The 72,089-nt window shown below is 37.6% G+C and overlaps 2 protein-coding genes, 1 long non-coding RNA gene and 1 pseudogene across 8 annotated transcripts; 2 read left to right on the forward strand and 2 right to left on the reverse strand.

The window, feature by feature from the left end:
- Positions 1-20,393: 20,393 nt before the first annotated feature.
- LOC105048855 (meiosis-specific protein PAIR3) lies at positions 20,394-31,235 on the forward strand. 5 transcript variants are annotated; one of them, XM_073261281.1, is made up of 11 exons: positions 20,395-20,626; positions 22,420-22,500; positions 22,829-24,346; positions 24,446-24,554; positions 27,423-27,572; positions 27,658-27,721; positions 27,806-27,958; positions 28,055-28,113; positions 29,623-29,757; positions 30,497-30,588; positions 30,692-30,887. In XM_073261281.1, exons 2-11 carry the CDS (start codon positions 22,468-22,470, stop codon positions 30,764-30,766), a joined length of 2,388 nt encoding a protein of 795 aa, XP_073117382.1. In that variant the 5' UTR covers positions 20,395-20,626; positions 22,420-22,467; the 3' UTR covers positions 30,767-30,887. The 5 variants fall into 5 exon arrangements, with proteins under 5 accessions (XP_073117385.1, XP_073117382.1, XP_073117384.1 ...); XM_073261283.1 differs by having other exon boundaries at positions 20,397-20,626; positions 27,809-27,958; XM_073261282.1 differs by lacking the exon at positions 30,692-30,887 and adding an exon at positions 30,894-31,235 and having other exon boundaries at positions 20,398-20,626.
- A 4,077-nt stretch (positions 31,236-35,312) lies between these two features.
- Positions 35,313-36,622, reverse strand: LOC105048798 (zinc-finger homeodomain protein 9). Its single transcript, XM_010928246.4, has one exon. The coding sequence runs from the start codon at positions 36,387-36,389 to the stop codon at positions 35,562-35,564; it is 828 nt and encodes a 275-aa protein (XP_010926548.1). The 5' UTR covers positions 36,390-36,622; the 3' UTR covers positions 35,313-35,561.
- Positions 36,623-40,476: 3,854 nt separating this feature from the next.
- LOC140859337 (uncharacterized) lies at positions 40,477-51,834 on the forward strand (annotated as a pseudogene).
- A 9,432-nt stretch (positions 51,835-61,266) lies between these two features.
- LOC140859071 (uncharacterized) lies at positions 61,267-65,234 on the reverse strand. Of its 2 annotated transcripts, XR_012142506.1 has the most exons (4): positions 64,334-65,234; positions 63,292-64,246; positions 61,818-61,910; positions 61,280-61,516 (listed from the first exon to the last, which is right to left on the reverse strand). It is a non-coding gene; the product is annotated as an uncharacterized lncRNA (long non-coding RNA). The 2 variants fall into 2 exon arrangements; XR_012142505.1 differs by having other exon boundaries at positions 61,267-61,516; positions 63,292-65,234.
- Positions 65,235-72,089: the final 6,855 nt, after the last annotated feature.

The following is a 72,089-nucleotide window of genomic DNA, read 5'->3' on the forward strand; positions in this document are numbered from 1 at the left end:
CATGAAATGGAGCATGTGGAATTGGTCACAGATGGGTGGCGTCAGAATGACATGCATGATAAATTTGTTGGGTCCACGTTGTATACTGAATAAGTCAAGCAAGCTTAGCTTGGTCTCATGAATGACACCCAGGATCGTGGTGTCAGTAGGTGGTGTTTCAGAGTTACCACGAACTGCACTCTGTCCTTATTGAAAAGGTCTTTCTGTTATGAGAAGGAAATGCAAGGCATCATCGTATTGCAGATGTTATTGCCATGATTTAAAGTTACAAGCATCTCTTACACAGTAGTGTAGCATTTTTCTGTTGCTATGATCATTGATAGGCTAAGTTGTTTTCGAATCACCGCAGCAGTGACAGTGTGGAAGACTTTGCTGCAATTGTAGTTGCTTTTGCGGAATTTGAGCTGAATTTTCTTTACCTACTTCGGCTCCACCATATTGACTAATTTCTCAATATTTCTTTGGTTTCAAAAGTCTCCAAATGCCCCGTGAGTCCTAAATGGTTAGTATATCAGATATTTTTTGAGAGAGGAGAGAATGAGACCCTCACTATAATCACCTTATCATGCCTTCAACCCAGCATCTGCATCGGCCATATGTGATATGGTACATACTTTCTGGAGCTAGATCCTAAAGAATATGCAAGGTTTTGAAATCCATTACAATTTTAATATCCATTAACACTAATAATTTCAATTTGTAACAAAATTATTCGATATGAATTGAATATAAAACCTATACAATTTACAAAACTCAATCATCTAGATGGCATTGATGGTGCTCTATTTATTCAATCTTTTCAACCATAATACTAATCATAGCTAAATACATGCATCCTATAATTATGAAAAAAGAAAGGGAAGAATGGGATGTGAGTTTTACATACCATTAAGAATCTCTATATACTCAAATCAATATAATAACATAAATTTAAAAATAACAAATAAACCGTATCAAAGAGGAAACATAAACCACAAAATCTCATGTCCATCATCCAATATGTCTCAATATGCAAAAGCATGCATCAATTACTATCAAATATATATCTATCTTATTCAAAAGTGATGTATTACATATATCATTAAGTAAAACTCTTTTTTACTTAATTGTAGTTCTTATGATTTATCATCCATATCTTATTAATATAATCTAAATCAATCAATAGTTAGCTAAGGGGTTTTTAACTAACAGCAATCATACACTAGCTCATGATCGACAAACTCAAGTGTCACATTTTTGTCCATAGTAGGACTATTAACGATTCCATATTTCTATTCATGATGGGCTATTTATAGTGTCATATTCCTGCCTATTGCAGATTATCTATAGTGTTATATTCCTGCCTATGGTAGGCTATTTATAGTATTATATTTTCATTCTTGATGATGCTATTTGTAATTTAACGTTGCTAGTCCAAACACTCATTTTTTATTATCAATTTATTAAATTTCAATCATACCAAGAAAATACTATATAATATTATCTTATTTTCAAGATTTCAATAGCTGATATCATAATGCAAGCATCCCAAAAGCCATTAATATTTGATACAAGCATATAATAAGGAAAATACAAATAATCATACTGACAATCACATAATTATATAGTGCATAAAGATATATGTGTGTGTGATCATGTATAAGGATTATTACCTCTACTGATGATAGATCCAAGTATAGCGAACACTAATATACTTCTTGACCTGCAAACCTAGGACAAAGTGTTCAGCTCAACATTGCCTTATTTAAACAATTGCTTATCTATAGAACTAGATCTCACCATTGGAACAATCATAAACATTTGAGGTCCAAATAGGGTAGATGGTTGCACATTGCTAGCTCGAGACCCCTGATCATATAACATCAGTCTCAGATGCCTCCTAGCATCAATCCTATGGATGCAAATGAGTCAAGCTACTCGTAAGCTACTCAAGTTCAACTCGAGTCCAAGCTCATCTCAACTTATTATTATCGAGCTCAATGTTGAGCTTGAGCAGCTCAAATAGTTTCTTGAGTTGGGCTTGAGTAGTAGGATATTCGGCTCAAAAGCTTGCGAGCCTATTTAAGTTTATATATATTTATAATAATATTATTTTTATTTATAATATCTATCAATAGATTTATAGTATTAATAGACTAAAGTTTAAATTCAAGCTCGAACTCAAGCTTAAGCATGACTTGATATTTGAGTCAAGTCAACTTGATCTTAATTTTTATCTTTTTTTTATCAAGTTGAGCTCGAGCTTGGGATATTAAGGCTCGATTGATCTTGAGTCGAGTTTCGAGTCCAAGTATTTTATATCGAGTTGAGTTGATGCTCCTAGCTAATCGACTCGACTTGCTTAGATTACGCCCCTAGTCAATCTAAACCCACCATGTACCTAGGCCCTTTATTAGTCTGTTAAGTATCAACAAAGTAGAGAGAAAAACAACAAAGAAGAGAGAGAAAAGGGACAAGAGAGTCATTTTTTCCTCCTCTCTCTCTCTCTCCCCCTCTCTTTGATTTCTTGTTCTTTTTGGAAAAATAGAAGTAGGAGTGCTCTAGGGCCGACGACTACTATAACAAAATAAGTTATTAGCGATAAAAATTTTTCGTCACTAATAATCTATTTTCATCGCTAATAGTTATTAGCAATGAAATTTTCGTCGCTAATGTTTCGTTGCAAATAATCGCATCGTTGATAATATTTTATGACGAAAATTTTTTTTTATCACGAATATCAATTATTTGTGATGAAAAATTTTCATCGTTAAAAAAATTTATTTCTTCAAAAACTATTTACGATAAAAAAATTTTAGTCGTAAAAAAGAATATTTATAATGAAATTTAATGTCGCTAATAAATAATAGACTAATAGTGATAAAAATATTTTCATCGCTATTAATTTAATTAAAAACTTTTATAAAAATTAAATTTTTAAAAACTTTTAGCGACAAAAAATTTTTATCGCAAATATGATTTTTTGCAACAAAAATTTTTCATCGTAAATGTAATTATTAGTGACAAAAAATTTTCATCGCTATTAATTTAATAATAACTTTTTAAAAAAATTAAATTTAAATAATATTAGTGACGTAAAGCTTATGTCATAAATACAGTAATTTTTTATGTAAATTTTAATCACTAATAAATATTAATTATTTATGATGAAAATATTTTTATCGCTATTAATTTATATAAAATTTTAATATTTTTAAATTTATTAAAAATTTTATTTACGATCAATTTTTTATTGTAGTAAAATATTTTTAGTGACCAATATTTCGTTGAAAATAATTTCATCGTTAATAATTTACACTTATTTTTTTAAAAAATAATTTATGAATATATATTTTTTATTTATATTTATAATATTTTTTATCAATTAAAAATAAAAAATAAAATAAAAAATTTACATAATAAATCTATAAATAAATTTTATTATTTTATTATATTAAATTAAAATTATAAGAGATTTGAAATAAAAATAAAAAACTACATAAAGAAGCTGTCAAGTGTCGGCATCTACAGAAGAAGAACGAGCTGGAGAAGAGGAGCGCTCGAAAGAGCTCGGACTGGCCTGCTACTACCTCATCAGCTGTATCTTCCGCTCTATCTGCACCATCCGCTCCATCATCTGGATTTGGAGCCGTTGATGCTCGTCGATGCGTGCAGCCAACTCATGAGCTCGCTGTCGATCCTTAGTAGCCTGCTTCTGTATCTCCGTCAGTCGAGCATCACAGACAGTATGGATGTCAGCCTTAGATGAGCGTGAGGATGAAAGAGTAATAATCCCATATCCTAAACCCTAACATAACAGGATTTCGTATCAAGCACCTGATCACAAATCTCATCATCTGTGGGTGTAATCAAGCCCTCAATGGTAGGCTAGGATCTCATATCTGTCATACGATCTTGAAAATTAAAGTTATAGCTATTTTAATTTTGTAATAAAAATCAGACTACGAATGAAAAAAATAATTAAAAAACTTACAAAGAACTCCTAGCTCCCCATCATCCACTCTTTTGACCGTCGCTGGTGGGTTCGCTGGTAGATATCGATCATATCAGGAAGCTCGTCACTCTCAGCATCTCTCTGCAATTTGAGAACAATTAATTAAAAAATTTTAAATAGCTATAGAATTATGTATTAATTAAAAATTATTTACCATCTGCTCCATGTGACAAGCGAACGATCTCGAACCCCCACAATACGGTATGATCTGTCTCGTCCGATTCGCGACATTCTAGACACATCTTTTCTATACAGTTACCAGTCAAATTAGTAGATAATAAATTTAATTTAAGAATAAATGATTCAATCATAAACTCTAAAGAAAAAGAAGTTTGGATGTATAACTTGGTATGTCGGATCTTCGTAATGCCGGCATATGACAGTCCAATCATCCATAATGATGCTGTTATAGGGCCGCTGCCGCGCTGCCTCCTTCCCATGATCCTGCATCATATGGTACCAATGCTGATGGATGTGGTGGCAATAATCCTTGAAACGTAAAGATAAATGAGCATCCACGGCTCGCCGCACTCGATCCTCCTCAAAATCAATAATATCAAAAATACCTTGTCAATAACAAATATTAAAAGAATACCATACTAATTAAATATTCATGGTATAATTTATTTTACCCGTAAGTGGGTGTAAAAAACTTCTCTCTGAGCTGGTACAATATGACACCAATTGAAAACCGTCACGGGGACATAGCTGCGGCATATGATGCCCAGCTCGGTCTACCACGGCTCGCACCATCCCTAATAGGCTTGGTGTAGTCGGGTGGTATCTTGATATGGAAATGCTGTCCCGGATGCTAGCATTTCCAACACTTTAAAGCGAGATTCTTCGATGGACCTTGCTCTCACCTCACTACCAGTGGAGACTGACCTAAAACAATAATAAATAAATCATTAATATAATAGCTATCCAAATAAAAAAATTAAATTTTATTATATAAAAAGAATAATAATACCACTCGGACCAACCTCACTCGAACCCATCTCATTTGGACCTGCCAGTGCAGGATTCTCTGATGACGGAACTGGTGTGATAGTAGAAATCGGTGAAGGTGTCTCGACCTCCGAAGTAGACAGCGAATGCGAATGTCGTCGTCTGTCTCTTGATGCCATACCTGTAATTCTTAACATATAAATGAATATAATATTAAATAATAATAACAAAAACTATGAGTAGTTGAGTATGCAATAAATATAAAATAAATTTATGCAACAAATATAAAATAAAGTATAAGCAGTTGAGCATGCAAAATAATATTAACGCAAAATAATAACATAAAACCTAATCCCGAGGACTCGATGGTTTTTATTTTTTTCTAAAATATTTTTTATCTAAATTTTATTTTATAAATTTTTATTATTTTTAAAATATTTTTTAAAATATTTTTTATCTAAAAATATTTTTTTAAATAATTTTTTTCCTAAACAAGCTTCGGACTTGGCCTCCCATGGTCCCTACTCCCACGATGCCGGCTTTGTCACACACCCCATGCCGCCCGAATTCGGCCCCCACGAACCCCGCTCCCATAGCACCGGCGCCGGTGCTGTCACACACCTCGCACCGCTCGGACTCGGCCTTCCACGGCCCGTGCTCCCACGGTGCCAGCACTGTCACAGACCCTGCGCTGTCCGGATCAGATCCCGATCTGGATCCCAATCCGAATCAAGATCTCGATCCGGATCTGACCTCGATCCAATTTGGATCGTGATTCAGATTTTATTTTTATTAATCAAATAATAAAATATTTGATTAATATTTTATTTTTTTTTTTTTATTTTTATTTTATATTTTTTCTTTTTTTCCCTCCTTTTCTCTTTCCTTCCTCCCTCCCCACTGTCACCCACCCCTCCCCGGCCGACCCCCTCCCCGTTTTGTCGTCGGCCGCTCCCTCTCTGGACTATCTCTCCCGACTGACCCCGTCTCCGGCCCGATGGCACCGACGGCCGCCCATAGCCCCCTCCCCGCCCCCGTCTCGCCCCCAGCAACCCATGGACCCCATCCCACCCCCGACCGCCGGCCGCCCCCTCCTGACCCCGTCTCTGACCCCCGACCCCCCGACCCCATGGTGCCGTCGGTCAGGTCTTCACCCCCCAACCCCTTCCGTGGCCCCGTGGCGCTGTCGGCCGCCCCCCTCCCCTCCCCACCCCCGTCTCGCCCCCGGCCGTCCCCCGACCATCTCCCCACCGGCCGACCCCCTCCCCGATCTCATGGCGTCGCCATCTCCCCTCTGCAGCCCCCTCCGCCCTCCGATGGCCCGATCAACACAAAAAAAAGGAGTTCAAAGAACCTTACCTCTAGCAGACGGCGACGGCAACGGCAATGGTGGTGCGGACGACGGACGGCGGTGGCGATGGGCTCACCGGTGGGAAGAGAGGGGGGAGAGCACGGAGAGGGAGAGGAGAGAGGGAGATGGGAGAGTTCAGTGAGAGCATAGAGAGGGAGAGGGGAGAGGGAAAGCAGAGAGGAGAGAGGGGAGAGGGGAGGGGGAAAGTGGGTTTGGCGCAATGGGATGTTGAGTTGATGGAAACTATTAGTGATGAAAATTTTCATTGTTAAATAAAATTATTAGCGACAAAAATTTTTTTCATCGTCAATAATTTCTGCAAAAAAAAATTCTCACAAAAAAAAATTTCTCTCCAAAAAAAAATTATTTGTGATGAAAATATGATTTTTGTCACTAATAATTTTCATCAAAAAATAAAATTTTTACTAAAATTTTTTTCTCTAAAAATTATTAGCGATAAAATTTTTATCGTTAATAACTTTATTAGCAACGAAAAAATTATATTCATCACCAATATTTTCCACCAAAAAAATATCCACAATAAAAATTTAAAAAATTATTGACGACGAAAAGTATTTTCATTGTCAATAAGTTTATTAGCAATAAAAATTTTATTTTCATCGTTAATAATTCAAAAAAAAATTTCCTACTAAAATAATTTTCTCTCTTAAAAAAAATTTACCAAAAAAATTATTGGCGATGAAAGATTTCATCATTAATAATCTTATTAGCAACGTAAATTTAAATTTTATCATAAATAATTTTTATAAAAAAATATTTTTCTACTAAAATACCTTCTTAGGTATATTCATGAATTTTAGTAGCTTTGGGATATGTTCATACCAATCAGGATTTATGAAGATTGCAGATTTGTGCAGAAGAATGAGATGAATATGAGACAATAATGATATGAATCAATTTGATTCTCCTTGATCACAAAAATAAAGCAAGTTCTTTGATATTCTACTCCAATCAAATATAATTTATAATTAAAAAATTTAACTAATTAAATTTATTTTTTTGATGGCAACATTGTCATGAGTTGATCCAAAGATTTGAATGGACACCCGAATTCAAATTTAATCTGCGAGCAGCTAAGACTCTTAAGATCTGACGCAGAAGAAAGATCTTTAGATGATCTGTTGGCCTTAGTTTCTATATAGAGTCTGATCTTTTTGATGAAGAATTGACATCAATTGGTGGTTTCAGGGATTGGACTGCTGTGGCGCATCATCTGCCACAGATTAAGGATAGCATTCAAGAAGTTATATTTTTCTCTTAAAGATGTTATAGGATTTTATTGTCACAAGAGATTATTGATCAAATTTTTTTGGGATGATTTAGAAGTAAATAGCATAAATTAGTCTATTGAACAGTTGATAAAATTTTATTTTTTATACAGTTGGAAGTTGATATTTTTCTTGAATCAAATTTCTTACGTTTAATTTTCTGAGACGGTTTGCTCTTGAATTTTAAAGACAGTTGATTCAGTTGTAGGTGAAGAATTTTGTTGCATCATCTAACAAAGTCTGGATACTGGAAGAATGATTCTTTTTCAGTATCGAAAGTCATTTTTTTAAAGTTTTGATTTTTTAATTATTAGCGACGAAATTATTTTATCGTAAATAATGAAGTATTTATGATGAAAATTATTTTTTATTGTAAATAGTCAATTATTTATGATGAAAAATTAATTTTTGTTGCAAATACTAAGTTATTTATGACGTAAAATTTTTATCACAAATAATTTATAATTTTTATATTTAAAAAAAATTATTTTAAAAATAGTCACAAATAATTGACTATTTACGATGAAAAAAATTTTCATCGCTAATAATCTATACTTTTTAAATTTTATTTTTTTTTTATTTTTTTAAAATATTAATGATAAAATTTTTATTATAAATAATTGAGTATTTGTGATGGAAAAGAATTTTCATCACAAATACTAAATTATTTACGATGTAATATTTTTATCGTAAATAATCTATAATTTTTAAAATTTTAATTTTTTTTCAAATATTAGAGATAAAATTTTTTTATTTTAAATAACTATTATTTATAATAAAAAAATATTTTCATCATAAATACTATATTATTTACAACAAAATATTTTCATCACAAATATTTTATAATTTTTATATTTTTTAAATTTTTTTTAAAAATATTAGCAATGAAAATATTTTTATCATAAATAATTAAATATTTATGATAAAAAAATAATTTTTCATCATAAATAATCTGTAATGTTTGAATTTTAAAATTTTTTATTTTTTTCAAATATTAGCGATGAAAATTTTTTGTCATAAATAATTAAGTATTTACGATGAAAAAAATTTTTCATTGTAAATATTCAATTATTTTTAACATAATATTTTTATTATAAATAATCTATAATTTTTAAATTTTTAAAATTTTTTATTTTTTTCAAATATTAGTGACGAAAATTTTTCATCGTAAATAACTGGTATTTACGATAAAAAACTTATTTTATCATAAATACTAAATTATTTATGATGTAATATTTTCATCATAAGTAATCTATATTTTTTAAATTTTTTATTTTTTTCAAATATTAACGATGAAAATTTTTTATTGTAACTAATAGAGTATTTGTGATAGAAAAAATTTTTCATCTAAATAATCAATTTTTTACGACATAATATTTTTATCGTTAATAATCTATAATTTTTGAAGTTTTAAAATTTTTTATTTTTTTAAAATATTAACGATAAAATTTTTATTGTAAATAATTGACTATTTGTAATGAAAAGGGCTTTCCGTCACAATACTTGATTATTTATGACGAAAAATTTTCATCGCAAATAAGCTGTAATTTTTTAATTTTTAAAATTTTTTATTTTTTTTTCAAATATTAGTGATAAAATTTTTATTGGGAATAATGTTATTTCCTATGAAAAAATATTTTCTATCATAAATACTTAAATTATTTATGATGAAAATATTTTCATCATGAATATTTAAAAATTTAAATAAAAATAAATATTTTATTATTTATGATGAAATTATCATCGTAAATAATAATTATTTACGATGAATTTTTTTTTCCATTGCTAACATAAAAGTATTAGTGGTGAAAAATTATTTTCATCGCAAAAATTTTATTATTTGTGATGAATTTTATTTTTATTGTAAATACTTATTATTTGTGATGAAAATATTTTTATCGTAAATAATTTTATTATAAAAACTCTCTTTCTTGTAGTAGACAGTAGTCCATGATGACTCAATGTGATCATGTCCAGAGATAACGGCCGATTCGATAGAAGGAAAGAAAGAAGAAAAAAAATAGGGAAGGCTGTGCGCTTGAAATCTAGTAGCCAACAGCTTAAATCAGGCTATTAATGGTGGTCTTGTCAGAAAAGAAGAAGAAGAAGAGTTAGAGATCAACACCTCAACTCGGGTGATAAATTGATGGTGGCAAAGTGAGGTTTTGGACTAATCGGAGGGAAGCTAAGTTTGAAATATTGATTCCAACCAAGAAATCTCCCCCGGTGGTTGACCGAGAATTCAATTTGAGGCAAGAGGGAATAGGGCCTTTTATAGCCAGAATCTAGTGCTTCGACGAGCCTTATACTCCCTCTCCTTTTCTTTTTTTTCACCTTGCTCTGAGATTGTGCAGGGCAAGTTGGGCCTTTGCGATCTTCTTAGGCCAGCAATGGATTGGGTCCTTCATGAATCAAATCTAGAATCCCTAGTTGCTAAGCAGAAATTTGGTTAATAGGGCAAGTTTCATTTCACAAAATGCATCAAACATCATTCTATGTTTCCTATGTATATGTTATAATATTGCTCAAAAAATATTATAGTTTCACAAAAAAAAATCTTAATATAATGATCATGCCACAATGGTTCATTGATGTTTTCGTTCTTAAACTTCAGATATTAATAGTTGCATGTAAATAGAAGTTTAATTGTCAAATATCCCTGCTATCATTTTGATATGCCTATATATTTCTTTTTCTCAAGAAAATATATCTGTATCTATATATTGTAATTAGCTTTAACTTTTTTATGAGTGTCCCATGTAAGTTCTAAAAAAACAGTCTCCGAAGATGCATGAAATCTGCTAATAGATATTTGAGGTTTACTGGTTAAGATTATTATGTAATGGAATCTTTGGTTGAAGTGTCTGTTCGGAGACAGCCGATAAAATTGGAAATCTCTGGTTGAAGTATAATTTTGATGAAACAGCTTGGCCAGTCCAAGGCTCATTGCGTCCGGTTTCACCGTTCAAATGGATTCACCTGCAAATGCCAGTCCCTCAGGGGATGCATGATGATAAATTGAGATCACCATGACGACGATCACTGTTAAAGGGAGACAAGTTCACCATCAACGATGTACGACGCATGAAAAAGGCCACCAGGACTGACCGACCCAAGCTAAGGAAACTGCATCCATTCATTAGTTGTCTATTTCCTTACAATATTATGACCATGACTTCTAATTTGGATTCAAAGAAATGATATGCTTTCGTCAAAGCCGTCACAATTTTTTTTAAGAAGAGGAACTACCGCATCTCCTTCGTTATTTAATGCTTCATGTCTGCAAGATTTGGTGGCCGGATGAATCTAAGAAATTACCGTACCAATGGAATATATATGTTTCTCTTTGAGAAAATGATAGTCATAACCCATCAGGATTTCACCATAGCAATCTAATTAATTGCCAGGCTGAAAATTAAAGTCTTCTCCAAATTCTTGATGAGAGTTCTTAGTGATTTCATATGGAAGTTGTGGAGGTCTATACATGATATTTGATCTTTAATTGACAAGTGGAGGGTCGTCTTCTTTCTTGAATTCTGTCTCTATAGTAGTAAAAGTACTTCTCCACCCCAACTAGTACAGGTCCTGGTGAACATTTTGTACTTCATCTAGTTTTTACGTTTGTTATGGTTGCTTCGTAAAGGTTAGCTTCGTTTTCCCAAAAAATACAACAATTATATATATATATATATAAAAGTTGCTTCGGTTAGTTTAACAGCCATATATATTTGGATGCAATTTAATTCATTAGGACAGAATGCTCATTAGGCATGACAATTTTAACCGACCTATCCGATCCGATTTATACAACCTTAATACATATATTTTTTTTAAAATTATAATAATTTTATATTATTTATATGTATCCGATCTAACCTAATCAATCTCTTTTATATATCCGATTGATCCAATTCGCATCTCTACTTGATCCAACTCGACCTATATTCTTCTTGATTCGATCCGATCTGTATCTCTACTTGATTTCAGTTGATCCAATCCAAGACGGATACAGTATGGATATGAAATTTTTACTTATGAGGTGGGTACGGATATGAGCGACCCGACCCAATGTCCGATCTATTGCCAATTCTAATACTCATCTCTTCAGTATTATGGCAAACTATTGATTGTGAAAAATAAATATTGCAATCAGGAGGTATTGCTTTAGGATATGCTAATCAAACTCTATTTGGAAGTTTTATGCTTTGTTTTCCATCCGTTGGATTCCTATTTATCATAAATTACAATAATTGTTATAATAATGGTTTCAACCACCATTTATTATATCATTAAAGTTTAAAGAAATAAGATCAAACCTTTAAAAAACTAAAATATTAATTTAAACTATAAAATTTAGATAAATATAATATATAAAATGATCTAATAAAATATATGGAAAATAGAAAATAAAGAGTATAAATTATAGGTCATAACGATCAAAAAAAATTCCCAAACTATTCTTCAGAAAATTATAATGGTCATTACTAAAAACTAGTCATATTCCTTAGTTATGGATATATTTGTAAGATAATAGAAGATTTATTCTATTATAATATATAATTAGTTAAATTAAATATTGGATTTGAATTGATATTCTTTTTCCATTCATTCGTTCCTTCCATGTCCAAATAATGAAATGGGAATTGCGATTTAGATTCCCTTTCATTCTCATTCTATTTGAATTTCCATTTCGATTTTATTCATTCTTGAAAACCAAACTTTACTAAGGATATCTAATTGGTGGCAAAGAAATTCATGGAAATGGAGAAGAAAAGTAAACCTTTTCTTTGAACAAGGAAAACTTCTACTGCCCATCCATTTGGAACGTTTCCAAGTTTATCAATTTTCCATTGAAATAAATACGTAGAAAACTAGATGATCTGAAAAGTTAATTTCTCAAGTAATTATTTGCGTAGTCAAATATACCTAAGAGATTTTTGGATGGGGTTCCTTCATCCAACATCCAAATTGGGCAAGCAAGGTGGTTATCCCAACTCAAATTGCACCATTAATTTGCAGGATGTCCAACCGTCATATCTAATATATATACTAAAATGGAGGCTTTGCTTCAATAGAACTCTTCACTCTTTATATGCATAAATACTAAAGCTCTCTATGTGCCATACAAATCTAAAAGGGTGGCTAGATATATCTTCATAGAAAAAGTATAGGTAGAAGCTTGAGAGATCCTTTCAGTACTGGAGGGTCAATCTGCCGGTGGGATAAAAGACTCTGAAACTGGGGATTATGTTTGCTACACAAACTCACTATTCCAATAGATCAGAAGCGAATCTAGCAAGCTAGCACACACTTTATGTGTGAGCTTACGAGGACACTCACTTTTGTATTGATTCCAGTGGTTTAGTACTAGAGAAAATCCATTATCCTAGATGTGGGCCATAGCTATCAGACACTGCACAACTTCATTTGTGGGGCATGAAATGAAGAAAAAATTTATTGCCTTTGGATTACCTCTTGGTGGTCCATGGTCCAGTAACTATGGCCTCGTGAGCAAGTGTCACAGTAACATCGTTGGTCTTAATAGCCTGGCTGAAAGCTTCAACAAGAGTTGTCCTATCTAGGTAAAAGGATATCTCCACCGTCTCTAGGGTGAAAGGCAAGAAGGCTTTGTAGCGAGGCCTAGGGTTGGGGTTTGATGAAGATGCCATAGGGAATATCTCATAGTAGAGACACAGAGGGAGGGGCTATTGTTTGAGTAGAAATAGGATTTAGGATTTGGGGTGTTTTGTTTGGCTTTGATAGGCAGTATATGGAGCATTTTGGATGGATGGTGAAGAGGTGAAAGTTTAGGCTACATACATTTTTTGAAAGAATGCCCAAAGTGAAGACAATGAAAGCATTTGATGGGGTTTCAATAAGAGTTTTTTAGGTGGTTTGGTTCTCTACAATGGAAACATGGACCGGGTTTAAAAAGGTGTGGAGTAGGTTGAGGTACGTGCGATGCATGAGGTAGGAGAGGGGAGATGGTCGAAGGGGGAGTCTTATCAGGAGCCATCCTTCCAGTAAGGTGCAAGATACCTATGATGGACTTGCCTGCAAAGTTTGTTGGTGGTGTTGATATATTAATAAATTTTTAATTCAAAATTTAAGATTTTAAAATCCCATAAATATAAAAAATCTTTTTTGATTTAGACTTCTAAGTAACTTAGTTTTCTAAATAGATAAGACTTAGTATTCTATTTTTGTTTCTCTCTCATCTCTTAAAATTCTATGAAATTCTATGGATACATCTCTATATTATTTGTTATGAGATACCTTAAAAAATTACTCTCTCTGCACAAGACATCTCAAGCAGATGTATTGTAAACAGACTCTCCAAGAGACTTCCATAAACGAAAAGATACATTCTAATGAAAAGATGCATCAAATCTGATGGTAATTCTAAGGGATACAATTCTTGATAAATAGATGGATCATGTGAAGGGATGAATCTTATAATGAAATGATGCCTAAGTATTCAATCGTACTCATCCTTTTGCATCTATAAATAGAAAAGAAATTGTACTTCTCATCCATCAAAACAACATCCCCTTTTATCTGAATAACATTAGATTAGAGGAGACAATTGAGAACACTAATTGAGTGAACTTGAGTGCACCTATTAAGTACTTGAGAAAAAAATTGTATCCACATAAAAAAGGATTGAGAGAGAAATTATTTTAATCAAGTTTGCATATTTTCAATGCATCTGAATTTGGCTAGTTCAATTTGACCCTAATTCTCCTTCAATAGAGTGCACTTCAAAGAGAACATGAAGCAATTTATTGTATTTTGGAAATAGACCACCGTCAACTATTTGCACTTGGCAGGATGAATTCTACTCTAAAGGAAGCACTTTCCAAAGCATGCCTCGAACTAATAATATCAAATCTTAATTTATATATTTATTATGTGTAGAAAGCTATCAATTAATATAAAACATAAAATTATAATACTAAATAAAAAAGGTTTGATGTTATAATCATGGGAAAGTCTATCTTTTTGAAATTACCCCGAACGTGAGAACAAGTCCAACCGGACCCGGTTCAATGTGAAGTCGGCAAGCCTTGCCGACTTCATCGCAAACTTCCAAAAAAAAAAAAAATCAAAAGAGGAGAACCTAATTCTCTACTCGATCCTTAGCCATAGGAGAAGATAAGGTGATGAGAACGGCTGAAAGGGTGTCATACATCGGTGGAGAAGTGGCTGAAGGCCATTTCGATGGAATATGCCGGTGAAGTCCGACTTTATCCGGAGATCATAGAGCTTATCCCCTTCCATCTTCTTCTTCTTAAATAGCTCCTTCCTTGATTGATTTTCAGCACTGAAGCCTTTCCCTTGCCTCCCTCCTCCTTCCTTATCTCCACAGCCACCGTGCCCTTGCTGAGTATCGCCATCCTCCTAAGATTGATTTTTCCTCCTCAAACCATCATTGCATTTTTTTTTCTTTTTTTTTTTATCAACATCCACTGAGATCCATCCCGTCGGCTTGCAACTCGTCATCGGCGCCACTACGCCATCGCTATCGTTGACCTCATCCCCTCCTCCCCTATGCCCTTCTCCAAGTGAAACCCCCATTCGGTTTGGAAAGAAAGAATGAAAGAATGGAAGAAAATAAAGAGAGAGAGAGAGAGAAGAAAAAAAGAGAAAGGAGAAGCATTTTTTTTTTTTTTTTTTTTAAAATGAGAAGGCAAAGGAAGAAGACCACCCCCCCACCCCCAAGTGAAAAGGAAAGAAAAAGAAAAAAAAAAAAAAAAAAAAAAAAAAAAAAAAAAAAAAAAAAGAAAAAAAAAAGAAAAAGTCCGAGGAGAAAAAGAGAGATCAAAGGGAAAGTCTATCTTTTTGAAATTGCCCCTTGATCGGATCCCAACTTGATCGGATCCAGATCAATCCGAGATGGTTAGATTCATCTTGTGATTTGATCTAAATCACAATCTAGACTGAGCATCTCTCTCCTTTCCAAATCTGATTGAGAATTTTGATCTTGATCAGAAGAAGCACATATATGAGGATTAGACCACGTGCCGAAAATTATGATTTTTAGATTCGATTGATGCTAAGTTCTCTTTTATCTCTAATTTATTTTTGTATGTATTCACATCTTGCAAAATAGATTTTATAAAAAAATATTTAAAAATTATTGAAGTTTGAAAGTATATATTTATGTATGAAAATAATTTAAAATATTGGATAAAGCATGATGTCACCTCTACATGATGCAAAATTTGAAAAGAGATGATTTCTTTATTTTAATATTGCATGATTTGTGAAAAAAAAATTATTCATGTTCACCTTGCATGAATTTTTGAATAAAAAATTATTTTATTACTCTTTTGGAGGATATAAAAATTTAGGTTGATACTATAAGTATGATTGTTTATGAGAAATTAGTTATGATGAAATCATGAGAAAAACTCTTTAGTTAGACTATGATCTGGATCTAGCCAATAAGATTGATCGTTGGCCATATGTCAGAAATATGTTTCTTCTGGATCTAACCAGTCGAGATTGATCGCTGGCATATATTGATGCGTTCGCGTGTTTGTTTTCAGAATTAATCTCTTTGTCTTGTCACGGGGTTAATCATGATCGTATGAATCAGAGCTAATTTTCTTCTGAGCCTAGTCAGTAAGGCTGATCACTTGTATACATCGATGGATCGGATATTTTATATTCAGAGGTTGTCTCTTCTGCACCTTGTTACGGGGCTGATCGTAACCATAGTCAACGAAGACTGAAAAAGATTTTTTTTTATAAATCTTACTGTTATATATGGTATATTTTGAAAATTAAAATTATATTGGTTCATGCATTTATTATTATAATATTTAAAAAAATTAATTATGCTTAATCTTTCAGAGATATTGGTAACTTACTGAGCCCGTAAAGTTCACCTTCTTTTTTTATTTTTATTCAGATCTAGAAGATACTGTGGGGCTTGGACCAATCAGTAAGGAGCATAGGATTGTATATTGATAAAAATCAGACCTTGTATATTCTTTAGGGCATATCCTAAGGAGTGCGTGGTTATCACATACCCGATCCAGATGTTGGATTTGGGGCATGATAGTTGTAGCAAGATTTAATAGAATACTAGTTATCCTAATGCATGGTACTGGAAAGCACTTGGTAGAGTACTTAGATATTTAAAAGGCACTATGTTTTGTGGCATTCATTATATTGGTTATTCTGCTGTATTAGAAGGATGTAGTGATTGATGCTAATTAGATTGCCGATTTAGAAGACTCAAAGTCCACTTTTGGATATATATTTACACTCGATGAAGTTGCTATTGCTTGAAAATTAGCCAAGCAAACTTGTATATCAAGATATTCTATGAAAGCTGAGATGATTGTACTCTTGCTAGTACTGGACAACATGTAGAATGGCATAAAAGTCTATAAACAAATATTTCGTTTATAGATAAGCCAATTCATGCTTTGTCTATACATTGTAACAATCAAGTGGCTAAAGCTAAAAGCTAAGTAAAAATACTCCAATGAACTTAAAAGATATATATGCTTGAGACTAAAGATATTAAGGTACCTTCAAAAATATGGAGGAATAGCATTGGAGTATATAAGGACCACTAAGAATATAACAGATATACTAACCAAGGGACCTGCAAGAAGGCAAGTTATAGAATTAATAAAGGAAATAGGATTGAAGCTCATTAATTGATTATCAAATAATGGCAACCCAATCCTACTGATTGGAGATCCCAAGAAGAAGGTTCAATGGGTACTAATAAGTTATTTTAAGATGATAGGAGAATTACGAATAAAAAATTGGAGATGATTACTTCATAGTCCCATTCTGATAAAAATACTTTTTAATACAATAGCAAAAGGATAGTTATCCTTAGTGAATCCATAGCTAATTATGCTGGGTGTTTCCGTTGCACACCCTTGAAGGACTCATCTATGTGAGTGTTGTTGTGGGGCTGCAACCTATGGGATTGGGCTATCTCTAGAGCACTCATGAAACCAAGATACCAGTGTAAGAATGAAAAGTGCTAATCCAATTGAATGTGAAAATAGTCAGTACCATGTATATAGCATATGAAATTTATGTCAAAGAGCCTAGTTTAAAACTTTGTTCACTACAGTCTCTATAAATAAAATATGTCAATACTAAGTAAAGATTCAAATCCGCAAGGTACTTTTATCTATTTTATAGTATTCTTAATTCAGATACATTTTGTATGTATTATATGATTTTTAAAATTTTGAATTATAGGGAATTATTGATCTATTAATAAATTTTTAATTTAAAATTTGAGATTTTGAGAATCCTATAAATATAAATAATCTTCTTTAATTTAGACTCCCAAATAACTTGATTTTCTAAAAAGATAAGATTTAGTATTTTATCTTTATTTTTTTCTTTTCTTTTAAAATTTATGGAATTCTATGGATACATCTCTTAATTGTTTGTTACGAGATATCTTAAAGAAATCACTTTCTCTCTTCACAAGAGATCCTGACCAGATGCATCATAAACGGACTCTTCGAGAGACTTTCATAAATGAAGAGATGTATTTTAACGAAAAGATATATCCAATTTGATGATGATTCCAAGGGATACAACTTTTGATGAACAAATAGATTACGTAAAGGGATGTATCCAATAAAAAGATGCTTAAGCATCCAATCATACTCACCCTTTCACATCTATAAATGAAAAAAAAATTGTACTTCTCATCCATCAGAATAGCATTTCCTTCCATCCGAATAATATCAAATTAGAGGAGAGAATTGAAAGAACTGATTGAGTAAATTCAAGTGTATCCATTAAGCACTTGAGAAAAGGATCATGTCCACATAAAAGAGGATTAGGGAAAAAATTGCTTCAATCAAGTTTTTTGATTTTCAATGTATTTGGATTTGGCTAGTTTGGGTTCGACCTTAATTCTCCTTCAATATTAGATTATACTTTAAGGAGAGCATAAAGCAATTTAGACCACCATCAACTGTTTGTATATAGATAGAGCGAATTCTATTCTAAAAGAAGTACTTTTCAAAGCATGCCTCGAATTGGATAACATCAAACTTTAATTTATATATTTATTGCATATAGAAAATTATTAATTAAGTATTAAACATAAAATTATAACACTAAATAAGAAATATTTTTCCAACAAGTGGGGCTTTGAGGACCTCACCATATGTGGCAGAGTTATGCATGTTCTCAAAGAAAGGGAAAGCAGAAGCCAAATGTACAAGACCATCATGTGGTTGAGGATAATGAGGTCTCTTGGAGGTGGCGGGAATCCATTCTCTATTAGGGGATCACGAGATATCTTTAGGAATCAAGCATCTTGATGGTGGAGTGATCGAGGGTGAGGACTTGGTTATCTCTTAAAAGCTATAACTCTTAGAGTAACATGTTGGTGTTTATATATATATAGAGAATGGATCGTGAGATATCTTTAGGAATCAAGCATCTTGATGGTGGAGAGATCGAGGGTGAGGACTTGGTTATCTCTCAAAAGCTATAACTCTTGGAGTAACATGTTGGTGTTTATATATATATATATATATATATGTGTGTGTGTGTGTGTGTGTATGTCTGTATGTATGTATGTATGTGTATATTTCAGAAATTGTAAATTGTTATCTCTTCATGTATATGTATGTTATCTCTTCATGTATGAAAGGTATAGCCTTTATGTCTTGTTATTCAGTTTCTAGGAGCACTAACTAAAGGAAGGCTAAAAATGGACTGAGCCACATCTTTATTCAAGTTTGGCCCAAAAAAATTTTAGGCTTCAGTCAAGCTTAGATCTGAAAATTTTAAACTCAAGACCAAGCCTGACCCCAATCTGATTGGACCAGCTTGAAATTATGGAATGAACTATGGTTCATCGAATCACAAATTACGTTCTCATTGATAATTTAGAATTCTAATTATTTTAACATATCTTGAATGGATCTAACTGTTATGCCTACGGAGATTCATAGAAGCTCGAACATGCCAATATTCAATAGTCCTGAGCCCCAAGGTATAAGGAATAATGACAAAGGATTTGAGACTTTTCAGGCTTGAATTTGAGTGAAAGACTTGTTTAGGCTCAGACTTAAGCTGAGCCATTGACATACTCAAGTTCGATTTAAAAAATAAATAAGCTTTATATTTAAGCTCATATTTTGACTTCAAATCGGACCAGCCTGCTAGGCCTCTGTTGGCCTGATCTTATTTTTAGCACTAAATTCAAGCAATGCTAGATATACAAGTCCCTTTTGTTTTTCTAAGTAAAAATATGCCATGAGTGTAAATTAAATCTTTCTTCCTCTTATGTTTACAATGACAAATATACTCGTCCATATCAATTTTGCGACATTCAAAAAAAATATAATTTAAATAAATTAATAATTAATATTATAATTATCTATATAATATTTTTTTAAATAAATGATTTAATTATTGATTGATCCGAAATGACACGAGATAGTCGAAGATCCATCCACTCTCTTTTATACCTAGACATTCCTTTGTCTGTTTGCCATGATGTTTGTTCCGCATATGTTCTGAAAGACGAACAGAATGGCAAACTAGATAGTTTCTTACGTCACTATTCTGAAGATTAGATCTAGTGACAGCATAAGATGTATCATAGGCTTCATAAGATTTTTATTTTTTAATTTTATAGGTTGTAATCGTATTAGAGTCATACGATAAATTTTTGTATCAAAAAAAAAAAATAAATAAAAAACAAGTGGCCCAGTTCACATCTACTAAAATTTAGAGCCAGCAGGAATGTTTATCGAGATCATCTGCACTGCCCATCGCACGCCACGGCATCGTTCATCTCACACATATTGTTCTACGGCGGGTCCCACAAGAACGGCCATCCACAAAACTATCCAAGCATGCGACGGGCTGGACACACGTACGAGTAACTACCTGAGGGCCCGCGTACTCCTTTTTTCAGTTCTCTATTCTTGGAGGGAAAATCCTCCTGCTCCCAAAATTCGAAGCTGCTTGTAGCGCGAGAGGGAGGAGATCGGCGTCATCTAGGGTTTCCAAACGATGAGGGCGCAGGTGAGCTCTCCTTTATCCTTTTTTTTTTTTCCTTCTTCGATTGGTACTTTAGATTTCTCATCAGATCTAGCCACTGCTTTCGTTTCTTTTCGAATTCTCTCGGATCATCGAGCTTAGTTTCTTCTAATTGGATCTCTTCCCTCTTCTCTCACTTTTTTTTTGTTACAAATTTCGTGCATTATTTATTTCTGGATCTTGTTTTTCTTAAGTTCTCACAGATCTGAACGAGTTGCTAGGGTTTGTGTCGCCTTAGGTGTCGTATTCCATCAATTCTGCTGTCGTCTTCTGTAATTGGTGATCGAGTTTATTGTGTGTTTATAGTATCCATGAGGCTTAGATTTGTTATTTTCTTGGATCAGGGATTTGACGGTCGGTTTACTTATTTTTGCTATGGTAAGGAACTTAGTGTTTGGATCAAGTAGTTGATAATTTGCTGAAGTGACATTTAAGCTATTACTTGGCATACTTGCTGGCCTGCGTGAGTTTGACAATTTAGAACCTAACTGTTAGGGTCCTCTGAACCTGGAGGCTGTTTTAATCTTGCCATTGTTGGAATCCTGAGTTGAGCGCCTCCTTTTTTTTGACTTGGGAGTTTTTGTCTCCGAAGTCCTCTTACAATCATACAGAATGCTTCTTGTTTTTTGAAAAATCCTTGTCATAATTAGAAGTCACTTGTTAATGACTATATTGACATGGATTTTGAGTTTTTATTTATTCTAATTAACTGATCGACCAGTTTGGTTGTTTTGAACTTTCATACGGTTCTTCTGTGTTTATGAAAATGTAGAAAAAAATGAACTTTTGTTCTCTCAATAACATGTCATGCTTCATGGTTAGATGTGTGACATATGCCTTTTGTTTCCTTGTTTTTTCATTTAGCCAAGTTGATTGCATACTAGGAGAGTGGAATCTAAATATGCGATTAGTAAAGGATGGTTGATGCCAATTTCATCATTTTGTATATCTGGCCCGATGCTACATGTAGAAATACTTCTCTTTTCCACTTGATATCAGCTTATTGTATATCTGTATAACTCATGAATCTTCACATTGTTCTTGGTTAACCCATATCATGCATGTTGTTTATCATAAAAACATGTAATATAATGCACGTTGTTCATCATATAAACATGTAAAATAAACATGTAATATAAACATGTTGTTCATAAAAACATGTAACTAGCAAGGAGTGAGGGAAAAACAGTCTTAACTGCAGGCAAACTCCTGACTGCTCTCAAGAGCCAATTGGTACTAACTCGTTGAAGTCCTGTCAGAAAATAATAAATACTAGCTAGATATATAATTAAAAAAAAAGAAGAGAGAAAACCTTCACAGATAACGATGGAGTAAGATTCAAAGGTAACAGGTTGTAGTTGAAAGTAAAGAATGCATCTAGTAGCAAAAGATCATGGTGTTAAATCTCCAGATGTTGGTGTTCTGTGCTTTTTATCCAGAATGCAATTAGCATTGTTTATGGTCGTGAGGATAAACTGTATGTATATTGAATAAGCGAGGAATCCATGATGAATTAAACCTGGGCTCATGCTATATTCACAAAAGTTGATTGCAAACATAGAAATCAAGAAAAAAGAGTGTGCGAAAGGTCACTTCAGACTTTTTTGGCTGATATCTTATTGTTCAGATTTTCTTTCTTTGCAATTGGGCATAGTTTTCATGCTTGAGATGAGTTAAGCTTAATTTGTAATGGTCACACTTACATCTTTATATAGCTTGTGAGTTCTCATTCCTTCGTTCTTTCTTCTTTCCTCTTGGGATTTTTTTCCTGTTGCCAGGTTCTTCTGTATTTTTAATTGGCCCTCATTAACTCATTCAAAGCTGCAATGGTGGAGATTGGGTCACTAAAAATGCAACATGTAAGTGGTTCTTGAAGTAATCTCAAAGATTTGATATTGTATTTGAACTGCTGTGATGTAAACGTAATGGGGAATAGGTAGTCCATTTATCCTTATCTATGTCTTTATATTGTTGGTTTGTATTAGTTTGTCAACTAGGACTTGACATGTTACTGTTTAAATTCTTGAGTTTGACATGTTATTATTTTAATTCTTGAGATTCTTTTTGTTGCTTCAATGTTCATATATTGGATTAAGTTGTGATTCTAGTTAGTCATTTTGTCCCTTTTATTCACATACAGGGTCATGTATTTATGTTGAGCATTTAAATTCTGAACTAAAATAACAGGCTGGATCAAGTGAATGTCAGAGTTTGGGCAGTTCTCTGTGTCCATCTGGTCGATTTCCAAAGGTGTCTATTGGTATCACAGTTGAGAGATGCCCAAAAATGGGATATGGATCAACAAAAGATGGTGCTGCATTGCCTACTTGGGAGAGAGTGTCCTCATCCCAGGGAAAGGTTTTAGAAGAAAACAGAGGACCTGGAATTGTAGAAGCCTCTGAAGGAAGACTGGCCGCTAAAGATCAGAAGGCTTCTCCAGGTTTAGTTTGTCATGAAACACCAACTACAGAGGCAGTGCAGATCTTTGCAAATAGGGCTTCAATGCTACAGTCAGAGGATTGTTTTCACAAAAAAATTGATACTGTTGCTCCCAGAAAAAGGAGAGAGAAAGATGGAAATAGTGAAAGGGTGGAAGAAGTTTTGGTTGCTGCTACGGAGGAAATGCATGCGCTAGATGAAGATATAGGTGGAGAACATCCTAAGGGAATGAACAAGAACAATAATGAAGCTCTAAGAATGAAGCTGTGGGCCATACTTGGTAGTGCTTCACAGAACAAGCAAAATATGATCTCACCAGATGTTGAAGACACAATATTGCATATAAATCATGAAAGGGAACCCCAAATGGACAAAGTAGCAAAGCCCAAGCAGAACTCAGATACGATTGAGACAGACTCTGAAAGCCCAAAACAAACCATAAGAAGACCTGTTACTCGCTCCTTAGCACGGAGGAAAGCTCCACCAACTACAGCACGCAAGTTGGAAGGTCAGGCTGGCTCTAGAAAGAGGCCTTTGTCCTCCTCCATCTCAGGTTCTAAACTGAAACTTGATGGGAAGAACATCTTTTCTTTTGAGGAAGGTGAAGGGAAACAACGAAGCTTAGAACAGACTATCAGGTTTAAAGGGAAGAGAAGTGAGCAGAACAAGGCTAGAATTGAACCTCGGAGGATTTATTTTCCTAGAAAACAGGCTTCACACAACAGCAAGCAGACTAATGGTAAAGAACAAACATTGCCATCACCTGATAAATCATCACCACAGAGCAAGAAAACAGCACATTCTTCTCCGCCATGTCAGGGTCAGAAAGACATTTTGGAAACAAAAACTGAAGTTCAAGATGTTAATTATCATTCACATACAGCAGTACACAAACATTTTGCCCGTTCATCACTACCATGTGATGCAGAAACTCATGAATATAATTGTAACTCATTCGTGAAAAGGAAAACACATTCATGGGAGCATACAAACAGTTCACAAGTGCCCAATGATGCTTACCTGCACAAGCGGGTCAGAAGTCCAGCAGCAAGGAATTGTAATCCCTTGTATAACTCTCAGAATGCAACTGGAGCTATGAATGCAAGTACAGCTACACCTTCACCAAGAAGTAAACTACCAAATGAGTCTTTCTGGAGTCCTATACCGGTTAAGAAAAGAATGTTGACAAGAAAAATTTATAGCTCAATAAGTCTGGGCAACTCGAGAGGAAAATCTAATGGTTCAGATGCGGAAACAGAAACATCTGTATCCTTTATATTGCTATCTTTCCAAGTACCATGTTTGGATAACTTGAATTAGTCCTTCCATTCTTCCTTTGAGTTTGCCTTAATGTGCATTCATCAGTCAGGAACGCATGTTGTGGGAAAAATAGAAATTGAGAAGCAACCATCTCTATCACCAATCAAAGACCAGGACATTAAGGGCTTTGAGGCAAACAGTATTTTTACAAAAGGTTAATAAATTTTCATATGATCGCATATATAAGTAAGTCATTTAGTATTATTTATCCCAATTGTGCTTCGATTTCTGCCTTTTGTTGTCTGCTTTTGTAAACATACCTGGGTGGTGAAGACAGTCAACACTAATCACTTACTGATCACCTGTTAGCATATGACCAGCTGACAGTTGACGTTCCTTAGCTCATTCTATTATCCAACGTGGATAGAATAATGGCTCCCATGCATCACAGTTCTGCATACTCTATTCTGGTCCAAAGAATGTTACGTTAGACATTATTTACTGCATGGATTCATGTGCGTAAACTGGTCTATTACTTTCTGTCCTACAATGCCAAATCACATTTTTGAAACATAGGGATGTTGTGCGGATGGGTAGATTATGTTGTTTGCTGTAAGTAGTGGTGGCCAGAATCTTCTTCTTAGAATTTTCCTAGAATCTCAGACCACACCTGCTTCTCAAGCGCTTCCTTAGTAAAAGTGTTTCTCAATATCCACTTCCCCGCACCCATATCCACTCCTGCACCTACTCCCTATCTGGGCAACTAGGTCATATACTGCAAGCCGTAATTTTGGGCCTTTGGTAAGTCATGGATTGTGGTCCTAGAAAAAAAGACTGATACTATTCGATCATGTAACTGGAAGAAGTTATTTCTAGTGCGCAATGGTCAAGATGGGGCTGTTTATTATTTTATACCTGAATATCATGATTGGTGACAAGCCAATTATATTATCACCTTACAGAATGTATGAGGCTAAGGTTGCATGACTACATAATTTGTACTTTGCTGTCAACTATTAAAGTGAAAAGAACTCTTATTTTCACATTTCATTATGTTAAGGGAAACATATTGTCCGGATGTTAAAATAAGTTACTGAAATAGAACCTTAAAATGAGAAATGACTTATCTATTTCATGTAAGAATAGAGCTAGGTACATATGGCTTCACTTATTGTGATCCTACATTTGGTTTCTGATGGGTCCCATTGATCATGTGCTGTATTCAAGAAGGATCTAATATCTGTGACTATTATCGCTACATGCTAAGCATCATGAATTTAATGTAATAGTTAATGAGATATCAACCTAGCCTTAGGTCAAAATATTTTGCCTATTTAGTTTCATTTTGGACACCCTGGGCAAAAGTTGCCCAAAACAGAGCAAAAAGGATGTAAGTTATTTTAAAGAAAGTGTCATCTGCATAGTTGCACATAAATATTTGTGTGCTTGTTAACTATGTCAAACCAGTATTTATGAATGTTACAAGTAAATTGTCAAGTTGACATTAACACCACTCATAGATATTGATTTTGTGAAAACCATGTGGTTTTGGATATTTTTGTTCAGTTTTATACAATAAACTCAATGATATACTACTTCTTTAGGTCTGTTAGTTAAATTTTTGTAGTCAAAAAAAAAAAAAGTTCAGTTTTGACAATTTTTTGATCTATTTTGTTCCAATGCCCTGGCATGACTTTACAGCAGATAAAAGCTGAATTATTTAATGTGAAAAGCAGTATTAGTATCAAGATATCAAATATGATATACACTACTATTGTATTAATAAATTAAGATCTCAGCTTCAGTTTTAGTTTCAACTAGGACAGATGAGTGTTGACTTTGACAGTTTTAATCGTCTTGGTAGCTTGGGTTCCATTTTCGGCCAAAAAAAAGATAAGATGTTCAATAATAGAAAGCATTAGGGGAAAATTAGAAAACAAAGAAAAATAAGACAAGAAAATTAAATAATTTTGACATTGTTTTAAAATTTATTCTATTGTTTATGATCTTCTGGTGTATGGTTTTAGTCGTTCCATGCTGAAACAGTCAATTATGACCTTTTTCTGAAAAGTTAATAATCATTCCAATATATGATTTATTCCCCCTCTTTCACTTCTTCTCACAGCTCCAACTGTTACATATTATGCTATTATTTGATGACAATCTGAAACATTAAAAATTTAATGTCTTGCGATTTGAACTAACAACCAAAACTGTGCCAAAAATATATACTGATTCGACTTTCTTTGGAACCCAATATTGTCATGCTTCAATATATTCTTGACTTGCAAAATTCATGTTAATTTGAGAAAATGTTTCTCAGAATCTAAAGAAATGTAGAAATGACAACTTGGTTGCATAGCTTGCTCATATGTATGATAATTTGACCTCAACCTAATTTTGCACAAAACTCTGAAGTGAGCTCTCGATTTAGATTGTCTGTTCCTGGTTGAAACCAAAATGTTCCAGTGCTAATTTTGCAGTTTTGGCCAAAATTTCAAGTTATGTTGTAACTAGCACGATCAGCATGCATCTGGCTGCTTTTGCTTTTTCGGTGGATAAAAATGACTTTTCACCTCTCAATTCTCCTACGTTTTCCCCTGTGGTAGTTAATCAGGTAGTATCATTTTATATAATAAATCTTGGGATTTATGGCAGTTTTGGCGGCTTTACTGTGGTTAGAGGGAAATTCAATATCTAAAACCTGTATCTAATTTACTATTTCTCGCATGAAAAAAGAGGTCAATCATTTCCTATACTAACTTCTTGTTGATTCTATAGCCTACTGATGTTCCAGTGTTTACGATCCAATATGTTTCTGAATCTCCATACTTGGTGCCTGCACTAGAATTTTGTCTAACAATAGCATGGAGTTTCTTCATTTTTATCAATATTGTCATTGTCCCTCGAAGTTGTTACATCTGAGTTTTGACCACAGGAATAATAACTATAGCCAAAAAGTTTAAGATAGTAATATGCATACTTCCATTAGTTTCTTTTTTTCTTTTGTTAAAATCAATGTATTATACTATTATCGTAAATCATGATTCATATTATGCATAATGCGCAATTCCATGTGCAGGTTGTAGACAGATTGAAAAATATTTTTCAGATGCTGGCAGCCCCAAGATGTCTCCACTCACCCTTAATCATAGGAAAAGAGTACACAGGCAAAAAGTTGAAAAATTGTGCAAATCCAACCTATCTTCACCATCTCCAATTGGCACTTGCGGTAACCGAGACAAACCTTTTCTCACCATCTTTTACATAATCTTTTAAAGCGCATATCAAATTTACTTGCAACTACCATGATTTAGGAACTGAAGAAACTACTGGCTCATATGAATCCTCAGAGCAATACCCAGAGGACAGCTTGGCCAGGTCTCTTTCTTCTTGATGTAAATACTCTATCTTATCCTCATACTTTTTGCTTATTTCATGTGGTGTGCCATTTGCATTATGTAGCAGAGCTGTTTGCCAACTGGCATTGGTTTTGGAAAGGTTCAAGCGCAAAGTAAAATCACAAACAGTCAATAAAAGCTCTGAGATACTCTCGGCTGCTGCAGAAAAAATATGCCTGCAGCTACAGGATGCTGAGTCTCATATACAGGCAGATTTGTAAGTTGGACATACCGAAAATGATAACAATTATCAACAATATTTCCTTCCTATATAACTTCGATTCAATAATGAAAACATTTTCTCTGCCTGTAGGGGGAAGTTCATCAGCACTGGCAATTCCAAGAGAAAGCATCTGGAATCTAAATTTCATGGTAAGAAACCTAACAAGAGTTTTTTTGGTCCAAAACAGGCCTTAATAATTCTTTATACTGTCAGCTTGATAGCGTCATTTAAAGAAGTTAAGACCTTAGACTCGAGGTCAGCAGCATGTTTTGGCACACATGCGCTATCCCATTGGACATATGCCAAGAAGGCAATATTGCCTTGCTCCTTATAGGCAACTTATACGAGGTGCATGCACATAAACCATCCAAAAAAGAAATATTATATATGATTGATGTAAATACTCAAATAAAGAGAATATACACAAGTGGGAAGCAAGTTATTTATCATCAGATAATATGCCACTGGCAATGTTCTTTAGTGATCGTCCTCCGTTTTCCTTAAAGTGGGTCATTGGCCAATAGTTTATTGCATTAAAGTGTAACAAATCCCTTAATATATTGTAATCAGAGCATATAGGAAGTCACATGGGAACAGAAGTTAGAGTGTTAGTGGATATGATGCAGCCGGGGTTCTGAGTTTTCATGCTTATATAAATGTCACAAGACATGACAGGCAAAAGTGTAGACATACCAAATCAGGACAGAGACGACATGAAGATAAAGTTCCAAAGATGCATCAAAGCAACAACAATCGTAAACATCAAATGCATAAAAAACTCACGAAACATCATGGATAATGAAGTTTGCCAAGAGAATGAAAGGTGGAGACATGGTTAAGGAGCCATCAGCTGAATTTTGAAAAGCTAGAAAATACAATAGAAAAAACTGATCGAGCATTGGGAGTTATACCTAATTTGATGACTTATCGCAGACTGCTCTTCCCATGTTCTATGACCCAAATTCACATGGTGAGTTCCATCAAGGACAAGGCCATACAACTGATCAGTACTCTTCTCTCATGCATGCAGTCCAAGATCTCATTGAACAAGGCCACGTAGTTGTTTCTTCATCCCCAGCAGGTCCAACAACATTTCCAAAACCCTCTTCTGCCACATTTGGTAAGTACACCAGTATGGATTAGTGCATCTGCGAATCTCATAGAGGATGCCCAGGGACAAGAAGACCTAGTACACCTTTCTCCAGCATCAGATGAGGTGAATATGATTTGTCTCTTAGTGCTGCTAGGCTCTACGAGACCTTGCCTCCGAGGTCCCATCAGAGTTATTTTCCAACTTCTACACCTATGATTATTCCCGGCTATCCATCCTTTGCCAATTCGGTGTCATATCTGTTGCTTCGTGATCCATCTCCCCAAAAAAATCCTTCATCTTTGCCTTTCTTTGGACCCCCTCATTGGTGTCCAAAGCAAGCAGCTCTACTGACTTAGGTCATTTTAGTCAACACTTAGCTAATTCTGGTTAAAACTAGCACAATTTCTGTATGCAGGGAGAAAACTAGCATCAATATGTTGATTGCAGATTTACTTTTGCTTCCACCTTTCATTCATCTTATTATGCTGTTTTTGCGACATCTTGTAACTTTCTTTCAGATTTTTCCCTATTGAAACTGGTTTAAGCTGAAATTGGTTGGATGCAGAGCAACAAGGAAAGCTGAAGTTTATACATGACAAATTTAAAGAGGAGATCAATCAGCACCTCCTGGACTGTGGGAACACCCTGGAAGAGTTTGAAGCACACCAAACAGAACTTAAGGGATGTGCAGACCGGCAGAGTAAGTGAGGCTGATACCTGGCTCAGATGTTATAACAAAATAAATGTAGGAAGCAAATAGGTGGTTACTTTTCGAAAGGAGAATTATCTGGAGTCTTCTTTCAACCTTTGATAGCCTGGATATCATGCATTATATCACGTCTTGGCATGTAATGCCTTAAATCAGTCTGGTGTTTGTGTTTAAACTTCCCTTTTTCTGGGTCTCCTTAGTAGTCCCGGAGACATCCTGTAAGTTTCCTGTTTAGAATGGTGACGGTCAACAAATTGACCACACAACAGTTTGTGGCTTGCCCAGCTCCAATGACCGAGTAGCCCTAGTAGTGCAGATGTCTGACTCATACATGTACAAATTGTGTGCTCATCTCTACATCAGCATCCTTAGAAACATATGCAATTAAACATTGGACATCTTATGCTTCATATACTTTATATTCTTAGGTTCCCTACACTGTCCTTGTTTTTATTCATTATTTTGTTGAAACTGGGGGTGGGCTCTGCCAAATTATTTTCTTCATTTTCTTTCAATTTTGAAAGCTGAAATGATGAATACTTACCAAACAACAGATCAGAGATTTTCCTAGGAACAGGAAAATTGAGACCTTGCTGGTACCTTGCTCAATAAGCTGCCTCTCAGATAAATCATTAACTTGTGTATTCTGAAAATAGTTTGCAAGGCTTTTAGGTGTCATATAAAAATCTCTCTCGCTCTCTCAACCTTGTTGGTTCTCCTATGTGAGCAGAGGCATTCCATAGGAAGCTTCTCCTGCAAGTTGAAGAAGCAATGGAGGCTCAGCTAAATGTTGCAGAAACAAGCATTGCCATGATTCATGAGGTGAGTTGCCTGTTAACAAGTAATTATTTAATGGATTCCAGTAGTATGATTGGCAGATGACATGAATATTTGGTTGTTGAATATTGTTACTATACCAAGACAGTCGGCTTGCTGCTGGTACCTTGGTTTTGAGACTATTGTTGATCAGGTACAAGTGCTTGTGGCTGCACAAACTTAATTAAGGGCATCAATCTATATACGCCCTGGACCATTATGGGGAGCAAGAAATTTAATCTTGCTTGTCATTTTTTGCCAACATAGGATTTATAGAATATGGATTGGCATTTTGCTCTCATTTGCTGCAGGAAGCAAGGAAAAAGATGAATGGTTTAAAGCAGGCACTGAAGGAGTTGCTGGCAGAGGGCACAATTTGTTGATCAGGTTTATCATATGAAGGATGATGACAGTAGCTGCAGGCAGGTTTCTGCTTGAATCACATAAGTCCATTAGTGTAAACATACAAACCCTTTGCAAATCCTCATTTTTGTTCCACACTTGGAAAAGAAAGGTGAAGAACAAGCTGACAACTGTTATTTTTGACTGTTAAAGTTACAACCATGCAAATTATCTCATTGCTTCAATGCTGTATATAGGACATGAGTGAAATGTCCTTATAGTCAATGTAAATCTCTATAATGATGATGAAATCGCCGAGAATTGATTTTTGTTTAACTGGATGAGATTCATTGAAATGTTTGATAAGGTTCGAGCAAGTTCATGTGCGTGCACCATAAACTTGTTTTGATGATGGGTGCAATGTATTGATTTTTCACTGCCTTCGAATTGTCCTTATCAAATTATGGATTTCGCTTCGTGCAGCAAAACTCTTTTGTATAATTTTTAAGTGGTCTTTCTGAACCCATTGCTTTCAGCACCTTGCAGATTGAGAGGTTAGCTGATTGTTGGGTATACAGAAAGTCTTGTATTCAAAAGCTAAAACTGCACCAAATTAAATGTGATCATTTGAAACCTATATGTTGAATGATAGTGCAAAGGCTGAAATGCTGCATTACGGTGGTATCTTGTCTAATCATGATTACAGCTGGTGCAGTGCAATTCTGATCACATCTCAACTAACTCAGTAAATGGATAGACAGAAGAAAGTAGTGCTCGATTAACCATCATCCTTTGATTTTACTTGCAAGTTTCTTGTTTGGTTCCCATTTGTACCATTTGACATTCCAGTTCAACTTTCAGACTCTTACAACAAGCCTTGGAACAATCTTGTTTGCGACCATGGTCATTCTCTTGATAGCCGAAAACAGCACTTGAGAAGTTGACTGCTGTAGCAGACTATTGAGGACACATCAACATTTTTTCAACAATTGCTAAGGATTCTTGAGTCCTATAAATCTTTCATTGGTCAAATGTCCCTACAAGCTAATTAATTTGTGTTGATTGCAAATTAGGTGATTTGCGACTTTCATAGATACGTTTGCAATTATTAACAGTTTATTCAGTGAGTTCCTATGGGTGCAGAGCGGTGATGGTGTTTGTTGTTTGCTATGCGATGGCTATTGTTTGTTTGTGGCTCCTGTTTATCTCAAGCTCGGCATAAACAAGTATGCTAACATATACTACTTCAGTACAGTTTTATTTCTATTTTTGAATACTTGAATTCTTTTTAGATCTTTGCCCTTAGGTGAATTATCTTGAATCTTGGATCTGTAATATTATGTTTGAAAAGGATGCATGCTTGAGTTCTTGATTTGCCTAGATGTTTTGCTACAAAGAAGCAGTACCCATTGGCTTGCTCTTTTGACATGAATATGTGAAATTTGGTATGTAATATAAATACATACAAATTATGAGCCAAAAAAATGGGTATATACTAATTAATTGAGGAAATACTTTTGTCCACTCATGCATGGGGAACCTATGGTGGGGTTATACTCCCACCACGCCCTCTCTGTGTGTGTGTGTGTAGAGAGAGAGACCTGCAGTGTAACGACCTAGTTTTGGCGATTTTTCAGACGCATCATCCAAGAATTAAATTCCGAGCCTTAGGTTACGAAGCAGAGGGGCAGCCTATTGGAGCAATATGAGGTCATGACTCGAGTTAGTGGCTGTTAAAATTGCTAGATTTCACTTAATTGTAATTCCATTTGTACCTATCTTTCATGCAAGCCGATGGATTCAAGATTGATACAATCTCCATTGATGTCAACTAGGTTTAATAAGGTTACCAAGCTAACTGAAATATGCTTTTATTTGGCTCAGCTGGGAGTTAGGTTTTATTAAAATAATAAATGAACAAAGTTTGGCCTCAAACGTGGGGCTCCACTAGACCCTGCTTCAATCTACTCGGATCAAAATTCCCCCTATCAAGACTACTTCATATACCTTGAGTCCCAATCAGGTGGTCCGAATGGCTTGATCAAGCCGTTTCTCCTTGAATTGGTGCTTCCCGTTTCATTTGGATGTACCCTTTTTTCAAATAAACAACCTTCATATTGACACATAAACAAATAAAGGGAGAGATATGCATGAACTTTAATGGGACTATATTCATTGAACTTATCGCAAAAATTGCTGCTATGTAGCGTCACAGTCATCCGTGAGATACTCCTTTTTATTGGACAAACAACATCCATCACTTCTTTTTTTTTTTTTTGTTTTTTTTTTTGGGTAAACAACATCCATCAACTGTAGCCTTTGATGGTGCGCGTACTTGCAACCAATATTAGTATCGTGTATCTGGTAGAGACTCGAAATGATGTCTATGTTGCAAGAGCAATTACTCCCTGTATGTACTATATGACCGTCACAAATCACAATCATTTTTATGAGCCTCATTAAGCATACATCTTGATACATCATTATATAAAAGTGATTATGATTAGTGACGTATATGATTAGGAATAATTTTTTTATATTATAGGGTCAGGGAATGGAGAATTTATCGATTAGAACTGTTCATCAAATAAAACACTGCCATATCATTCGGTGTGAGATTAAAAAGAAAGGAAACGGCGCGTGCTGTCAAAAGGAAATCTAATCATTTCACCCATACTTTATCCCTTTCCCCGCATCCACAAATTTCCAAAAGCTTGCTTGAGGTTGACACTTAGATTCCAAGGATGTCATTTTTTAATTATATGAAGACTAATGCAACACGTACATGCATCCCCTTCCACTTCCTTTTCCTCCAAGAAAAGGATTAGATTAAAGAGATGGGCATGGGTTCGCACGTGATCCCGTCATCAGCCAACCCCCGCTCCAGAATCCCAGATGCTAACCTTGCAAAAAGACACCCCCAACTTAAATAAGGATAGACCAAAACGGAAATGAAGCCATAACCGCCACCGCCCCGGAGGCCATTAAAGGAAAGATACGACGTAGGTGTAACAAACCAGACGCTTTTATATTCCTGGTAGCTGACCTCTTCAAAAGAAAAATCTCCAAGCAATCCCTTGCTTGATCAAAGAAGATTAAGGAGAATCTCTCATTAAAAATTAAAGTAGTCCTATACCTAATAATCTCTATTATTAGAAAAGCAGGGATTCTACTTATCATACCATAGAGAGCTGCAAGCAGTCATATATGACATGCATGCATCGCACGGTCAATATCTATATATTATCATTTATCATGTGATGGATGGGGCACATGATGCATTGTAATATACTAAAAACATCTATTTGCGTAAATACTTTGGGAAGTGGGTGTATAATTGTTTATTACTAATAGACAAATGCGTATGGTGGGAGTATCAAGTAAAATGAGATCCGGTAATCACTCATCTATAAAAGATTAAAATGGTATATGGTTGAGGAAAGGGTGTTACAAAATTATTGTTTTAGATCCCCATGGACCCTACGAACCCAACACCAAAATCCAAAATCATCATCCAAATCATGTGCCAGCAATAAGATAAGAAAAGATGGAGGGAAAGAACCGAACAATGGACCCCTGAAAACCAGCAGATCCAGCCAGGCAAAGGAGTTTGTGCCAGACCACCACTGCCATCCAGTGGAAAAAAAAACAAAATAAATGACGACATGTTAAACATCATCATCTCAGGCAACTGGAGATTAGCACTTGAGAAGCAAAAATTCCAAGAATCGTTTTTTTTTTTTTTGGGGTAGAATTCCAAGTATCATTAGATCAATAATAGCAGCTGTTACTGGAGACAACACAGTTTTTCCACATAAAAAATGCACTAAAATACATGGCACTCCATCAATCCCAGTACCAAAACCAAGATACCATCCATTAAAATAATAAGGAAACAAATGAACAGAAGCTACCATGCATTAAAATAATAAGGAAACAAATGAACGGAAGCCTGCATGAAGGACACATGCTATGGTCAGCATTTGAAAACAGCCTAACAAATTCTCGCTCCCATCCACCCCACGCTGGCGGCAAATAAATGAAAATGAGATTAAAATGGGATCAACGAAATCCTGCTAATTCCAAATTTTCCGTTCACATTTCTAAATTTTTAAAAACAGAATTATCGCTTCCCACATAATTTATATGCTACGGTCTGCAGGAACCCACAGCAATATACAATTAAAAAAATAATAATAAATTCGCCAATACCATTCAAATTGCTATAAAGCTTAGTTTAATCAATGAAAAAAAAAAACAAAGGAACCTGATGAAAAATATCAGTATTAGATCTCATAATTGCTTAATTTCTGAACATGGTATGCTACCTACCAAGGGAGTTCCAATCCAAGAATTAAATCCACGAACAATAAAGAACACCAACCTCATATCAAATATCCATTTTATTAAAAAAAACAGAATACTCCATTTTATCTTTCCCCTCTGATTTGCTCTCTGGTTCCCCTCCTCTACTGTACTCCACCATCCATTTCCTCCCAATGGATCCAAAAACAAAACCTAATTAACATCATTCTTTTTTGGAACAAAAACATGACTCACAACATGAACGGCAAGAAGCACGTCAGCATAATTTCCCAACTCTCCTTAATTCTCCTCTACAAGACTACACATCTCGGTCAAGAGGAAGAAGGAGAACCATTGACCGCATAATTATTGTTCTCGCCCCTATTGTCGCCGCCGGCGGCTATGCCATTCCCCTCACCACGACCGGTGGCGGCGGTGGCGGCATCTCCGGCGGCGATCGTTCCTGTTCTCCTCGACGAGGGGCTGCCATGATAGGTGTGCTTGTTGTTATGCATCCACACCTTGAAGACCCCCCTTTCCACGCCGATCTGGCGGCAGAATTCCCGGACGACCACCTCGTCCTTCTTCGGCATCCTCCAACCCAGCCGCTCCGACATCTCCTGCATCCTCTCCTTCTGCTCCGCGCTAAACTTCGTCCGGAACCTCTTCCTCGGCGCTGCCGCCTCAAACCCTCCGGAAGACGCCGCTACGGGGGCGGCGATGGCTTGGGTGGACCCACCGCCACCGCCGCTCAGGGCGAGGAGCATGTGGGGAGCGGAGGAGTAAGGGGGCGGGGAGCTGGAGCTCCGGTGGTGGCGGTGGCCGCCGTCGTCGTCGTCCTCCGACGACTCGTGTTCGTCGCCGTCGGTCTCGTCGTGGCGGATGCGGGGGTCGGGGGGGAGGCGGCGGTGGAAGTTGCGGTGGCAGCCGCAGGCGTCGCAGGTGAGGGAGGTGGGGACGGCAGGGTCGGCGGAAGGGGAGGGCATGAACTCGCAGCAGCCGTCGAGGGCGTGGCCGCCGAGGGTGGCGGCGTGGTTGCGGAGGCACTCCCGGTACTGGTGGTTCTCGTCCTCCGGCGGTAGGTGTTTCTTTAGGGTGCCGTTGGGGAAGGAGGTGGGCTTGTGGGGACCAGGGTCGAAGCTTCTGGTGACGGAATCCATGGTTATTTTTAAGAGAGACCTGGAGGACTAGGAAAGGGTTTTCGGATGAGACTGGGTTAGGGGGGAAGGGCCGGAAGGTGGAGATAGAGCAAGGAGGAGAGAGAAGAAACAGTTGACAATGAGTGGCATTGATAAGAGAATATAATGTAAGGAGTTTAAAAAGAACGAGGATAAAAAAGCAAGGAGAGATATAGATGAGAGTGAGAGTCTTTGGTTCGCTTTGGTGATAGACTAACAGGCGGGGAGAGAGAGGGAGGCGGGGAGAGAGAGGGAGGGAGGTGCTGTCAAAAAAAAATAAAAATATTAAGGGGATTAAAAAGGACAGGGAGCGGAGGAAAAAGAGGCATATATGAGAGGTAAAAAAAAAAAAAATCATCAAAAAAAAATTATAAATATTAATTGTAATGATACCACATCAAATTTATAATAAATTAATCAAAAATTATAAATCAATAAAATAATATAAGTATCATCATAAAAATTGATGAAATATATAACAATTGATGAAATACAAACATTGCTTGTTACAAATTTGACATGATATTACTGTTATAATGAATATTTATTTATAAAAAAATATGTATTTAAGTTTGATTCGAATGAAAATTTAATATCATTATTTATTTATTTTAAATTTTATGGTGAGAATTTAAAGTGGCTACATTAAATACCTTTCTTCTTCAAGCAAAATCTATATTTTTTCTTTTATATTTGGTTAGATTTTTTTTTTTAAAAATTTGATTTGTTGGAAGGTAATCCGTTGGAAAAAAATATATATATATTTTTAGAGATTCATTTTTTTTAAATAAATAAACTGAAGATTAACAAAAGAAATCTTTTTTAGTTAAAAGATTTAAACCCTCTAACTCCCACAAAGTGCAATTCTTGGAATTTTGAAAGTATTAGATATTATATGCCAAAATTAGCATTTATGGGGGTCCATCTAAATCGACAATAAGAAAAGCCACTATTTAAAAAAAAAAAAAGTATTTTCTAGTTAGTGTGTCTTCTCTAACTGAGTCTTCTTTCTTATTTTCTTCTTAATTTTTCTTTCTAATTCCTATTTTACTATCTAACTCTTTATCTACCTAGAATTCCAATCAACAACAAAACTGCCTTAGTTTGTTTGTTTTCTAATCTAATGCATAATCATGTGCATCTAAACTAATATTTAGGCATGTACAATATACATTTGACAAAAATAATAATGGTCAAAGTAAGATAATAATTTAATCATAACATTTACTAATATTGAAATAATATTAAAGAAAATAAATAGAATAAAACTAAAAATTTATAATATAGTATAAAAATGAAATAAAATACTAGAAGAGTAAAAAATTGTTCATTTGTAAAATTTAAATAGAATATTTTAAAAATAAAATAAAAAATAAGTTTACCAAATTAATATAATACAAATGAAAAAATGTAAAATAAGTTATTACAATATAATATTATAAAGCAAAAAAAAATCCATAATGCATTATATATATAAAATCAATGCGAATAGAATTTGAAAATGAAATAAATAATAGGATAGCAAATATAGATAGAACAAAAATTATAGATCCTAAAAAACTTTAGAAATTACATAAATGGGCTAAAATATAAAATAATCTAAAAATAAAAGAGAATAAATTAAATATAGAATTTTTTGCTTAATTCTAGATAATTAAATTGATATATTTATAAGATAAATAATAAATTGAAAATAAATATTAAAAAGGTGATATGAGTATAAAATAAATCAAAAAAATGAAAGTCTTAGAGAAAAAATAAAATGAAATTTTATAGCGATGAAAAGAATATAAAATAATCTGAAAAATAACAAATAAATAAAAATATAATGTTTTGACAAAAATAAAGATAAGAATATATTATAACAAAAAATATAATAAAAGCTAGAGTAATAAAGTGCAAATAAAATCAAATTGATGGTGGAAAAAAATATGTATGCTCATTAAAATTTAAATAACGAAATAAGAATTAACATATCTAAATAAAAGAATAGACCTCGGTTTGTAGAGAAAGATTGGAGATTGAGATTGACGGGCAAGGAAGTGTGGGCTTGCCCTGTTGATTCGACTTAATTGGTTGTCCATGTTGCTCTGTTTTAGTCCAACCATTTTTGTTCCATTGCGTGGCGATTTTTCAAATTCATGTGAACCCTAGCTATGATTCCACTTGACACGAAAGATTTTGGAATATCCTGTACCTTATACCGGCTGCAGGTATAGAAAATCCTGATTAGATTCGTAAAATTGTGTGGTCCTTCTCATGGGAGAGAATGTCCATCATGGAGCGAAGTGGGATTATTATTAGAGTGAGACTGTGGAAGCTTGCCTTCCACGGTCCTAAGCGTGCCACGTATCTTGTGCCGCTGTTAGCACGGCATCCAAAAATACCGTATAGCCATGGATAGCTACCATCAGATATATATCAATGGCCATCAAGCAAAATAGTTCACAAACGCATACTATATCATCTATGATGGACATTATTCAGTGATCATCCATCTTCTGATAATAGCTATTTAGGAATTCAAAGCACTCTGTATTAACAGCCAAAGAAAATTGTTATGAAAGATCTACAAAAAAAAAAAAAAAAAAAAAAAAAAGACGAGAATAGGCGAGGGAAAAAAAGAGAGAGAAAACAAATCTTGTTATTTAGTATAGCATAGATTTTGTTCACCACAATATCTAAAGGAAGCTTCTTGGTGCCGAAGTGCTATTTTGTTCTGCGACACGAACGTTGCATTCAAGTAATCCTTTGGCAAGAGGGCCGATACTGGCTAATCTGGACCCATGAGCCACAAACATCCCATTTGCCTACAAACCTCCATAAATCCATATTAACTCTCCTCTTGCTCGAGGTAAAAAGTTCAGTACTTCATTATTTGTGATGGCCATTACGATGGTGCCAAACTGGAGAGCAGGCCTTCCGGCCTTTTATGGCTCCTATTGATTCTCTCGTCATGGGACCAGGACCAATTTGGCCTGGATGCATCAGATCGACCAACTTGGTTTACGATAGAAAATTACGATTGATTCATTTGTTGAGGCTTTTGTTTGGAAGTTACTCTTGGGCAAACTCTCTGCAGCCAGTTATCTCCAAGACCTCGGTCTCTTAAAAGAAGTCAGCATTGAGCAATTAAGCTGTAGTTATAGCTAGCCTTATAGGTTACAAAATTCATCTTGTTGATTAAATTCCATGGATGCATGCTTTGTTGTTGTCACTGACTACATGCCAGAGTTCTGACCTCCGGACACCTAATTCATGTGAGCCTCCATTATTGTTTCAATACAGTGTTCCTGTCTTTTGTCACATAATATTCATTTTATTATCCTGTCAACTTTTGCTGAGCTGGTTATTAACACCAGTTACTGTGGCAGCTTCAATGCCCACCGGCGAGCTGCAGTTATATTTTTTTGGAACGAAGATTATTATATACGTGTAGTTTTCTATTATTCCAAGCAAAGAATAAGTCTCGAGAAACCTTGTTGGCTAGTGGGGGGCCGTGAGAATAAGAAAGGACTGGGACTTTTGCGCGGACGGTGGAGACGATCTCTGGCTACGACTTGTCATGCGTTGCTTGCGGGTCGGGGATAGCTCAGACCACGGTAAGACGACTTTGTTCCATCTTTTGTAAGTTTTACATGACTTTCTTTCCTTCCTATTGTTCTTCTTTCTTATTTTTTTTCTCCCTATAAAATGAATGAATTAATTTAATTAAAAATAAAAACATCCATAAAAATAAAAAAATAAAATATTTCAGAATTAAACAGGAAGAACAGCCAATGAATCTATATGGTTTGCCGTTTAAGAAAGTATCCAATTAGCAGCATTGTTAGATTTTCTATTAAGATGTAAAATTTAAAATATAATAACAAATTTATAAATAAATTATAATTTTTTTAAAAAATAAATCGAAATTATAGATATATTCAATAATTTTTAAAATCTACCGTTATATTCTTAACGTTTTAATCAATCTTAATCTAATCTATGATGTTAGACAGTTTGTTAATATTAACTTAAACCTCATCACCACGTCATTACAAATTTTTGAAATGACCAAAATGCCAGTCTTCCTCACCCCAGCCAATGTCGCCCTCGTCTAATCCACCGTCGAGCCGCGACCGCCGGTGGCCTCCCCCTCTGCACCCTCCTTACCCCTTCCCTTCCGCCGCCTCTGACCTCCCTTCCGGCGTCGAGAACATCAGTGCCCTCCTCCAACCCTCTAAATGCCACAAAATCGACGCTGCTTCTCTTCTCACCCATTCTGACCATGACTGCCTCCTTAGCCTCCACTGCCCTGACGCTATCATCACTGACACCCACTTCCTTTGGACGATCGCCATCGTACAACCTCGATGTTCCTCGCCTCTCGTTCCATGCCATCGGCCTATTCTCCATCTACATCATGGGCGCCCTCCTTCGCTACCTCCTCCACCTCATTGTCACTGCATGTCCGTTCTTTACTTTTTTTTCTCTTTGGAGTATCGCAGATAACAGAGATGGAGGGAAGGGGCCCGACAAGGACCCCTCACTCCGACGGTCGCTGACGGAGAAACCCCCATTCACATTGTGCCAGATCAAGAAGGCCATCCCCCCGCACTGCTTCAAGTGGTCTATCCTCCGCTCCTTCTCCTACATTGTCCATGACCTTAATCGTCTTCGACGCCCTCCTCTATGTGGCCCTCGTCGTTATCTCGACCCTCTCTCTGCTGCTCTTCTGCCTCACCGCTTGGCCTCTCTACTAGTTTGCCCATAAGTGCGGCCACCACGCCTTATCCGATTCCTCCCTCCTCAACGACCTCATCGGTCTCGTCTTCCACTCAGCCCTCCTCTTCCCCACTTCTCCTAAAAGATCAGCTATTGGCGCCACCACCCCATTGGCTCGCTCGACCGTGATGAGGTCTTCGTCCATAAGTGCAAGTTCGTCCTCCGTTGGTACTCCAGTTACCTCAACAATCCCCCAGGTCGCCTCCTCACCTCGACAGTAACCTTGATCTTCAGCTAGACCCTATACCTAGCCTTCAACATCTCCGGCCATCCGTACCTTCGATTCACCTGCCACTACGACCCCGACGGCCTGATCTACTCGGATCAGGAGCAGGCCTAGATCTTCATCTTCGATGCGGGCATTCGCACGATGAAGAGGCCGTGGGGGAGGTGGACGGTGAGGATCTGGTCGAAGGGGAGAGAGGGAGAGGGGGGAGGGAAGAAAGTTTCTGAAAGGGAAGAAGGGAAGAAAAAAAAATGGAGAAGAAGAAATACTGAAGGTATTTTTATCTTTTCATATTTTGTAAATAATTTAATTGATGCTGTTAGTTGTCTTGGGTGCAAATATATATTTTTTAAATTATTGAACGTAAGTATAATAAAGGAAGCCCTCAAGAGGATTTTTGTAATTAATCCGACATTCATCGACAATCCTGTAAAAAGGCATGAAGATTTCCATCGTCAATCCTTCTCCTTTGGGATCAAGCAATCTTTGATAGTCAATAAAGATGGACCCTTCATGGTATTAACCTTTATTATCTCAGAATCGAGACTAATTGATCTTTTTTTTTTTTTCACTAGGTTATTTTGTAGTAGGTTATTGGGTGGATGTCTGATCAGGATACCATCTTTCAGAATCTTTTCAGTACCACACGATGCAGCAGGAAGAAATAAGAAATAAAATAAAAATAATCAAAATACGTGGATCAGCCACAAAAGGACTCGCCTCCACAGAATATGCAAAACTTCACTATGAAAAAGAAATTTTGCAAGAAGAGACCTCACCCTCAATCCTTGTACACCCAGTTCTCTCTCACCTAAAGTTTTTCCTCACAAAAGCTCTCTCTCTTGGAAGACCCCCTGAACCCCTGAAGTGCTTGGTGTCCGCTGTCCAGGAGCCTCGTGCTCATTCTCTCTCAGCAACGTGCGCTTCTTTCTCTTTCTCGGGTTTCGTACGGCATCCACAGCAAAAAACCAGACCACTCTTTCTCTGTTGAGGCACAGGCCTTTTAAAGGCCTTAAACAAGGGTTTAAACCTAATTAGATTAGGTTTAGGTCTCCTAAACAAGCCAAATCAAGCTCCTGAATCATCGGATCAAGATTGAAAACTCCCTAGGCTGTCCGATCGCGATCGATCTATGGAATAGTACCGTGGACCATGAGAAATGCGTGGAAAACACCTATGCGGTCCACGCAGTCCGCCATGGACTGCTCGGTCCACGGTGGACTGGGGTACAGGGCCCAGGCAAGGCGCCTGGGCCTGTGCCGGCCCGCACGTGCGGGCCTGGGCTATGCCTGCACGCGGGCCCGCGTATGGGCTGGGCCGCGCGCCTGCCTAGGCCGCGCGCCTAGGTCGCTCATCCCGTGCGTTGGCCGCGCCTGGGCCGTGCTCCACCGCCTGCAGCCGCACCACCGGCCGCCCTCCGCCACCTCGACTTACGTGCAATCTTCAAAAGCCCGTATCTTCTCCGTCCGAGTTTCATTTTGGATGATCTTGATCTCGTTGGACTCCATTTTTCATCGCGAACCTCGCTGTGGGCTCAATGTGGACTGAATCTTGAGGCATCAAATCCTAACAATCTTCCCCTCGACTTGATATTCGGTCTCCTCCAAACTCCAAGAGCTTCTGGATCTCCTCACCCCCATGCCCTGGGGCAATCGCCTGCTGATTATGGATGGGCAAACATGGAAGTCGAGCCAAGCTGCTCGATCTCATCTCCGTCGTATGCTGTGCTCCTCCTGACTTGAGATCTGCTCGGGGCATCATTCTGCGGCAATAAAAATCTCACCTTGCGACGTCGCCTCTCGTCCTCCCGAGTCTCCTGTCTCGTGCCCGATCCACCTCCACTTGGAGCTCCACCTCGCTCTGGGCTCTACCTGGCTCCCGAAGCTCCACCTCGCACTGGGCTCCCTGTCAGATAATAATATCCTCTGCTCTCCTTTTTTTCCTTCAGCACAATCCTATCACCACATAGCACTCTCAGGATTTTTTCACTAGCTACCGTCCTGTAGCCTCTCGAATCCAGTCTGCTAAGTGAGATAAGATTTCGTCTGAAATCGAGTATGTATCGAACCTCCTCCAATCTTCTCACTGCACCATCATTTGTCCTCCAACTGACCGTCCCAATACCTCTGATCGTACAGCTCGATCCATCCGACAGATATACAGTGCCCTGACTGTTTTTCAAAGAGTCAAACTACTTCTCTCTGCAACATACATAATACGGGCATGCAGAATCTAATATCCATTTCTGGGAAGAAGTAGATACCTCGTCAGATATCTACAGGACATCTCCATCTGAATCGCTGCCAGCTATCGCTACAGCAGCCACCGTTCGATTTTTGAGTTGAGGGCTATCTCTGGCTAGATGTCCCAACTCCTCACACCGGTAATATCTGATTTTGCTCAAGTCCCTCCTGGACTTGGACTGTCCTTGTCGTGATTTTCTGTCGCTCCATCTACCGCCTCTTGCTCCTCCAGAAGCCACCAAAACTGAGCTATCACCATCTGAGCTCCAAGCCGGGTTCTCCCTTCTGAGAATCTCGTTCTGGAGTATCGTCGCGGTGACCTCGTCCATCTTGATAGTGTTCTTACCCACTAGAAGAGTAGTCACCAAGAACTTGTTCGAAGGTGGAAGCGACGCTAGCAAAACCAGCGCCCTAGTCTTCTCCTCAACATTCTTATCAACGCTAAGGAGGTCGGTGAGGATCTTTTGGAAGTGGCTTAGATGCTCCTGCACGCTCTATCCCTTAGCCATCTGCAACTGGTAAAACTGCCTCCAAAGAAAAAGAGTGTTGGTGAGAGACTTCACCATGTACAACTCCTTGAGCTTCGACCATAGCACCGTCGGGAAACTCTCGCTCAGCACATGGATCACCACCTCATCCGCTAGGTACATACGGATGGTACTCACCGCCTGCATCTGTAGCCATTTCTAATTCCGTACCTCCATTGTGGTCAGCTTCTCATCGCACAAGAGAGCATCGATCAACCCCTATTGGATGAGCACATCCTTCACCCTTGCCTACCACTAGGAGAAATTGCTCTTACCATCAAACTTGTTGATCTCCATCTTGATTGATCCTATCTTCTCCATCTTCAGTTTTGCTCACCACCGCTGCAATCTGCGTTCTTGTACCATCTTGCTCAGATACCACTTGTTGGATGGATGTCTGACCAGGACACTATCTCTCAGAACCTTTTCAGTACCACGCGATGCAGCAGGAAGAAAAAAGAAATAAAACAAAAATAATCAAAATACGTGGATCAGCCACAAAATGGCTCGCCTCCATGGAGCATGCAAAACTTCACTATGAAAAAGAAATTTTATAAGAAGAGACCTCACCCTCAACCCTTGTACACCCAGTTCTCTCTTACCTGAAGTTCTCCCTCATAAAAGCTCTCTCTCTTGAAAGACCCTCTGAACCCCTGAAGTACCTGGCGTCTGCTATTCAAGAGCCTCGTACTCCTTCTCTCTCAGCAACACGCGCTTCTTTCTCTTTCTTGGGTTTTGTACGGCATCCATGGCAAAAAATCAGACCACTCTTTCTCAATTGAGGCACAGGCCTTTTAAAGATCTTAAACAAGGGTTTAAATCTAATTAGATTAAATTTAGGTCTCCTAAATAAGCCAAATCAAGTCCTTGAATCGTCGGATCAAGATCGAAAACTCCTTGACCGTCCGATCACGATCGGTCCATGGAATAGTATCGTGGATCGTGAGAAACGCGTGGAAAATACCCACGCGGTCCACACAGTCCGCCATGGACTGTCCGATCCATGATGGACCGGGGTACAGGGCCCAGGCAAGGCGCTTGGGCTTGGGCCGGCCCGCGCGTGCGGGCCTGGGCGCGCTCGCATGCGGGCTGTGCATGGGCTGGGGGGCGCGCCAGCCTGGCCCTCACGCCGGCCTCGGCCACGCGCTTGGGCCGCACGCTTGCATCGCATGTCCCACGCATTGGCCCTGCCTAGGCTGCTCTCCGCCGCATGTGGCTGCACCGCCGCGGGCCGTCCTCCGCCACCTCGACTTACGTACAATCTTCAAAAGCCCGTATTTTCTCCATCCGAGTTCTGTTTTGGATGATCTTGATCTCGTTGGACTTTATTTTTTATCGTGAACCTCGCTGTAGACTCAATATGAGCTGAACTCGAGGCGTCAAATCCTAACATAGGTTTTTATGTGCTTGGGGATTTCTACTTTGCAATCTTTTGGAGGAGCTTGGGTTTGCCTCAGCTGATGGGCTGCTTCTAGCAGAAGCTTGAGTTGTTCAAGAGAAGCCATAAGCCCATAATTGTCAGGGGTACGAAAATTTCGTCCTCGAAATGATTCCCTCACGCTAGTCAGCATCAAACTGCGACAAACCACAGCTGGAATGTTGAATTTCTACAGGTTTTGAAGACTTCGTTCCCTTTGATGACATCCACAAGCAGAAGAAAGAACTATTCTTCCCACAGATTTTTTTGGAGACTTCTTTTTGATAATTCCTCCAGGTCTAGGGGACTAGGCTTATTTTTCAAAGACTTATTGTACAGAAATACTGTGGGAAGCAACTCACTCTGTGTATCCAAAAAGAGAGAGAGAGAGAGAGAGAGAGAAGGGCTTCGAGCAAATTTATGTGATTGGCAAGATTTTTTTATTTCCAACAGAATTTAAAGTAGCAGACTTTATCACATAGAGAACAGTAGAAATAAGCAACTACTAATGTCAGCATTCAGCAATTACAAAGATCTTCCCAAGCTTAGAGGATTCAATTTGATAAAAAGATTAAGCTAAAAAGCAATAATAATCAACTAATTCACATATGAATTGCTCTTGAAGTTTAAAAACATGACAAATACTAGATCTACACTGCAGGATTTTTTTACTACTTACTTCTGGATATCTATTACAGCCGTCAAAAGATGAAAAAGGAGAGAGCAGAAGAAAAATTATAATGGATTGCATAATATAAGTTCAGATAGCCTCGGTACGTGAAAAGATCCCTGCATCCATCAGATAGTTCTGAGACTACTGATGATAGTCAGTGACATCACATGAACGTTATTACTGCATCTCTCGATACCACCTTAATACAATTTATCTATGAGGTCGTTGATGTGATCTTCACAATTGCCTGAATCACCACCATCCTTGTAGGGCTTTTTTTTCAACAGCAGCTTTAAGCTTGAATGACCACACGAATTTGGTCTCCTCTTTAAAATGTGATCCCACCGTAGCAATCTCATGCATGATGTATAGATGATCATGATCCCATACTTCCCAAGTGCCTAACCAACAAAACAATTTGTAAGTATACAAGCACAGTCACAGAGGGAGAAGGGCATAGGTGGGCACGGGGGGGTGGGGTGGGAGGCATATCAAGTTTATTCAAGAGCATTACTCAACAAGTTCATAACTATCAAGGGCATAACACTTGAGTATATCAGTTATCCAAAAATACAGGCTGAAATCAATATTGATATCATTTGAGCTCAGGTCAAGCAGGCTTAACCAGGTCAGATGTAGCTACAACGAGATGAATACAACTTGTCCAAAACTACTGACTGATGATCTTTTTTCCATATTACGTATTCATTTGTGGTACATGAGAAGCGTCCAAGTCACTAAGTAGAGAGAGGAGGCCAAGGTAAAGCATGGCTCAGGATGACATTATTTCTGTGTTCTGATTGACATGTCTGTTCTGATTGACATGTCAGCTTGATAGAGCTTATGTTATGAAAAATGTCTCAATATTTGGTCCACATTGAGCCCACAGCGAGATCCAGGATGATGAACGGAGTCCAACGAGTCTAAGAATAGCCCAAATGGAGTCCAGATGGCGAAGATACGCATAAAAGAAGCTCGAAGCAGTGGCACGGACCACAAGACGGCGGAGGCCGGTGGTGGCGCAGCAGGGCCCGACAGGCGTGCACGTACAAGAGCACGCGGCCCAGCCCTCTGGGTGGGCCCAGCACCCTGCGCAGTCCACTGTGGACCGCAGGGTGCTGGGTGGTCCAATGGAGGCCGCGTAGATCGATCACGCGGTCTACGCACGGTCCACAGGCAATTTTGCACGATCTGACGGCTTTGGAGCGAGTCATTCACGATCGGATGGTTGAGGATGACTTCGGACATGATCAGGCTTGATCTGAGGCTATAATGCACGATCGGACGGCTTTGGTGTGAGCCGATCACGATCGGACAGCCACGGATAGTTCTAGAATTGATTGGGACTCAGTATTCCTAGTGTAATAATTTTTTTGAGATTCTGGAGCCTATATAGCTCCGATTAACGAGCCATTTATTGCATTAGATAGTTGATGACGTTTTGAAGGTGTAGAAAAATTTTAAGAGAGATTTCAGAGAGCTTTTATGAGAGTTTTGGAACTTTTTGTTGAAAAACTCTTATATAAGGGTTGAGTGATGAGTTCTTCTTGTATTGGTTGTGTTTTATTCTCTCATAGTGAAATTTGCACGCCCCATGGAGATAGGCTTGAGGCTGATTCATATAATTGTATTGTGTTTCTTGTTTTGTTTCTTCTTTCTTTCTGTTGCACTGTGTGGTACCAGATTTTACATAATAATTGGTATTAAAGCAAGGTGGTACCAAAGTATAGGTTGCGGCTGTGGTGATTGAGTAGAAGATGGAAAAGACAAGTTCAATCAAGATGGAGATTAACATGTTTGATGCAAAGAGTAATTTCTTCTTGTGGCAGGCGAGGGTGAAGGACGTGCTCATCCAGCAAGGATTGATCGATGCTCTTTTGTGCAAAAAGAAGCCGACTACAATGGAGATACAGGATTAGAGGTGGCTCCAGATGCAAGCGATGAGTACAATTTGCTTATACTTAGCGAATGAAGTGGTGATCTATATACTTGGTGAGACTTTTCCAACGATGCTGTGGTCGAAGCTCGAGAAGTTGTACATGGCAAAGTCTCTCACCAACACTCTCTTTCTTTGGAGGCAGTTCTACCAGCTGTGGATGACTGAGGGATAGAGTGTCACTACAAGAAAAGTGAGTTTTTGCGACAAATTTTTTTGCGATGAAAAAAATTTCCATCGCAAATAAAGCTATTTATGACGTTTCAAAATTTTTATCGCTAATAAAAAACTATTTATGATGATATTATATTTTCATGGCAAATAAAAAATATTAACGATGCAAAAAAGAATTTTATCGTAAATACAATTAATTTGTGATGATTATTTTCATCGTAAATAATAAAATATTATTTTAATTTTAAATATTTAAATATTACCAACGAAAAATTTTTCATCATAAATAATGCAAGTGTTTGCGATGAAAAGAGATTTTTCATCGTAAATATCTGTTATTTATGATAAAAATTTTTATCATAAATATTTGAAAAAAAATAATTACCTTATTTACGATGAAAATATCTTCTATATCGTAAATAAAAATTATTAATGATGAAAATTTTGTTGGTAACATTTAAGAAAAAATTAAAAAATTAAAAAATTAATGATTATTTATGACGCAAAGATTACGTTGTAGATAATAAAATATTTACGATGGAAAACACACTTTCCATCACCAAATACTAATCATTTATGATGAATCCTTTTTGTTGCTAATATATGAAAAAATTAAAAATTCAAAAACTCCATGATTAGCAATGAAATAATTTTCATCATAAATAATTTATATATTTATGATGAATAATTTAATTACGTCGCTAATACTAAAATTTTGATGACAAAAATATTTCATTGCTAATAATAAAAAAATAAAATTTAAAAAATATAAATTATTTATGATGAAAATATTACATTATAAATAATTTCATATTTACGATGAAACTTTTAATTTCTATCACAAAACTATTGATTATTTACGATGAATATTTTTCATTGCTAATATATGAAAAATAAAAAAATTTTAATTTTTAAAAACTAGACTATTAGCGATGAAAATAATTTTATCGTAAATAATCAAGGATTTTACGATGAAAAATAGATTTTTCATCGCTAATAATTCTATTTTTATGATGAAACTTTTGCGTCACTAATATTTAAAAAGTTTTAAAAATTTGAAAATAAAAGATTAGTTGCGACGAAAAGGTTACGTCCGAAATAATCCATATTTGCAACGGAATATTACTTATCCATCGCAAAATCCTTAATGATTTACGATGAAAATTTTTGGTCGCTAATACGTGAAAAATAAAAAATTTTAAAATTTTAAAAACTCGACTATTAGCGACGAAAAAACTTATTTCCGTCGCTAATACAATTTTTTATGATGAAAATATTTCATCGTTAATATTTAAAAAAATTTAAAAATTTAAAAATAACAGATTAGTTGTGACGAAAATATTACATTATAAATAATATGTATTTACAATGAAAATAACAGATTAGATAAGCAAATTGAAACAAAGTCACATGATATGCATCCTAGACAATGTGATCTAGTTTAAATAATTTTTCATTGAAAGATTTGGATCACAATTCTAAACCCATTCTCATATAAATATCAAATAGTACTATTCTTTCAATTTTAAACAAAACCAAACTTATATCTCTAAACTTTTTTTTTATGTTTATGTTGGTTGCCCATCTTATATTATAACTTCACAATTAGTTTAAATTATAAGTGGATTCTGACATGATAAAATGACGTATGAATCGTTGAGGTACCTATGGTGGGATCTTTAGAGGCAAGGACCACTCATAAATACTTGAGGTACCTATCGTGAAACCTTTAGAGGCCAGTAAGGATTACAAAGTATTTATTTTTTCAAAGTAATATATACATGTTTAGATCCGATTAAATCAAAACTGGACAACAAAAATCTTATATCAATGATCCAAATCATTAGATGTAATCTACTATTTCAAAACTACTTGTATACAAAAATATTATATGATTTGAAGATCCCTAACCTATACATCAAATGATCAAAAAAATATATCTAATTTAATTTTATTTGGACTATTCAATTTTTGACTCGTTGATACATAAGTTAAGGATTAGAAATCATACAATTTTTTTGTGTGCCAGCAGCTTTGAGATATTAGATCACATTCAATGGCTTGAATCATTGATTTAAAACTTCTATTACAGAATTTTGATGTGATCATATCTGAGTCCAAATACTGTCGATCTGATCCAAACTTAGCTATATATATATATTTATATATATTATATATATATATATATATATATATATATATATATATATATATATATATATATATATAAACTTTCTATGGAAGACCCCCCAACCAAGGAGTTAAGTTGCATTACATGGCTCATATTTACTTTCTGATCCTAACTTGACTATATATATATATATAAACATTCTATGAAAGATCCACCAATCAAGGAGTTAAATTGCATCACATGACTCATGTTTATTTTCGTCGTAAATTTTTTAAAAAAATAAAGAATTTTTTTTAGTAATTATTAACGATAAAAATATTTTTCATCGTTAATAACATAATTAATGACGCAAAGCTTTTCATCGCAAATAATTTTTTTTGGTGAAAAAATTTTTTTAGCGAAAAAAAAATTTTTTTTGGTGGAAACTATTAGCGACAAAATTTTTTCGTCGTTAATAACATTATTAGTGACGAAATTTTTTTTTCATCGCAAATAATATTTTCAAGCAACTATTAGCGATGAAAATAAATTATTGGCGATGAAAATTTTTATCACTAATAGGTCGCATCCTGTCAAGTCCCATCCTGAAACCCATTTTCTCCGCCTCCTCCCCCGATTTCACGCGAAAGTGGTCCCCCTTCTCCCCACCGCATTCGCCGTCCGACCGTCGCCGCGTCCACCACCATCGCCATCACCATCGCCATCCATCACTGTCACTATCCATCGCCGTCCTCCAGGAAGGTAAGGTTGTTTTTTTTTGGTGTTTTCTTGGGCCATCGGGGATGGGGGAGACGCTGGCGGGGATGGTGCCGGGCCGAGCCGATGGGGATGTGGTTGGGTCGGGCTGGGCCGATAGCGCCTGCATCCACCGTCGGTAAATATATATATATTTTTGGTGTTTTCTCGGGCCATCGGGGGGCTAGCGGGGATGGGGTCGGGCCGGGTAGGCGGGGATGGGGCCGGGGCCGATGGGGATGGAATCGGGCCGGGTCGGGTCGGCGGTGCCTGTATCCACCGTCGATAAATATTTTTTTTTTGGGGTTTTCTCAGGCTACTGGGGGGCCGGTTGGAATGGGGTCGGGCTGGGTCGGCAGGGATGGGGCCAGGGCCGAGCTAGGTCGGGCCAGCAGTGCCTGCATCCGCTGCTAGTAAAATTTTTTTTTTGGTGTTTTCTCAGGCCACCGGGGGGCTGGCGGGGATGGGGCTGGGCTGGCGGGGATGGGGTCGGGCCGGGCCGACGGCACGGGTCGGGGCCGACGGGGATGAGGTCAGGGCCGGTGGGGATGGGGTCTGGTCGAGCCGGGCCGACGGTGCCTACATCCGCCACCGGTAAGTTTTTATTTTTTTGGTGTTTTCTCGGACCATCGGGGGGACGATGGGGATGGGGCCGGGACAGGCCGGCAGGGATGGGACCGGGCCTACGGGGATGGGATTGGGTCGGGTCGGTGGCACGGGTCGGGACCAACGGGGATGGGGCCGGGCCGGTGGGGATACGGCCGGAGCTGGAGGGGATTGGGCTGGGTCGGGCCGGTGGGGATACAGCCGAAGCCGGAGGGGATTGGGCTAGTTCGGGCCGGCGAGGATGGGGTCGGCGCCTGTGGGGATGAAATTATTTGATTAATTATATTTATTACATATTATTTTTTAGTGTTACTATTGAAATTATTTAATTATTTGATTAATTATTTTTTTCACTAACACAATGCATATTGCTGTTACTTAGTACAATTTAATTATTTTATGTGCTGTTTTGTATGCTGCTGATATTATAATTAAATATAAAAAATATTTTTATTTAAAAAAAAAATTATTAAAATTTTTGATGAAAAAATTTCAATACGGAGTTATTCTTTTTTGATAAATTAGAAATCCATTTTCGAATGCATGTTCAAAGATGGTAGTTAAATTACAATGAGTCGTAGATTTTTGTTCAAGAATCGATCTTCATCGAGATCGACTCTTAGATGTCCCGTATTCGGACTTTTTGAAAAACTAATAATATTATTGTTGTTAATAGTTGATAGTTTGTTTCATTATGTGGTATTCAGTAGTTATCTGTCCATTATTCTCCAGGTATATGGTGGATAGAGTACGTAGACACCATATTCATATCGTATACTTGGAGAACTATGAAGAGATGCTGTCGAAATTTTTACAAAAATGAGACGAAATATCCACTAATAACAATAATAAGATTGTTACTTTTCTAAAAGAGATAGAGATACACCTGTTAGTAATGATTTGAAATGGATAGGATCATGCATTTTTACTTCATTAAATTGATGAAAGGATATCTTCTATGCTATTGTTTAGTCTATATTTTTTAATATGTGTGGTTTTGTATAAAGTGATCTATGTTTGGATCCGGATCAGAATTTTGGTTGAAATTTGGATCGCGATTCAGTTCAGAATTTGGATCGGGATCCAGAATACCACTGAAGCTTTTTTTGGTTGTTAATGATTTTGTGTTTGTTGTTAGATAGATATCAACAAAAATTGGATGAATGCTAGAAGTATTTTTTTGTCTGAATATCGAAAAAGAATTCGAGATTTTATTGAGTTTGCATGGCATAAGGCTGACAGTGCTAGTCAGATAAAGTATCCATGTAGGAGATGTGTCAATTTGATATATCATCACATAATACTTATTGAAGAGCATCTGCTACATTATGGTATGGATAAGAAGTATACTTATTGGATATGACATGGGGAGGGTGATTCGAATGAAGTGGTGCGCGACGATGACGATACTGAAGATGATAGTGATGCTGCTAGATCTGTCGAACATAGTGGTATAGGAGAATTATTAGATGATTTACATCAGAATACTTGTTCAAATATACGCATGAGTACTACTGCATCTGAAAGTAATTCTGATCATGAACATAATATCCGACTTGAGGTAGAAGAGACTTCTGAATTGTTTGCAAAGCTTGTAAGAAATGTACGAGAGCCACTCTATCCAAATTGTACAAAATTTTTTAAGTTAGAGTTTTTGATAAAATTACTTTATATTAAAATTGTGAACCAATGGAGTCAAAAGTCATTTGATCAAACTTTGACATGGATTAAAACAGCTCTTCCCGATGGAGAGAGACTTCCGAAATCATATTCTGAAGCAAAAATATACACGCAGAAATTGAGACTTCACTATATTCCTATACATGCATGCAAAAATAACTGTATATTATTTTATAAAGATAACGAACAAGCAACTGAATATCCGAAATGTGGTGAGCCTAAATACAAAACTGATAATAAGAATGCAAAAAAGATACCTCAAAAGATTGTGAGATATTTTTCATTGATTCTAAGATTTCAAAGATTGTATATGTCCACAAAGACAGCTGAAGAAATGAGATGGCATTATGAGCAGCGAATTTCGGAGGAGAACATACTTAGCCATCCGACCGACTCTTTAGTGTGAAAAGACTTTGATGCAAAGCATCCGTACTTTGCAAGTGATCCGCGTAACATTCGGTTTGGTCTAGCGATAGATGGATTTAATCCCTTTGGCAATCTGAGTATCTCTTACAGCATGTAGCATGTGATACTAGTTGTATATAATGTGTCATCTTGGAAGTGCATAAAAGAACCATTTATTTTTATGTCACTATTGATTCTAGATCCGAAAGCACCAGGTAATAAAATTGATGTATATCTACGATCTTTAATCGATGATCTGAAGGAGCTATGGAAAAACGAAGTACAGACATATGATTCTGTGAGTCGAAGTAATTTTAAGTTGTATACTTCGATTCTATAGACAATAAATGATTTTTTTGCATATGAAAACTTATCTGGATGGAGCACTAAAAGATATCTTGCATGCCCAATATGCAATAGGGATACATCCTCCTTACATTTAAAGCACGGACGAAAAATATATTTCATGGGTCATCGACGATTTCTCCCTGCTAATTATTCTTGGATGACCCGTTATAACTAATATTTTGATGGTAAGTCTGACCGACATCCTCCACCTAAGGAGTTAAGTGGAGCAAAAATTTTAAAACAACTTGAAGTCATTGAAAACGTCCAATTTGAAAAAATATCGGATACTCGTAAGCAGAAGCATACTAAAGCTGAGCTGAATTGGACGAAGCGAAGTATTTTTTTCGAACTACCGTATTGGAAGCAACTACTACTTCATCATAATCTAGATGTAATGCACATTGAAAAGAATATTTATGATAAATCATTGGTATTGTATTGAACATCCCAGAAAAAAATAAAAGATAGTACAAAAGCTCACCTTGATTTACAGAAAATAAGAATTCGATCGGAGTTGCATTTAGTTCGTTGATGTGAGAGATTTTTTATCATATCAATTATAAGATGTAAATACATTTCTAAAATTTAAATTTATTTTTATTGACAGATTCTTATGTATCTTAAAAAAGTATGTGCGCAATAAAATAAGGCCCGAAGGGTCTATAGTGGAAGCATATGTAGTTACGGAGTGTGTCACATTTTGCTCGATGTATCTTGACGATATCGAAACAAGATTCAATCACACAAATCGTAACGCAGACCATGAATGGGATGACAATGAACTGATGTTGTCTATATTTAAACAAACAGTTTGACCTATTGCTGCAAGGAGATATGAATTTATGGTCGTAAATAAGCTATCCAAAATGCACTTTTACGTTCTAAATAATTGTGAAGATATTGAAGATTTTATTGAGTAAGTACCATCTTAGCATACTGTTTAATATTTTAAGTAAATTTTTTATATCGATGTAAAATTAAAAATTATAACTTATTGCAGTGAGCATAAGAGTATATTATGTAGAGAGAATAATACGAATGTCGATGATCGACATAGGAGAAAATTTATAAAATAGTTTGGTGATCTTGTAAGTTGTATTAGTGATACGTTATTTATTTAATTATAAATAATATTATTTGAACCAAGATAATTTTTTATGTTATGATGTAGATGAAACATAAGTATTTCAATAAAGAAGTAGGTGCGACCGATGAGTTGTATGATTTAGCATATGATCCCGATCGAAAGGTTAATCACTGCGTATTTTGTATCATTGAAGAAATAAGATTTCATACAAGGAAGCTTGAGATACAACGACGGATTCAGAATAGTAGGATTGCTACAACCGGATATGAAAAAAAAGAAGAGATTGATTATTATGGTGTACTGATAGATATCATAGAAATGAAGTATGGGTCCAATAATTTTGTATTCTTATATCGGTGTGAATGATGGGATATTAGTAATAAAAATATCATTATTCATATCGATTCACATTTTATCAGTGTAAATTTTGTATGAACATAGTACCAAAATGAGCCGTATATATTAGCAACTCAAGTGAAACAAGTAATATATTTGAAGGATCTAAAGTATCAAGGTAATTGGCATGTTGTACAAAAAATAATATCTAGAGGCATATATGACATACCAATCCGATTAGAGATAGATGAAAATTTGAATTTACATGAAAAGAAAACTTTTCAGCAGGAAGAACAAACATTAGCCGAGCTTTTGGTTGATAAAAAACTTGTAACGGCACCTTTAAATAGGGCTGATCTACCGTCCAATGAAGTTGAAGCTGATTTTGTATTTAATCTTGATGAGTCGGAGAGAGACGATCAGTTCATAAATGACGATGACATAGAAGATGACATATATATCGATTATTGTGATTCAAAGGAGGATCTACACATCAAGGAAGATACGAATATTGATGAGTAGATCTATATTCTTCGTTCAATCTTCTCTTACAATAATTGTATGCGACATAATTATATTCATTAGAATATTATTTATTTTTTATTATTATTATTCAATATTATATTTATTTATATATCAATTATTGCAGATATGGCACCAAGAGACAGACGATGACATTCACGTTCACAGTCTAGTCCAGAGGTTGAGGCGCCTTCACCGATCTCCATTGCTACACCGGCTCCATTGTCAGAGGGTCCTGCACCGACAGGTCCCAGTGAGATGGGTCTCAGTGAGGCGGATCCGAGTGAGACAGGCCCTAATGGTATTATTATATTTTTTATATAATAAAATTTAATTCTTTTATTTGGATAGCTATAATACTGATGATTTATTTATTGTTGTTTCAGATCAGTCTTCATCTGTAGTGAGCCGAGGACGAAGCCCATTGAAGAACCTCATTCTAGAGCGTTGGAGATGCGAGAACCCAGAACAGCATCTCCGAATCGAGATACCAGTTGGCTACACCAGGCCCATTAGGGGATGGTGCGAGCCATGGCAGATTGAGCTAGGCATTATATACCGCAGCTATGCCCCCGTGACGCTCTTCGATTGGCGTCACATTCTATCAGCTCAGAGAGAGATTTTATACTCCCACTTATAGATAAAATAAATTATATTATAAATATTTAATTTGCATAGTATTCTTTTAATATTTGTTATTGATAGGCTGTATTCGACATCATTGATTTTGAGGAGGATCGTGTGAGGCGAGCCGTGGATAGGCATTTATCATTGCGTTTCAGGGATTATCGCCATCACATGCATCAGTATTGGTACCATGTGGTGCAGGATCATGGAGAGAAGGCAGCGTGGCAGCAGCCCTATGACAGCATCACTATAGATGACTGGACTGTCATATGTCGGCATTACGAAGATTCGACATATCCAGTTACACATCCAAACTTCTTCTTTTTTTTAAGTTTAATGATTGAATTATTTATTTTTAAATTAAATTTATTATCTACTAATTTGACTGGTAACTATACAGAGAAGATGTGTCCAAAATGAAGCGAATCGGACGAGACTGATCGTACCACATTATGAGGGTTCGAGATTGTTTGCTCATCACATGGAGCACATGGTAGGTAATTTTAAATTTTTAATTAGTATATAATTCTGTAGTTATTTAAAAAATTTTTAATTAATTCTCAAATTATAGAGAGATACTAAGAATGATGAGCTTCTTGGTAGGATCGATATCTACTAGCGGACCCACCAGCGACGGTCAGAGGAGTGGACGATGGGGAGCCAAGAGCTCTTTGTAAGTTTTTTCAATTATTTTTTCATTCGCAGTCTGATTTTTATTATAAAATTAAAATCACTATAACTTTAATTTTCAAGATCGTATGACAGACATGAAATTTCAGCTTACCTTTGAGGGCTCGACCGTACCCATAGATGATGAAATCTGTGATCAGATGCTTGGTACGAGATCCTGTTATGTTAGAGGTCTAGGATATAGAATCACTGCTTCCTCATCATCACGCTCATCTAGGGCTGACATCCATTCTGTGTGCGAGGCTCGACTGACGGAGGTGTAGAGACAGGCTGAGCAGCGAGCTCAGGAGTTGGCTGCACACGACGACGAGTATCAGCAGCTCCAGATCCAGATGATGGAGCGGATGGCGCAGATGGAGCGGATGATGCAGCGATGAGGCAGTAGCAGGCCAGTTCGAGCTCTTTCGAGCACTCTCCTTCCCCAGCTCGTTCTCCAGATGTCGACACTTGACGGTTTCTTCATATATTTTTTTATTTTTATTTGAAATCTCTTATATATTTAATTTAATATAATAAAATAATAAAATTTATTTATCTATTTATTATATAATTTTTTTTTATTTTTTTTTAATTTATAAAAAATATTATAGATATAAATTAAAAATATATTCATAAATTATTTTTTAAAAAAATATGATTAAATTATTAGTGATGAAATTATTTTTGAAGAAATATTGATCACCAAAAATATTTTAGTACAATAATTTAATTTTTTAATAAATATAAAATTATTAAAATTTTATATATAATTAATAGCGATGAAAAATTATTCATCGTAAATAATTATTAGTGATATAAATTTTTATCAAAAAATATCTTATTTACGACATAATATTTTCATCGCTAATATTATTTAATTTTATTTTTTAAAATTTTTTTATTAAATTAATAGCAACAAAAAATTTTCGTTGCAAAAAATATTTCTTGCGACTCAAATTTTGTCTCTAAAAATTTTTAAAACTTTTATTTCAAAAAATATTTTAATTAACTTAATAGCGATAAAAAAATTTTCATCGTTATTAATTTTTATTTTTAGCGATGTTATAATTCATCGTAAATATTTTTTTTACTATTAAAATTTTTTGATAAAAATATTTTAACAATAAAAATTATTCATCATAAATACCGTTTATTAGTTACGAAATATTTTTTTTATCATAAAATATTATCAATGACGTGATTATTTATGATGAATAATTAGCGATAAATATTTCATCGCTAATAACTATTAGCGATAAAAATTGATAACTAGTGACGAAAATTTTTCGTCGCTAATAACCTGTTTTGTTATAGTGCGTGCAGGAGCATCTCAATCACTTTCAGAAAATCTTCACCGACCTCTTCAGTGTTGACAAGAAAGTTAAAAAGAAGATCAGGATGTTGGTCTTACTAGCATCGCTTCCCCCTTCATATGAGTCTTTAGTGACTGCTCTTCTAGTGGGAAAGAGTACTATTAAGATGGACGAGATCACCGCAGTGATTCTCCAGAATGAAGTTCTCAGAAGTGAGAATCCAACTTCGAGCTCAGACGGCAGCTCGGCTTTGGTGGTTTCTGGAGGAGCAGGAATGGCAGATAGAGTGACAGAAGATTGCGACGAGGGCGGTCCAAGTCCAGGATGAGAAACTTGAGCAAGATTAGATGTTATCGATGTGACGAGTTGGGACATTTAGCCAGAAATAGTCCTCAACTCAGAGATCAAATGAGGGCTACTGCAGCGATGGCCAGTAACGAGTCAGAGGATGATGTCTTGAAGATATCTGAGAAGGTATCTACTTTTTTTCAGCAGTGGATTATAGATTTTTCATATACCTATCATGTATGTTGCAGAAAGGAGCAGTTTAATTTTTTAAAGAGCAGTAAGGGTACTGTTTATCCACCAGATGGAACGAGCTGTGTGATCAGAGATATCAGGACGGTCAGCTAGAGGACACATGATGATATAGTGAGAAGATTTAGGGAGGTCTGATACATATCCGATTTCAAGCGGAATTTTATCTTACCGAGCAGACTGGATTTGAGAGGCTATAGGACGGTAGCTGGTAGAGAAATTCTAAAAGTGTTGCACGATAATAAGATTATTCTGGAGGAGAAGAAGAAGATGAGAAGACATTACTATCTGACAGGGAGCCCAGTACGAGATGGAGCTTTAGGAGCTAGGAGTCCACAGCAAGGTAGAGCTCTAGATGGAGATAGATTGAGTACTAGATGGGAGACTCAAGAGGACGAGAGGCGATGTGACAGAGTGAAATTCTTATTACCGCAGGAGATTTCTCCGAGCAGATCTTTGGTCTGAATGGACACAACCCATGACAGAGGTGGGATTAAGCAGCCTAGCTCGATTCCCACATTTACCCATCTATGAGACTGCAGGCATGGCCCAGGGTGGGGGGGTGAGACGGATCACAAGCTCTCAAAGATAGATGGAAACCGAATATCGAGTCGAGATAGAAATTGTTATGAAATATGCCTCAATATTCGATCCATATTGAGCCCACAACAAAGTTCAAGACGACGAACGAAGTTCAACGAGTTTAAGAACAGTCCAAACAGAGTCCAAACGGTGAAGATACGTGTGAAAAAAGCTCAGAGCAACGGCACAGACCACGAAGCGGTGGAGGCCGGTGGCGGCGCAGTCGGGCCCGACGGATGCACGCACGTTGGAGCATGCGGCCCAGCCCACTGGGCAGGCCCAGGCATGCATGGGCATGCGTGCGGGTCGGTCCAACGCACACAGGGCGCCCAGGCCCAGCGCCCTGTGCGGTCCATCGTGGACCGCAAAGTGCTGGGTGGTCCATGGAGACTGCATGGACCGATCACACAGTCCATATGTAATCCACGAGCGATTTTATGCGATCCGACGTCTCTAGAACGAGCCGTTTATGATTGGATGGCTGAGGATTGCTCTGAATGTGATCAAGCTTCATCTGAGGATATAGTGCATGATCGGATGGCTCTGGTGTGAGCTGATCACGATCGAATGGCCACGAATAATTCTAAGATTGATCAAAACTCAATATTCATAATATAACAATATTTTTAAGATTTTAAAGCCTATATAGCTTCGATTGACGAACCGTTTGTTGTATTGGATAATTGATGACGTCCTGAAAGTGTAAAAAGACTTCAAGAGAGGTTTCAAAAATGCTTTTTTTTAAAGATTTTGAGACAAACTCTTGCATAAAGATTGTGTGATGAATTTCTCTTATATTAATTATATTTTATTCTTTCATAATAAAACTTGCACGTCTCGTGAAGATAAACTTGAGATCGATCGATATATTTATATTATATTTTTTATTTTATTTCTTCTTTCTTCCTCTTGTACCTTGTGATACCAAATCATGCACAACTGCTTATGACTTGAAAAAACTTTTTACACTTATAAGTTGCCTTGGGGAATTACGATTCTAGCAGAAATTTCAATGTAAACCTATTCTTGGACATATTTCTTTGACATAACATCTTAAATATTTGCGCACTCAAAAATTAGGAATGTCATGCAATATGAAAGGAAATTTTTTTCGTGATGGTTTCGTCCTAACCCTTGGTCATAATAAATTCATAGACCATGTATTAAAACATGAAACAGAAAAAGGGTAATTTTCTGTCGTGCAGGTGAATGATTATACACAATGTAGAACATTATACCTGCTCAATAACATTGTTGTTCGTGAGAGGAACTCTCAGCGTATCTATCATTCCACAGCACTTCTTGTAAACCAGCTCCCTCACGCTCTTCAAGTTAGGGTAGATGATGCAATAGATTTTTAATTAATGAACTTGCCGGGGGTAAAAAAAAGATATAAGGTAAAAGAATGAAGAAAGTATCTGATTTGTTACCCACAGGTGGTAAATGGCTCTACACCAAGTAACATTTTTCAATTCACCTCATTGGCCTTCAGAAATACACCACCTAATATATGTCTCAACCTCAAAAAGTTCAAAATTTTTCTGATCCTGGGATGCATATCCTTTGTGCTGAACATAGAGAAACAGGGAGACGATCAATTTTAGCCTCACTGGCATCAATTTGAAACACGAGTTCACGAAAATAAGAATACCAATAATTCAAATCCCTGAGATAAGATTATTTTAATTTTTTCATGAAACGGAATGCACTGTGTCTCAATATATGATGGTGGATGATCCATCCTATCCCGATAATCAGATAGTGCTCCTTTCCAACACGGGATAGTCGGACACCCTGCCATCCTACTAGGACTTAAATTCTTAGAAAATATGATGCCCTAACTTAGAGAGTATTATGCCACTAACTTACGGTACGAATGACAAAAGGTAGCTAAGATTTAAGATTGTCAGAAGGCAACTTCCACAGCTTGAGTCTTTGTTTCATCCGGATGTGGTCCAATTCCTGGAAATTGAGGGTCAAAATCAGTAACAGAATTCAAATGAAACAAACTACACATACTTCAGATGCCAAATATTCTAACAGAAAACCCTGATGTTGAACAGAATTAAACATGCCATGTGATTTACATGGCCTAGGTTTACCATGAGATAAGTACCTATGCCATTGGAGTTACAAATGGGAAAAATTCAAATATCTTGGACTTTCATTACATTAAAGTTACCATTAGATGGTAGATGGACTTTCATTACATAAAACATAGTTCTATAGTTTCTTTTACTTGCAAGAAGAATTATGTCATTATATATCAACTAGATAGCCGACACTAAATAGTTGGAAAAAGGCTGGATGGCTATAGTTATGGTAGGAACAAAAGAAGACCAAAGAAATTATAAAAGGACAATACTAATGAAATTTACAAAATGTTCATGAAACTATTCAAGAATAAATAACAAGCAGAGAAATCTGAATAGGTCAAACTGAGCACTAAAAAAATATCAGTAGTACTGCAGCCATAATTGAAGCAAGATTTGGCTCCAAAAAATCACTATGTTATGGGTGGCAATGACAACAGTGAACCACCTTCACCCAAAAAGAAGAACAAGGAAGCAGTGACATGAGCGCTTTAAGGGTTTCAAACTTTCAACCCTCTCATCAAGTCTTGCTTATACAATATAGAAAGAAGAGGTTGGATATTAGAGAACCAGCAGTGGCAGTGACACCACAAGTTGAGGGCAGCAGGCAACTGAAGATGGAAGAAAAGCAACGATTTAGTAAAGCATGGTGAGTGGCCTAATTACACCTAGGTAATGTTCGAGGATGATTACTAGGTGTCCAAGGCTAGATTTTCTCTTTCATTGCTATTTTTTCTCTTGTTTGAATCTTCACTTGCCTTTTTCTAACAATAGAATTCAAAAAGGTTTCTACATGTTTTGGAATCTTCATTTACAAGACAATTTCAATATTAATCTCAAAATCATTATTTCCAACAACAATCACCCAAGGACATATATCAATGCTGACTTAAAACTCAAGTGTGTATGCATCTGCTCGCTATGGTTTAGCTTGCTTTTTTCCTCAAAAGCAGTACTACAGAAGTTCAGAAAAACTATTTATTTACTGGGCCATGCAAAAGAAGCAACTACAAAAATAAAGGCCAACATATGCTATTGGTACATGAAAAATTACCAACTTGACTTGCTACTTGACTGTACCATGAAATGAGACCCAAGTGAAAATATTCCAGCTCTTAGGAAGTACTGTTTGCTGGTTTGAGGGGCTATAGTAAATGAAATGCGGACCAGGTGGGACCATTTTTATGCCCTTGAAATGCCTATAGCAAGATCTTCCTCAAAAAGAATAATTGAAGCAAGATGATGCTTACTTTATCACAGTATTCCTCGATAAACTTCTCAGGCCTTTTGATGGCGAGTTTCAGTTCTCTTTGTCTCTCTTCTTTCGTGTTTCCAATTGCTCCCTCCTCTTGATAGCCCACTCTTTATTATTTTTCCTCTTCTTTAGAACCGTCTCATGGACATATGAGATGGACTGTGGCTACTCCACCACCATGTCAATCCTAATAACCTTCGAAGCAGCTCCAACGAAGAATTCACTCACGGTCGGCACTAAACCCATAACAAGAAGTACATAGGAAAAAGGGCGATCAAATTCATTAACCAAATAGAACAATTCCATCATAAATCATAGCAAGTAAACGATGCAAACTTTTGCTATTTGATTTTTTTTTTTTTTTTTGATTAAAATGGAGGCTGGGAAGAAACCAGCCACCAAAAAATTATTGATAAGGGACCGAACAACAAGCAATGTTACAGAACCAGAGGTTATAGAACATCTGGTTCAGTTACAGGATTTTCAGGACAGAAAACAGAGCATGAAACAGGTTACAGACATGGAGCAGAAACACGCTGCAGATATGTTCAGAAACCGGTAACAGGCTTCTAAACGGTCAAGAATTGAAGGAATGAAGAGTAAGGTTTGCTCCAGAATTTGAAATAGAGAGTGCAAGTGCCGAAGAAAATGAGCAAGGTACTGTCATGTTGCATCGACTTTAACTCCTTTGATAGCATTCCAAACATTTGTAGAAACGTGACATGGCCCATGATAACAGAACAGAGTTGGGGGCAGAGTGATGAGAATAGGAGCTTGGCAAGGAGGAAGAAACTCGCTTGATCTTAGACCAAACAGCACCAAAGATCTTCAGCTGGTTGGAGTTGCAAAGGATCGACCAGTCTCTGAAGAGGGACAATGCGTCACATGCGACTACCTGAGTCGAAGAGGCTTTATTGAAAAAGAGCCTAGCATTACGCTCCCTCCAGCATCTCCAAGCAATGGCAGAGAAGAGCATCAAAATAATCAGCTGTGAAGATTTCGGAAACATCGACTGTGTCCAGTCCATGCAAATGTACCTAAAAGTGGACTGAGGGCAGAGAGTACTCAAGGCCACACACATGGAGCTCCAGATCTTGGAGAATAGGGGGCAGAAGGAGGAGAGATGATCGATTGTTTCTGGTGAAGGCACAGCCGTCCAAGAACTTGCCCAGCTTCTTTCCAATAGCATCCCTTGAATTCAGTTTGTGCTTCCAACACAGCCACAGAAAACATCGTATTTTCAGTGGAATGGAAAGATTCCATAAGATGGAGGCGAACCTACAGATTGCGCCAGAGAAGTTGAGGAATTGATAGAGTGAGACAGTGAAGAACTCACCATTGCAGGAAGCCTTCCAAATAATTCGATCTTCATCACTGCTAAGAGTGACAGAGTTCAACAGATAGGTAATGAGATCAAATTGTGTGCCTACCTCGAAGGATGGATTCGATGGTAGTCTGAGATGCCAAGAACGTGGTCTGAGTTTGAAGTAACTTGCCACAGTGCCGTTCTTATTTTTGCAGAGTTTGAAAAGATCAGGGAACAGAGTTTGAAGAGGGGCAGCAGCAATCCAATTATCCTTCCAGATGAGGGTTCGCAGATCATTTCCGCAAAGGAATTGAGTGCGATTCCAAAAAGCAAGGAGGCTTCGAATAACATCACGCCATAAGGAGGAGCACCTCCTCCGAGGTTTCCAAGAATTGCCAAACCTAACCTTTTTATGGTATGCCCATTGAACCTGCTTCTTCCACAAAGCATAATCATTAGAAAGAAGTCTCCATCCCCATTTGGCAAGGAGAGAAGTATTGAATTGATAGATGTCCTTTAAATCGAGGCCACCCTCCTCCTTCTTCAAGCAGATGGTGCTCCAGCTGACTTTGTAGGACAAGCCACTGGTAGAGGACGATCCGATCCAAAGGAACAATCGCCTATAGGAGACAATCTTCTTGACGACCCAGTGAGGCAGCCTAAACAAGGACATGAAATATAGCAGTAGTGAGGTGAGGACAAAGTTAACGAGGGTAAGCCTACCTGCAGAGGAGAGAAACTTGGATTTCTATGTGGCAAGCCGAGATCCTACCCTTAAGAGGAGAGCATTCCAATCCGATCTAGATAACCTTCGGCCCCTCAAAGGAAGTCTGAGATAGTTAAAAGGCAGTGTGGATGTGGAGTAGTTAAGCCAGGAGACATATTCCTCCAAGGAATCAAAGCCAATTAGTGAGACAGAGCTTTTCTGATAGTTAATAGATAAGTCAGAGTGATGTTCAAAGCAATACAAGATGAGTTTCAAGTGTTAGGATTTGAAGTTTTGATATTCGGTTCACATTGAGTCCATAGCGAGATCCGCGATGAAAAATAGTCCAACGAGATCAAGATCACTTCAAACGGACCTTGAATAGAAAAGATACGAGCTTTTTAAGCTTGCACGAGATCCGAGATGATGGAAGATCGCCGACGGCCGATGGAGCGACAGCGGTGCAGTCGCAGATGGCAGAGTGCAGCCCAGGCGGGGCAAACATGCGGGGCGCACGGCCCAGGCATGCGGCCCAGGCGCACGACCCAGGCACGTGGCCCAGGCAGGTGTGCGGCCCAGCCCGGCGGGCGGGAGCGCAGGGCGCGGTCCAGGTGCATAAGCCCGGTGCGGGAGTGGCCCAAGCCCGCGCGCACGGGCCGGCACAGGCCCAGGCGCCTTTAGAGCCTGGCCTGTACCTCGATCCACTGTGGACTGAGCGGTCCATGGCAGACCGCGTGGACCGCCTGGGCGTTTTTCAGGCATTTCTCGCGGTCCACGATACTATTCCATGAACCGATCGTGATCAAACGACGTGGGTTGATCCTGTTTTCGATCCGACGGCTGGAGGAGGTTATCTAAGGTTTGTTTGAGCCAAATTAGGATTTCTAATCCTAATCTAACCCTTATTTAAGGCCTATAAAGACCTGAGAACAGTGAACAAGGATGTGTGTGGTCGTGTGGTCTTCTGGTGGCCTTTTGATTCGCGAGCAGAGACCTGTACGTGGACTGGTGGCCATGTAATTTCTCGTGGATGCTCGACGTGAACCCGAGAAGGAACTCGAGGAAGAGAGAGGCTGAAGCGCTGAGAGGAGTAGGGCTCCTGGACAGCAAATGCCGGTCACTTCAGGGGCCAAGGGAGATCTTCTAAAAGAGACAGCTTTTGTGAGGGAAACTTCTAGTGAGAGAGAAATTTGATGTACAAAAGTTGAGGGTAAGATCTCCTCTTATAAAATTTTTTTTCATAGTGAAGTTTGCATGCCTCGTGGAGGCGAGCCCTTTTATGGCTGATCCACGTATTTTGATTGTTTTTGTTTTGTTTCTTCTTTCTTCTTGCTACATCATGCGGTACTGAAAAGATTTTAGGAGGTAGTGTCCTGACCAGACATCTACCCAACAAGTGGTATTAGAGCGAGGCAGTACAAGAATGTAGATTGCAGCGGTAGTAAGCAAGACTGAAGATGGAGAAGACAAGATTAATCAAGATGGAGATCAACAAATTTGATGAAAAGAGTAATTTCTCCTTGTGGCAAGCAAAGGTGAAGGACGTGCTCATCCAACAAGGGTTGATTGATGCTTTCTTATGCGAGGAAAAGCCAACCACCATAAAGGTACGGGATTGAAAATGGCTATAAATACAGACGATGAGTACCATCTGTATGTACCTGACGGATGAGATGGTGATCCATGTACTGAGCGAGACTTTTCCAACGGTGCTGTGGTCGAAGCTCGAGAAGTTGTACATGACGAAGTCTCTCACCAACATATTTTTCCTCTGGAGGCAGTTTTACCAGCTGTAGATGGCTGAGGGACAGAGCGTGCAGGAGCATCTCAGCCACATCCAGAAGATTCTCACTGATCTTCTCAGCATTGGCGAGAATGTTGAGAAGAAGACCAGGACCCTGATTTTGCTAGCATCACTTCCACTTTCGTACGAGTTCTTAGTGACTGTTCTTCTAGTGGGAAAGAGCACTATCAAGATAGACGAAGTCACTACGGCGATACTCCAGAACGAGGTTCTCAGGAGAGAGAACCAGACTTCGAGTTCAGATGGCGGTAGCTCATCTTTGGTGGCTTCTGGAGGAGTAGGAAGTGGTAGACGGAGCGACAGGAGATCGCGACGAGGACGGTCCAAGTTCAGGAGGAACTTGAGCAAAATCAAGTATTACCGATGTGAAGAGTTGGGACATCTAGCCAAAGATTACCCTCAACTCAAAAATTGGATGGTAGCTGCTGTAGCGACGGCCGACAGTGATTCAGATGGAGATGTCTTTGAGATATCTGACGAGGTATCTACTTCTTCCCAGCAGTGGATATTAGATTCTGCATACCCCTATCATGTATGTTGCAGAAAGGAGCAGTTTGACTCCCTAGAGAATAGTGAGGACACTGTATACTGCTGAATGGATCGAGCTATGCGATCAGAGACATTAAGACGGTCAGTTGGAGGACACATGATGGTGCAATGAGGAGATTGGAGGAGATCCGATACACATCCGATTTCAGACGGAATCTTATTTCACTGAGTAGACTGGATTCAAGAAGCTACAAGATGGTAGCCGGTGGAGGAATCCTGAAGGTACTACGCGGTGATAAGATTGTGCTGGAGGGGAAGAAGAAGAACAGAGAACATTATTACCTGACAGAAAGTCCAATGCGAGGTAGAGCTTCGAGAGCCAGATAGAGCCCAGAACGAGGTGAAACTCCAGATGAAGATGGATCGAGCACGAGACAGAAGACTCGGAAGGACGAGAGGTGACGTCGCAAGATGAGATTTCTATTGCCGCAGGATGATGTCCCGAGCAGGTCTCAGGTCACGACGGAGATGGGATCGAACGATCTGGCTTGACTTCCATATTTGTCCATCCATTATTAACAGACGATGGCCCCAGGACATGAGGGTGAGGAGATCCAGAAGCTCTCGAAGTTAGGAGGAAACCGAATATCGAGTCGAGATAGAGATTGTTAGGATTTAACGTCTCAAGATTCGATCTATATTGATCCCACAACGAGATCCACGACGAAAAACAGAATCCAACAAAACTAAGATCACTCCAAACGAACTTCGGACGGAGAAGATACGAGCTTTTGAAGCTTGCAAGAGATCCGAGACAACGGAAGACCACTGGCGGCCGGCAGAGCGACAGAGGCGCAGCCGCAGGAGGCGGAGCGCAACCCAGGCGAGGCCAACGCGTGGGGCGCGCGGCCCAGGCGCACAGCCCAAGCAGGCACGCAGCCCAACCCGACGCACCGGGCGCGGCCCGGACCCAGGATCCCGACGCGGGCGCACCCCAGGCCTGCGCGCGTGGGCCGGTACAGGCCCAGGCACCTCTGGAGCCTGGCATGTATCCCGATCCACCGTATTCCGGACGATCCATAGCGGACCGCGTGGACCGTCTGGGCATTTTTCAAGCATTTCTCACGGTCCACGTCACTATTTCGTGGATCGATTGTGATCAAACGGAGTGGGTTGATCCTATTTTCGATCCAACAGCTGGAGAAGGTTATCTAAGGTTTATTTGAGCCAAATTAGGATTTCTAATCCTAATCTAACCCTTGTTTAAAACCTATAAAGGCCTGGAAACACTGAATAAGGATGTGTGTGGTTGTGCAGTCTTCTGATGGCCTTTTGGTTCGCGAGTAGAGACTTATACGTAGACTGGCGGCCATGTGATTTCCCGTGGACGCTCGACGTGAACCTGAGAAGGAACCCAAGGAAGAGAGAGATTGAAGCACTGAGAGAAAAAGAATAGAGCTCCTGGACAACGGACGCCGATCATTTCAGGGGTCAAGAGAGATCTTTCAAAAAAGAACTTTTGTGAAGAAAATTTTTAGTGAGAGAAATTGGATGTACAAGGATTGAAGATGAGATCTTCTCTTGTAAAATTTTTTTTCATAGTAAAATTTATATGTCCCATAGAGACGAATTTTTTATAACTGATTCACGTATTTTGATTATTTTTATTATATATTTTATTTCTTTCTGCTGTATCGCATGATATTGAAAAAATTTTAAGAGATGGTGCCCTGATTAGACATCCACCTAATATCAAAGAAGCAAAATTTTTCTTGCTTGATCAGGCAAAGATCAAGATACCATCGACACACTGAAGAATCTTTGTGTTGCCGAAAATTCAAGAATTGCCAAGCCCCTCGAAGACCCCTTCCAAGGAGGCTTTGTTAAACATGCGACACAGAGGGTCAACATCAAGGATAAATAGGAAGAGAGAAAGAGAATCACCCTACTTGAGACCACGGTGACAGAAGATCCAGTCTCTTAATTGGCCATTAACACATGCTGCCACCTTGGATGAGCAGAGGACATTATGAATCCATCCAACCCATTTCTCAGGAACCCACCTGAGGACAGCACTTTCAGAATGTAAGCAGGAATAACCCACTCAGAAGCTTTTGAGAAGTCAAGCTTACAAATGAGGCCAGATCCTGAAGACCGCCTGGTGTGATGAATGATTTCACTGGCACAAAGAAAGTTGTCGAGGATAGAATGGCCTTTGACATAGGCAGTTTGAGCATGATCTATAAGGTCATTCATGGAAGGCTGTAACCTGTTGGCAAGAACCTTGGTAAATATTCTAATGCAGCTGTGGACAAGGCTTATTGGCCTGAAATCTGAGGGTGCACTAGCCGCCTCCTTCTTAGGAATGAGAGCGAGGGTAGCATAATTGATTCTAGCAAGATCAGGATGGGAGGAGAACATCTGATTGAAAAAGAGCATAAGATCCTCGTTAACGAGATCCCAATAGCGCTGGAAGAAAACTAGAGTGAAGCCGTCAGGTCCCGGGCTCTTGTCCTCAGCGGAGCAGAAGATGGCTTGTTTAACCTCATCGAGAGAGAGACAATTGCAAAGAGAGTTGAGGTTGATGTCATCATGATGGTTGATGCTGGTCCAGTCAAGATCAACCGTGGAGGTGCAAGGGGCGTCGAAGATGCCACTGAAGTATTCTTTGAAAGCAAGGTGAATGATAGGGCGATCAAAGACCTCAGAATTCTGCCACATAATGCTGGAGATCCAGTTGAGCATCCTATGGTAATTGGCAGGTTTATGAAAGAATGCAGTGTTTCCATCACCCTCCTTAAGCCACTTGACCTTAGCCCTCTGAGACCAATAGATTTCCTCATTTTTGAAGATATTAGAAAAATCTTGCTTAATGGAGTCTTTGAGTTCTCTGTCAGAGTTGCTTAGAGTACACCTTTCTTCCACCTTGTCTAGGGCCTGGATTTGATTCAACAAGGATGCCTTTACACTTCTGGTAGAACGTCTGAGATGAGAAGACCAAGCTTTCAAAGCATCACTAGTGGCTTTAAGCTTGCAGCCTAAATTTGTGACAGCATCCAGAGAGAAGCCAGAGGAGGTCCAAGCACTCTGAATGATATCATGCATGCTCTTATGAGATAACTAGCAATGTTTGAATCTGAATAGATGAGCCACCTTAGGTTGAGCGGTTAAGCAGAGTTTCACAGGAGCATGATCAGAGCTGGGGTTGGCCAAGGCAACTTGTAGAGAGTGGGGAAAGAGATCCTCCCAGTCTATGATAAAGAGGAAGCGGTCAAGTCTTGCCAGAATTGGAGTCGCTTGGTGGTTGCTCCAGGTATAATCTTGACCCTTGAGAGAAGGATCTAAAAGAGAGAAGGATCGGATGAAGGAGATGAAAGCTTTAGAGATCTTTCCAGGTCGAGGGATCCCATTTCTGTCAGATAGTTTAAGTGTCGCATTGAAGTCACCACAGACGACCCAAGGTCCGGGAAAGCAAGATCTGATAAGTTGAAGTTCCCTCCAAAAGAGTATTTTGCTGTGAAGTTCGGTGGGGCCAAAGACGGTAGCGAGTGTCCAGGGAGCACTTAGAAGCCGGTCGTATCAAACGGCAGTGATGAAATGATCACCGACGTGCTTTCTGAGCGGGTCAAAGCGCAAGTTGTTTCAACCAAGAAGAATTCTCCCTGCAGAGCCAAAAGCATTACAGACAATCCCGGAAGAGATTTTTTCCCCCAAGAGGGACCTGAGTGTAGCAGGAGAGGCATTCTCAAGTTTAGATTTTTGAATACCAATGGTGTGGTAGTCGTTAGTCGAGATGATGTCTTTGACAATCCTTCTTTTGACAGCATCGCCAAGACCCCTAACATTCCATGAAATCAGTGACATAAGAAAAAGACCTCATCAACGTCCCAGGTAAAAGAGTGGAAAAGCAACAAGGAGTTGGGAAGAAGAGCAATGCATAATGCAGAAACAACAACCCATCCAGAAGAGAAGGAGGTAAAGGATACAACATCCAAGAGAGGAACATCCTAGAGGCAACAACCAGCAAAAACAAGAACATGCCCCAGTTCTAGCATGTGATACACCGACATAGTCTTATAAAATCTATCATTTCGAGGCAGCACGCTCTCATTTCGTAGAGATGAGGAGTTTGGAAAATCTCTCAGCATCATTCTCAGAGATTTTCACCCCGCACTTTCTCTCAAGGTCAGCCAGTGATTCTGTCGAGAGGTTGTTAAAAAGGAGGCCAGTAGAGTCAGGCCGGGAGGGAGGAACATCTCCAGAGCCTGGAAGAGCGGAATCATACATGATCGGGCGAGCAAGAGCCTCAGGAGCATGAGAATTCGAAATCTTCCTCCGGGAAGGGACCAGCTTCGAGGTTGCGAGTCTCACAGAGGTCAAAGCTTTCATCCTTCTAGGCCTGCAAGAATCCTGGGAGTTGGGAGGAGGAGTGGTCGATGGAGTACCAGTATTCTCCTCAGAGCGAGAGAGAAGAGAAGCCATGTTAGT

The sequence above is a fragment of the Elaeis guineensis genome, chromosome 7 (assembly GCF_000442705.2).
Source record: "Elaeis guineensis isolate ETL-2024a chromosome 7, EG11, whole genome shotgun sequence".
NCBI lineage: Eukaryota > Viridiplantae > Streptophyta > Magnoliopsida > Arecales > Arecaceae > Elaeis > Elaeis guineensis.

Excerpts from the sequence above, each read along its gene's own strand:
- LOC105048798 (XM_010928246.4), bottom strand. The coding sequence starts at position 36,389 with ATGGATTCCGTCACCAGAAGCTTCGACCCTGGTCCCCACAAGCCCACC.
- LOC105048855 (XM_073261281.1), top strand. The coding sequence starts at position 22,468 with ATGGTGGAGATTGGGTCACTAAAAATGCAACAT. Across the intron at positions 28,114-29,622 it reads TCTGGAATCTAAATTTCATG|AGCAACAAGGAAAGCTGAAG; the intron begins GTAAGAAACCTA and ends GGTTGGATGCAG. Across the intron at positions 29,758-30,496 it reads GGGATGTGCAGACCGGCAGA|AGGCATTCCATAGGAAGCTT; the intron begins GTAAGTGAGGCT and ends CTATGTGAGCAG.